The sequence below is a fragment of the Quercus suber genome, unplaced genomic scaffold (genome assembly GCF_002906115.3).
Source record: "Quercus suber isolate HL8 unplaced genomic scaffold, Cork oak 2.0 scaffold_195, whole genome shotgun sequence".
Lineage (NCBI taxonomy): Eukaryota > Viridiplantae > Streptophyta > Magnoliopsida > Fagales > Fagaceae > Quercus > Quercus suber.
In genome coordinates this window covers 800,124-872,212 of record NW_027069653.1, presented here as the reverse complement: position 1 = coordinate 872,212, position 72,089 = coordinate 800,124, and the positions used below count along the sequence as shown (strand labels likewise).

The following is a 72,089-nucleotide window of genomic DNA, read 5'->3' as shown; positions in this document are numbered from 1 at the left end:
AAGCCCCTGTTTGCCCGTAAATAAAACAACACTGATCTCTGCACCAGCAGCAGGGGAAAGAGAGGAGGATTTTACTCTATTACACAAGCAGTTTCGGGACTAAAACTTGATTGTTGTACATGTAAGAGCTTCAGTTTTAATGTGTGTGTCTGAGAGAGAGAGAGAGAGAGAGAGACCCTATTTCTTCAGTCCTGGCCAAACTAAATCCAAACTAGAACGGGGTACATTAAAAATGAATTCCAACATGTTTAATGGATCAAGAGTCATTCAATTTTGAACCCTATTTCTAGTTGAACCCTTCAAAATACACTATCCATGCAAAATTGATTTACTTGAAGTGAAACTGTAAAGGGTATTCTTGTTATTTTGGGAAGCCAAGCATGGGAAATTACAAAGGAACAATTGTATAGACCTCGCCTGCTCCATGTATTTGAATGAAAAGGGAAAATAAATAAAAAAAATTATAATAAAGGAAACTTTTCACTCTTCCCCATCAGAGCTTGAACCAGTGTGTTCTCCATGGACACTGACATTGCCCCCGACCCCATTTGTATTTGTGCTCTTATCATCCTCATCATCTTCACTGTACTCACTCTCATAATCATCAAAGCCTTCTTCTTCTTCATCCTCTTCGTCCTCAATCTTATCCTCCACTGTTAGACCCTCTCCTGCCAAGTCACCTGCCCTTGTACCTGCTCGGCTCTGTTTCAAAACTTTCACCTTCAAGGTTGTCTTCTTGTCACAACCAATCCACGAGTCACACAAGCAGTAAGAAGTTAGGTTATAATTTCCCTCAGCTGGGGCCTGAAACTTACCCATTACTAACCTTGATCCATTCCTCACTTTCTCCACAGCTTCTTTAACAGCTGCACTTATCTCCTTCAAGCTAGACCCTAAGCCCTCTTTTGACACTTGAATTGCTTTTGTTGCAGCTGTTATCGCAGCACCCTCATCCATGAAGCTTACCCTCTGGGACAGCCAAACATCATTGGAGACAGAATCTGCAAGCAGCAACCAGAAATTCTCTTCCTTGTGGAAGGGGAAGTAAGGAGCATGTGGAAGGGCACCGACCAGGCCATTCCCCCGCCTCAGTGTGATCCAAGCATGCATCGTGACTATGTCACCCTCCTGTATTCCCTCTTCACCCTCTGTCTCACATTTGATATCAATCGTTATTGAAGGCATCATTTCAAGAACCATCTCCACATCTTGAGAATCAGCAGCAGAAAATCCAGCAACCTGAGTCAGCAGCTCAGCACGCTCCTGTAGGGTCAAGTCTTGAAACTCTTGAAAAGAACGCACTTTCTGCAATTATATGAAGTTTTTGAGACACTAACAGAACCCACCTCCACTCTTTCTCTTTTTCAACCCTTCTCTTTGCAGGTTGGAAAAAAAGGGGAGGAGAAAAGGATACAGAAATAAATTTTAAATTTAAATGGAAAGCCTGAGCCCCAATATACTGCAGTTTGTACAGCCCACCAATAATTGTAGTAAGGGTAACATACAACAATAGTTAGAATATGGATAGTCAAATCAGGCTCTATATCAAATGAGAAAGTATAGGGGCACAAGTTTTTTGCCACAACACTGACATGATAGATTGTGAGTGGTAGAGAAAAAATAGTGAGTCGTAAAAGAACTCATATCAAATTTGTTGGAATTGATGATCATCTTTTTCCAAGAAAAACTGAATACTGTCTGTTATCCAATATCTTACCACCATAAGCATATCATAGGTCTGAATGGATAAAGTGATAACTACAAGTGCAGTGTGTCAATTTATCACAGAAGATCAAGCTTAAACTGTTGCTTTAGCGCGGGTACTAAACCAGAATATTATTGGAGATACATGAATTTCCCAAAGAGAGGGCAAAAAACTGAAGATGAAGAAATTTCCTTACCTTACGTGTGATCTTTTTGACAATGGCCTCAGTAAAGTGTGGCAGCTGCAGAAAGGGTGCAATTCCTTCACTAAATCCTCCAGCTGTTTTCCTTGCACTGAGTGGAACTGCCTGCGTCATTGTTTTGCAAAGAGAATGCACTCCTAGTAAGACTACCGATGAAAAGAATAGTACTAAATTTAATAAGAGTTAGAAAACTAAAAGTTGAACATTTGGATTCCCAATTCATGAATGCCAAATGATACGTAATAGGGATTAAGTCCTAAGATTCTCAGCAAAATCAGATGCACAAAACATTCTCCTAAATTCCAGGCCAAAATTAATATAAGCAAACCAAAAATAATTTTCAGGAGGTGTCATGCGAGCATTTAAATACCAGGTTAGCAATTCCCAGGTTGCAGTTGGTTACCATTGGCCAGAAAACAAGTAGCACAAGGAACAAAAGGGTATTAGAATCACATGAAAATCCATGTCAACTTCTATGGCATTACAGAAAAATCTGACCATGAAACGTAGATTGTCTCCAAAGTGAATTATTCTAGAAAGGGGAAACAATGAGCTCATATCAAAAACAAATTGAATGATGGAGTGTTGGTAGCAATATGCAAGCTCAGGGGATAAAAGGGTGTTGTGTGGTTGTCGTAGGTCTTATGTTCAAATCTGTGGTATCAAAGAAGGCATAAAACAGTCATATGATCTCCAATATGTCAAGCTAAGAGAAGAAAGAAAAAGTGGGAGGGGGGGCTGAACTCTGGCAGGAAAAATAACCTGGGTGAAATTTTGAGAAAGCTCAACCACTCCAATCGCAGGCCTCAACCATCCATACCCTTGAGAAGTGCGGGGTAGAATTGCCATCTGTATCCATAAAGCACATATCAATTACCATAACTTCTGGAAGAATTAAAACTGAAATGCATCTAAGATGCATGTGTAAGCACATAATTGTTTCCTTTAAGAGGAGAAGTTAAAAATCAAGATAACTGTCAAGATGCAACCAACTGATACACACCCAACACTATTTCCTAGTGTTTTGGATGAGCTTATTTTGTTTAAAAAATAAAGCTTTGTAATAGTACAACTGTACCTAGAAATAGTGAGGCCTTAAAGTACAAAAGCTGGCAGTGAACCCAAGCTAACATTTTCAATTACAAACTCCCCCCACCAAAACCCCCCCACAAATATATATATATATATATATATATTTGCCTTTGTCATCCACAAAATTCTGGAATAGGCCTAGATAAACAGGGATTTCCATTACCTACAGGATCATAAATTTTTTTAGAGCAGGAAAGAGGATTTAACAATATGTTTTCTCCTTTGTATTAAGAAAGATAGATAGATAGGTAAAAAAGATAATGAATAGAGCACTACCAGGTTTTCCATCAACCATGACAGCACTGCAGTTAACTTTCTTCAAAATCCTCAAATAAAGTCCTTTCATAAATAGAATTTTTACAAGGGTATGGGTCAGGAAACATAAATATACCTTCATTAATTCTTCAAGAAGACGAGGTGAACATTCAAGCACACGCCTGAAATCACCCAGCAATGCTGGAGATAGAGCAGCAGACTCTCGATTCAATTGGGCTTGGACCAACAATACTGTCTGAATAGTAATAAGTTAAGTGTGTGAACCCAAGTGAAACAGTGCCAGTCTGCCAGATAGAGCCATAAAATGGCAAGCAAATCACCTTTACAAGAGCCGGATGCTGCTTCCAAAACTTAGCTTGTTCTTGACGAATGTTCTTATGGTCCAGGTTTAACTCACTCCTCACTAACAAGAATAGTCTCTGAAGGGGTTCATCATCGCTCCTACGAACTGGAATGTCCATATATTCAGCAGCCGTTGTGAAGACCTCCATGACCTTGCTGTAAAAGTGAAGTAATATAAAAGAAAACCAAAAAGAAAAAATCAGGCACACACAACTCAGTAGTGGAATAAACTCTATAGCAACCATGAGAATATTTGGCAGCAATGTAAAACCAGATAAAATCTTATGTTTATATTGTCTGTTTAAGAGTGGAAAACAAGTTGGAAGCAAGAGATTACTTGCCCTCTCCAAAAACAAAAACTTACCCCAATGTTTATTTGGTGGTTAAAAACATTTTATGAAAAGCTTTTGGCCTGACACCAACCCCTATTGATGCCAAACTTCTGAAAGGCCATTTAGTGGAAGGAGATGGGCCTGCCAACAGCATCAAGAAAGAGAAGTTTGGAGGAAGGTTTAAAAGTGTACCCTATTGATTACATCCACATTTTTTTTCATCAATGCAAGAAATCCAAAGCAATAGTGACTATTTAGCGGGAGTTGAAGACTGACAAATAAGTGCACCAAAATATCAGCCTGGAGAAATTCAATACCTTGGGGCTAAAGAAGGCTTCATGAAGTAGTAGTATGCAGACATAGTTTGATGCCTGACATAGTTTCCAGTATATTTGGATGACCTTGATAGATATATGACAGCCATCACCAAGGGCAAAAGGATACAGACTCCAACAATCCCGAGTAAAAGTATTCCACCCGATGCCCCATCAATATTTAACAGAAACAGAGGAAGAGCTACACTCATTTCAATCCCCTGACTCAAACAAAATATAACATTAATTCAGTGGTACATGTTCAAGTAAATCAACTTCCCCACTTCAACACATAAAAAACATAGCAAAAGGGTTTCTTCATGTGTTATTGAAGGGAAAAATAAAATAAAAATACTACCTTCCTGCCATCTGGATGTCCATATTTTTCAAAATTCTCACGAGATACTGGATCTGTCAGAGCCTGGTAAGCTTTTGATATGTATTCCACAAAATAATTGTGAGCCTCTGAAACAAAAGAGGGAGAAAATTTTCATAAGCTCAGGTCCTTAACAAGACATTCTAGCCACCCAGAGGTGAAAACAAAAAATAAGATGAAGATATGGAAAACTTGAACCTGGATCTGGATTTTTATCGGGATGGTATTGAATAGAAAGTCTCCTATACGCCTTCTTTATATCTGAATCCGAAGCTCTAGGTTCCAATCCAAGAATGCTGAATGGCTCAAACACTTGTATCTGAATAAGGAAAAGGTGAAAAACAAAGGAATATGTTCCATTATGAGTACCAGCCTGACTTTGTAAATGATAATTAGCCATCCACTATCAAAGGAAAGAATATGGAGCATCATAAAATGAAGTACCAAATACCTCATGGTTTATATGCTTAATGTAGTATACCAAGACCATCATGACAATCCAAAGAAGCACAAGGGTCAGGTTACTACCTGTTGAAAAGTTTGAGATCTGTAAGGTAAACCAAAACAATTAATATGCAGCCAAGCCATCAGAGAAATCCTCCAATACAAACATTAAGAAAATAAGATATAGTTGGAAGATAGACTTACCCTTTTAAATATGGATTGGCGGTACTTTCCAGAACTTAAGCATACAGAGCACTGGCAGTGAATGTTCTTTTTCTCTTTAGAGAATGCATGAAATAACTTGAATACTGTGTAGGGCACCAAAGGTAGAGCCATTACAGTCAAGACGAAGATCGGGAATAGCGCACTATTCTCTTCTGATGCAACCATCTTGACCTTCTAACAACAGCAATTTTTAAAACCAGATAGAATTACACCTGCGAAGTTTATCCTAGTTAGAATTGAAATCAATGTTCCAAAACAAATACACCAGATGCATCCATATGTGAAACCATAGAGGCATAAAACACAGCTGAAAGCCTAAAACCACCTATGTGGACCTGCATAACCACCATCCAGTTCACATTTGTACAGACTATAAACAACACCTTCATTCACAGAAGCAAGTAATAGTTGCAAAGAGTCAAGAGCCTTGAAGCTCAAATGGCACTTCCTGGTATTTCCAACAAAGACATTTAGGGGTTCAAATGCCCCCTCCCCCAACTATCAAATTATCAGGAAAAAAAGAGAGCAGCAAAGCTGCATCAAAACATGAAATTTTACAGAGGAACTACTTTTGTTTCTGTACTTATAAAAACGTTACTAAACGTGTATTTAGATTAGCTCCTTACGTTTTTCTCTTATTTGCTTATTTGTTGAAAGTGGGCAAGAGCAAACTCATATCTAGAAAAAAAGTGAGGCTTAAAAAGCTATGCATAAGAAAACAAACTGCATAAGCACCTAAAAATAGCTAAACCAAATGCACTATAAATGGCTTCTAGATATCTCTTTTTGTCAAAAATATGCTTGAGGTACAAACAATGAGTTTTGCACCATATACACTTCTAACCTCAAATCCTAAGATCACATACATATCCAATATGGGCTGGAGAACATGACATAATGCAAGAATCAACCAAACACTAATTGCTTGAACCAAGTCCATGGGGGGTGCAAACATATCAAATTCCTGTTGTGACAGTAACTCAAACTTTGCATATCCAAAATACACTTGCACAAAGGATATGTATACCGAAACAATCCACATTAGAGAAGTTACTAGGAGCCGAAGTCCATTCATAAAAAGTCTTCAGCAATAAGAAGTTCAACTTAACCAATTCTTATTCTTATCCTTCAAAGTAAGGGCGCATTTCTCTCCCTCCAATGACACCACATTATGAGTGAGGGAATTGTTTTGCAAATTCTCCCATTAATGCATTTGCCAAAAGGGCCCATCCAACAAGCCAAAAGCTCCATAACAAAATAAGCAATAACCCAAATAATACCAAAACATGCAAAAGATCAGGACCACAATTTGTGAGCCACCACACAATAGAGAAGCATATGAGGCACAATCCAGCCATGTCTAATGCACATAAAACACCAGTCCATAACGATTATACACATTTTCCTAAAATTTTCTACAGTCAAGGTCTTTCCTAACACCAAGAGCCTTGTAGCTCAACTGACACTTTCTAATGTTTCCGTTGGAGACGTCCAAGATTCAAATCCTCCTCCAGCCTAACGATACACACTACGATGCACAAACACGGACATGAACACAAATACAGATACGGGTACGATATGGTGACATAAGCAATTTTTGAAAAATTATAACTTGATATGGCAAATATGACACCGTTACAACACGGGTACGGCACCCCAAATGAAATGTCTGTGTATCTTAGGCCACACACCACAAGAAGAAAGACACCCACTAAAGCTTTGTATTAGCTTTTCATTTGGAATCCTTAACTATTAGAAGGAAACCCAATTATCCAAATCACTTTATCTACCTCCCCCCGTGTCAAATCTTTAAGCACATAACTTGTTTAGAAGCTGTGTCACAGATTCTTTTTTTTTTTGAAATCAGTGTCACAGATTGTAGTTACCAATAAACAATCACCAAAGCTTTACTATAAAAGTTGACATAACACTGATACAATCACACAAAGACAAAAAAAAAAAACCTATATCATGCAAAATTCAGCTGTCTTATAATTTGCTAAACCTCAATACTAAATTTTTTTTTTTTCTACTCAAACATGGTGAAATCAAAATTCATAAGGGCACACTAGGATGCACAGACATAGACATAGACACGGGTACATATATGGGTATGATATGATGACATGAGCAATTTTTGAAAAATTATAACATAATACTGTTACATCACGAGTACAGCACCCCAAATGAAGTGTCTGTGCATCCTAGGCCACACACCACGAGAAGAAAGACACCCACTAAAGCTTTTTATTAGCTTTTCATATGGAATCCTTAACTATCAGAAGGAAACCCAATTATTCAAATCACTTTATCTACCTCCCCCCCTTGTCAAATCTTTGAGCACATAACTCGTTTAGAAGCTGTGTTACAGATTCTAGTTCCCAATAAACAATCACCAAAGCTTTACAATAAAGTTGTCACAAAACTGATACAATCACACAAAGACAACAACAACAACAACAACCTATATCATGCAAAATTTCAGCTGTCTTATAATTTGCTAAACCTCAATACTACAATTCTTTCTACTCAGACATGTAAAGGCACCAATGTTAATTTAGAAATGGTTTTGTAAGCTTACGTTGGATGTAACGGTTAGTGAATTTATATAAGTCAGTGGAGAATTGCAAATAAGTATTTAACGTAAGGATTACCGAAATCTTACAGAGAAGCGTGAAAGTTCAATTTGAGAACAGAGCGAATTACAAAACGAAGCAAAGAAAAATAAATTAATTTAATTAAACGAAAGAAAAATCTTACAATTTGACAAAATCTTCTTCTTCGTCTCGTCGCCTCTCGTTCGTGCGTTCGTTCGTTCTCGTTGAAGGACAGAATTTTGAAAAGTTCCTCGGCAAGCCGGCATTAATAAAAAGTCACGTGATCCATTTGATTTGTTTAAGTCATTCTAATTCCCATTAAAAACAAAAAAATATATATCAAAAAAAAAGAAAAAAAAAAAGTCATTTTAATGATTCATATAACGTTTATGGTTTTATCGTAATTAGAGTAAAAAAAAAAAAAAATAGCCAAACAAAAGGAGATATTGTTTTCTAAAAAATGAATAATTTTTCAAAATTTATTTTTTTTATAAATTTATCTCATTTTTCTATATTTGGTAACAACCTTAAATGAGTTTTTTAAAAAAATCTCCTAATTTCCTTGAGTAAATTTGCTATGAGATAAAGTTGTTTTTCAAAAAAAAATTTAGTGAAAAACAATCTCTAAAATTAAGCCATACTTTTTTTGAGACCAAAGATATTTTTTTAACTCGTTTTTTCCTAATACTACCAAATACTAAAAAACACAGAAAATTATCTTTACGTAAGGTTTCCATCAAAACAAATGAAGCGGTTACGATTTGTATTCAAAAAATTAGTATTGTTACATATTTTAAAAATCTAATCGTTTGAATTGCATGTTTTTTATGTTCTTAATACACATGTCAAATTTTAAACAAATTGAATGTTATTTATCATTCAATCTATAAAACTTATTTTTTTATGCATAATTTTAAACAATAAAAATTTGAAATTTAATCATTTGATTGATGATATCGTTATTCATCTTTTGATGGTGAATTATAACAAGTCATATTTGTCCATATAGGTCGTCCAAAGCCCAACAACGTCCAAGACTATCTTCAGAAGGGAGATAATAAAAAGATGCACTACAAACATGAAAAGAGGTTGTCCAAGGAGGTTCTGGTCATCCAAAGAGATATTAATTGTTCACACCACAAGAAGGTGTAGATGACTAACTAACACTTAGTGAATTTTAGAGTATTTTCTATGGACACAAAACAATCGGACCACGATCCACTATTCTGAGATGTGGGGTGAATTCTCTGAAATTTGCTCCACTTTCCCTACTAAGTCCATACATCTCCCATGATGTTAGTAGAGTCTAACAAGTAGACTCACTCCAAAACTCTCTATAAAATGGTCAAGCCTCATCCAGCCAAGGTACACTTTTACTATTCATCTACTCACTATACTTAAGTCCTATAGAGAAATCTTGACTTAATCATCAAAAGGTCCTTGGTCGTTTCACCTCGGTCACCTTTGACAATCTCTTTCTTCTTTTTAGGTTATCCAACCACTGTTGAAGCTCAAAGCATTCAACCTACTAATTTCACACATCATCATCTTTGATTTTCTATAAAATTTATAAGTATGAAGAATATAAAAAGAAAATGCAATTTAATGGTCGATTTGTCAAAATTCACATCTAATAAAAATATATTAGGTGAAGTTGTAGTCTTAAGGCTAAAACCAAGTTTGTTACCAAACATTATCCTTATAATAATTGAAATTCATTTTTGTAGTGTTCAATTGTACTTCCGATTCCATTAATAATAATATTTATCATATCTAGTCAAATTGTGAAATCTAGTTTCTAGTAAGCGTTTGAACTAGTGAAATATGATTAACAATAATACAGAACAACATTTTTTTTTACAAATTTTTCATAGCCATTAATATGATGTAATTAGAGCATAACAAAAATGGTGTAAATGATGAATTTATGTGCATGTGATATTGCGTAAATCACAATATATCATGATCATGTCAACAATTACGAAAAATGATATGTCTTCTACGTTACTCACTGATGTTATCAATTTTGTATAGGATAACCTTAGCATGACATTTTATCTATTGGAAAGGGAATGGAGGTATAAGATTGTTCCAATAAACCATTCAGGAAAATTTTGTAATATTACTATGTTTTTAAGGTATGACCATTATAGGTAACTACTACGATAATATTCACAAGTTTTAAAATATTTTAATGTTTATCATTTCTTCATGAGTATAAATAACATGATAAGATTAAAACGATTGAAATAACAATTCTCATCATAGTGGATATCATATCGTAGATATACTAGTGTAGAATTTGATTCACTTTACTAGATCTCTGGGAGAGAATATTCTAAAAAGAAAAAAAAGATAAGAAAAGAAAAAACTTTGTGAAAGGAAAATCTTTCCTTCAATGATAAATGGGAAAAAAAACTAAGGGCACTTCTAGTCTTAGTTTGGTTGTAAATTAATTTTTACCTATGAAAACTTTGAAAAAGATGAGTAAAATGGAAGTTTTCAAAAAAAAAAATTTTTGAAGTATATAAATTTAAACGGAGTTACATCTATTAAAAAATAACTATTATAAATTTACAACCATTTTACATAGGAATATCTATTTTTTTTCCAAGTCATTTATATCATTGACCATATATACAGGTTATCTCTATGGTTTTAAAATAGATCAGATCGCCCGGTTCAACTAGGAACAGGACTCTAATCCAATCTGTTAAAAACCTCCAAAATCGAGGAAAAACCTGCCAAAAACTGAGAACCAGACCTATTTATAGCTCTTTAATCATTATGATTTTTAAAACCATGGTTATCTCTCACAAATCTTTGCAGTCTTTGACCATGTGTCCATGCAAAGTGCAATCCTTGAATGGTATGAAATTTTAATCTGTTTGTGAAGCGCTCGTTGCTAGGCCTAATGGGTTTGTACTTTGTAGTGCTTCTTTCATTGATCCAAGTATGTCTTCTTCTTCTTTTCACTAGTTATGACTTATGTAGCTCACAAATAAACAATTGTGCATTTCCTGTGTTTAAAAAATGAATGACAATGTTTACCAAGGTGTAGCATATAGATGTGACACAACCAAATGGGAATAACGTGAAATAAACTTAAATTCTATATGTAATACATCGATGATAGCGAGTAGAAAATAGGGGCTTGCCAATCTAAGCAGGCTACCTTCTTAGTCAATAATTTGATTAGATTGACAGTTTTAAGAAGGTGGAAAAACTTTCAAGTACATCAAAAGGCAAAAGTGCAACAGTCTTATGGTAAAAACTTTCAAGATTTTTTATTTTTTATTTTTACAAGATAGAAATTCTACTCTAAAATAATCTAAGTATATATGTGTGAGAAGTTTCCTCCCGGAGACTTGAACCTCATCTCTTGTCCCCTCCCCTCACACCCCACAAACAAACAATTGTGCATTTCCTGTGTTTAAAAAATGAATGACAATGTTTATCAAGGTGTAGCATATAGATGTGACACAACCAAATGGGAATAACGTGAGATAAACTTAAATTTTATATGTAATACATCGATGATAGCGAGGACAAAATAAGGGCTTGCCAATCTAAGCAGGCTACCTTCTCAGTCAATAATTTGATTAGATTGACAGTTTCAAGAAGGTGGAAAAACTTTCAAGTACATCAAAAGGCAAAAGCACAAGAGTCTTATGGTAAAAACTATTGTGATTTTTTTTTTTTTTTTTTTACAAGATAGAAATTTTACTCTAAAATAATCTAAGTATATATGTGTAAAATAATCTATGGGAAAACTTTCATAATTAAAGAGTTACTTTGTATTTAAATTGTTTTAAATTGTTTTTTTTTTTTTAATAAGTAAAAGAGTTCTACACTGTTACTATTACAGAATATCTAGGAAATTTATGTCCGTAGCACCTATTTTCTTTTTAACTCAATTGAGATAATATATATATATATATATATATATATCATAGAAACAAAAGGCAGAGGAAAAAGATGCTTTTTTAAGTGGGATTATTGAAATATTAGTAAGGTCTCACTCTCACCAATGCTTCCACACAAGCATTACATTGGACAATGAGGAGAATGAATCATAATTTACTTACACTGCATAATAAAAGCAGCACATGACTAAGGCTATTTGGTACTACTTATTATTCAATATCCAATTATGGCAAATCCTTGACCATCACGGCATGTCTAACAATCGAGCAATATATAGTCATTCATAACACTATTTTGGTGAAAATAATTAGAAGATTTTCTAACCATCGTGACATGTTTTTAGCTTTGGAGGTCAATATCCTTAAATTAATTACTCCTATAAATACTAAACTTAGTTCCAATCAACCACCATTAAGGTTAAAACCCTTTAAAGAAGCCTTGACGTACATATATTCTTTTGAAATTTAAAATTCTTAAGACCATGTTTTTTTTTTTTTGGGGGGGGGGGGGGGGGGGGGGAAGCTTAATTCTGGCAAATAATAAAAGAAGATGTAATCTTACTATACGCGTGGAATGAAACATACATGTTTTATTAACTATGTTTTTCCCAAATCATTTATATTATTGACCATACATACTGGTTATCTCCATGGTTTTTTAAAATGGACCTGACCGTCCGATTCAACTGAAACTGGACCCTAATTTGGTCTAATAAAACCTCCAAAACCGAAATTGGATCTATATGCGGCTTTTTGACTGTTACAGTTTTTAAAACCATGGTATTCTCCCGTAGATCTTTGGTCTCTTTGACCGTGTATTCATGCAAAGTGCAGACCCCAAACCCGTTGGGCCTATGGGTTTGTAGTGTTTCTTTCATTGATCCCAGTATGTCTTCTTCTCTTCTTTTTTTCACTAATTATGACTTACGAGGCCACGAAACAGTTTTAGTTTTCTTGTCCGGATCAAGTATTATAAAATTAATTAATAAAAGACACTTGTGCATTTCCTGTGTTTAATTATAATCAGATCATACTTAAATCATATATAAGTCAAATATTAATCAAACTTATGGCCAGTGGGTAGACTGTAGAGGGAGTTCATAAGAATCTAGGAAGAATAATGATATTATTCACCTAACACCCACAAACCAAATAAGGAAATAAAGACAAAACAAAACATGGATTGCTTTAATTATTAAACGGCGAATCTATTATTTAAGATGCGTCTTTGATTTTGACATAAGTAGTATATTCCTTCGTGATATGCTGCTTAAGAAGAAGAGAACCGTTGCTTTCACTTCCCCCCCTTGCTTTTGTCTTATAACTCATATCATAAAATATATAAGACAATGCAAGCTTTGATTTGGTAATGACTTTGGTCTCCTTTTGTCCCCCAATTAGTCATGGTTGTTCACGACCGTTCATGTGTGTGCGCTGGTTTGAGCAATTGGATGCTGGTAATGAGTCAATCTCACTGGGATATACATGTATATATTATATATGCAGATATTTTCTCTTGCCAGCTCGATCAGGATATGGAGGAATGGAATTGAACAAAATAAGGGGGTGTCTGAAGGAAAAGCCTACGTCTAAAAATTGGATTCCAAGTGACTAATGAAAGGATGGGCCCATCCTAGCAACACAACTTAGGATCTTCTCTTTATGCGTGGAACTTAATGCAGAGCTTATTGTCTTATTGCTTACCAATAATTTTATAAATAATCTTATGAGGAGCTTTCGTTCAATGACTGCTGGATCCTAGTGAAGAAATTCCGTGTATCAACAATCCAATACATCTTCATAGAAGCAAATTAGTGTGCTGATGCACTGGCTAAGTATGGAGCCACCCAATCTTTTGACTATTTTAATTTTGATAGCCAATTGTCTGTGGTGGAGAATCTACTGACTTTTGACAAAGTCTTGCAATATTATAATAGACTTATTTGTTGAGATATATTTTCAGCATTGTTTTACCAAAAAAAAAAAAAAAATTGTACCTTTTTCTTCATTTACATATTAATCAATATATATATATATAATCGAAACTTCTGAAACTCTCAAATTTTTTACGTTAGTAAATATTTAAATAAAATTATTTTTTTTAGTCCAAACTTATAAAATCGAAGTCTCTAAAGCTCTCACAAATTTCCACGTCGGCACAATATTTAAATAAAATTATCATTTTAGTAATTATATTTTTAGTACAAACTTAACAAGATGTGAAACTCTCTCTCTAACAAGTCCAATTTAAAATCAAACTCTTCATTATCATATATATATATAACCGAAGTCTTTAACTTTTTATTGACATTTTCAGAACTTGTCACATCATTATCATGTTTTTAAAACAAATTTTTTAACAATAAGTGAAATTTCATTACGTACTAAAATCCTTTTGAAACAAAGTTATAAGAAATCCTTACAAATACTTTTGCCGACTCTTTTTTTTTTTTTTTTTTTTTTTGAGAAGATACTTTTGCCAACTTAAGCAATCCAAGTCCTACTTGGATGCTTATCAAAAGAGCCCTACTTGGATTCCGTAATTATTCTCCACGGCACAAACTAGCCTTTGCTATATATATATATATATATACACATGTTTTGTGCCTCAACATTGGTTTTGTAATAGAGTTCAAGCTGAGGCAATTTACTTCAGGAAAATTAAGGGTTTTCCTTGTGGTGAGAGAGCTCTTTTGGGTGTGTATTTGGAGTTTGGGTTTCGTGAGAATATTTTGATACTTCATTTGTAATCCACATCTTTTTCCTGAATTATACAAATTTGTATCTTTGTTTACTCACAAATACATAAGAAAGAGAGTCAAACTTAAACTCAAACTCAAATGTTGATAATTTATCTCCAAATTTGTGAGGTTAATAATGAACACTATAAAAGTAGTGCAAACCCCAATAATTTTTATTTTTTTTAAGCCGAGTAGAGGTATTAGCTCTTCTTCTGTTATTTTCTTCTCCTCTACTTTGTTAAAAAAAAAAATTATTTTATAGTCTTTCATATATTTTTTAAAAAGTTATTTTAGTACATGAACCACCAAACCCTACCCCTGTCACTATATATAAATTTTTTTTTCATCATTAAAGTTTAGACTCATTAAAATTTAAAAATTATTGTTTTATGGGTTTGTGCACTTTTTTCTTTTTCTAATATTTCTCTTTTGAATATTCATATATTTTTTGAATTGTTTCAATAACTTATTCTTTAATTATATATCTTTTTTGGCATTTTGGAAGTTTTTAACATCTAAATTTGTGTTAGTTTTTGCAATATTTGAACATGTTTAGTAGATTTCAATAACTATACCATGTATTATTCTTTTGAAGGTAATTAATTTTTCTTTTATATTTCTCTATTGTGTAACCATATACATTTTTTTTTTACAAAAATTTATAGGAAGTAAATCTTATTATTCTTTAATATTTTTTTGGTGTTTCAAAAGTTTTAACATCTAAATAAGGTAGCTTGATGTATAGTCCCACAAAAGGTCTTTTCTTTTGTTGATGGAAAAGTTAGAAATTTCATTAAAGGGAGAAGGAATTTGTAAAGTTGTGATTTACAACTATTTTGTATTGCTTTAATTCTGTGCCAAATTTCATTGTAATTTTTTCATTCATTTTTCCTTGTATGTAGTTTTTCGGTTTCCTCTTCGATAATACGTCTTGATGTTATCTTGTGTTTGCATCTCTCTTCCCTACTCTTAAACTTTCCTTTTATTGTTGATAATGGATGAATATGGATTAGGGTAGTGATAATGGTTGTTTGCGCTTCTTTACTCTTGTTCCGCACTTAGTATAAGTTAGAATAAAAGCTATTTAGCCATAATTTTTAATTTGGGGGTCTAAATAAGCTCTTGTGTATTTACACAAATACGAGCTTTCAGAATTACATCATTGGTAATAATACATGGTCACCATCAATCAAAATAGAAGAAAACTGTAATGGTAAATCCTCTAACCCCACAGTAAACTTGGAAAAAATCTTAGCAGAAGTCAACTTCTGGGTAACCCCTATTACCAAAACTAGCAACTAAACTAAATTAGGGAGCTTCCAAAGAATGCAATAAGCTTTGAAGTTCCTCAACCAGGTGAGCATAAGGAGCAAATGAGTTGCAATCAAAAGGTGTTGGACTACGAGATGTGTGGATCACAAAACATATCACAAAACTTCTCTTTCTGTAATAGAATTGCTATGTTCACAATATTTTCACAATACTTTTACAACAAATTCTAAGTAATAAGTTGTTATAAGCTATTATCGATGAGCAAAAAATTAATTTCAGTGGTGAGTTCAAATTAGAACCAATAATAGCGCACCACCTAGAGTTTGTTATGCAAGTGTTGTGAAAATATTAATTTCAGTGGTAAGTTCAAATTAGAACTAATAACAGCGTACCATCTAGAGTTTGTTATGAAAGTGTTGTGAAAATATTGTGAGTGTAACACTTCTTATTTGCATAATTAATTGGTTTCCAATACAAATAGTGCATCTCAACATGTCAATCCCTAGTCAATAGGTTCCTGCAATCATATATACGGGTAGAAATTCAAAGGGAAAGGGTCTTTAGTACGCAAATATAAAACTACAAGCTAGAAATCCACGTCAAGAATAATTTGATGAAAACTTCTATCTCATACTCGCCCTAATCCTTCCCTCACAGTTCAATTACAAAACCCTTTTTTTTTTTAGAGAAAAAAGATAACACAATCAATTTGCCAAGCTAATAGTAAAATTTCCTAACCATGACAGTATTGAGTCAAGGTCTCAAGGGTTCGCTTTCACCTTTGGTGTCCTCTTAAAGCCATACTAAAAAACAGTCAAAGGTAGAGATTGTATAAGCCATATTAGTTACATGTTTTATTGATAAATATGACGGTAAAGAAAAATTTGAATCATAAATATCTTAATTAAAAACATTAAAAAGTACCTATTGAATTATAAACTCTTTGACCATATTACTTACATTTAATTGAGTATATACAATAAGCATGTAAAAGACAAATAATACTATAATAGAATCAAGTGGGGTTTACATACTTTTTAGAAAGAAAGGAAGAAAATCACATGAGTTTTGTGTATTTTTTTCCCCTAAAAGAAAGAAAGGTAAATCTAACTTGCACTAATGCTGAAAAGGTTTTTCACTAGTAACTCCAGGTTGGTTAAATTCACTAGTGAAAAGGTTTTTCAAGCAGAACGCTAGTACTACCATATTTTTTGCAACTTTTGTAATAACTTTTCACGTGACGAACAGTAAGTAATGGAAATGTGAATTCATATTATGCTAGTATCACAATATTTTTGGCATATTGCGAGCTATGACAAAAATTATTTAAAATATTGTGGCACTATTGATTAACCCTTGATAAGATTCCGAAAGCTTTTCCAAAAGCTTTTCTTTTCATCCCAATACGGCATCTACGGGCAAAAGTACCTTTTTAATTGAACTGTCACCTGATATAAAAAGAGTAGACAAGGAAAAGCAATAGGAAAAAGGGTCAAAGGGTCAAGGGAGTTTATAACTTTATATGAGTTTAGTTATAACTTTTTCTTTTGTTATGAGTGAGTTTTAGTTATAATTGGCAAAACTTTTTTTTTTTGAAAAATATAATTGGCAAAACTTAGAAGCTGTTTGGTACATAATTTTAAATATATGTTTTAATTTTTAAACAATATTATACATATTTTTACACACCTTTTTACTTAAACATATTTAAAAAAAAATTAATTTAAACAAACGGGCTCTTAGTTTTTAGGGTAGTAAAAAAAAATCTGACGGCACGTTCACAGCCTTTTGTTTCTGATCTTCAACGACGTTACTGCCCACGTGGCACTCCACGATGACGTCCCTCACCACAAACCCAAACAAATGGACGGTGGAGAATTCACAAAATTCCTTCCTTAGGTTGGTCCCACTCACACCTTTCCCCCCATGCATGTCACCACACTGTACACGTAGCACTCGCTTCTATTTGGCCTCATGTGCCCACTCACACTCACTCTCTCCCTTTCTGATATTTTGCTCTTCGGTGTTCACGCTTCTCTCGGCGCCTTAAACTCAAAAGCTCACTCTCACTCACTCTGTCTCTCTCTCTCTCGGCTGAGTCTAGATCTATATCTCTCGGTTTCCAAAGCAGAAAACCCTAGAGAAATGGTCTACACCATCTCAGGGATACGATTCCCTGCAGTTTCACCGCTCTGCAACCGCTCGCGATCGAGCTTCACAGGCAATCGCAGCTCAAAAATCTCTCTCCTGCCTACCAAGGATTCGTTTTCTCGTAAATTTTTCTCACTCTCTCTATCCTTCAATCTTTCTTTGTTTTCATCACTGGCATTGATTGTGTTCCTCTGTTTTTTTTGGCTATCTCTAAGAAATGTTTTGTACAGTTTTAATTAGAAATGGCGATCATTATTTTGTTTACTAGTTTGAAATTTGACTTACTGTTATATATAGTAATAACTAATTTAAAATTTGATTTGATAAATATATATATATATATATATAGTAATATCTAAATTTGACTTACTATTATATCTATATATGTATCGGATTTTGTGATACAAGTTTGATAAAATTGTTCAGTGTAGATTGAGGATTTTATGGTCTATGAGGGCTATGTTTGGCTTTTAGGCTCGCAATTGCTATAATCAGTGAGTGTGTGGTTTTAATTTCCCGTGCGGAGTTGGATTCTTAAAAGAGAGAGATAGAGAATTTCTGAATGGTCTAAAACAGAGATGAATATACAGGAATATTGGGGTAAAATTATTCGGCACAACGGGTCGCATTCCCATTTGGTCTAAAATTTGGCTGGATATGATTATAATTGAGCTTCTTCTTCGTGGGAAGTTTCCATTTGTATTTCCTTTTTGACTGACTAGTGACTAAAAATAGGTTTTGATAAATTTAAATTCTGAATGCACATATAGAATTAGAATGGCTCCTTTTGTTTTTAACAGTAGTTTATATTTGTGTTCAGTTGATGACTGTCCATTTGTGTTCATTTCCTTTATCATATATGTAAAGCGCTAATTTGATGACTGTTTATAGGGAAGATCTTTGCCAGAAAGTCTTCTCCCGATTCTGACTCCCCGTCTTTAACGGTTGCTGCATCTAATAAAATCCTTGTTCCTGGAAGTCAGGGAGATGGCTCTTTATCCTTGACAGATCAGCTGGACAACCCTGAAACAGTTTTGGAAGATCCCCAGGTATGAGTGTGTGCTGCCAGACGGTACATGTAAATGTGTAAATTTACTTTCGTTTACCTCTATTTTAGCAGACTTCTCAGTTTCATGTGCTTGTGGTTGTAATGTCTAATGCATACAATAGAAATAAGCGACTAACTAGCTTCCGATGCTTTGTTGAAAAGTAATCAATGCTATGTTGGGTTTCAATACAAATAAATCCAGAACTATTAGATGATTATAACAGAGAAGGACATTGCAGAAATGGCACTTATCTTATGATAAACAGCTCGTTTTGTCATGACCTTCTCTAGTTTAAATTCCAACAATTGAGTGATTGGTTTGTGCTATTTAGAAATTTAGGTCTTTATTGGATAATGGGCAGTTTTGGATTTCGGGATTTGCATTTCTTTCTTTGTTTCAGAATATGGGTAACCACCACGGTAATTGATCAATTATGATAAATTGGATCGGATTTTGCAATTTTTTCTTCTCAAGTACTTTAACGTGATATAACATCTCTTATCTCAGTGACACCAAAGGGATATAAAACATTTGGTGTCAAGTGGAAGTGCAGTGAATCAAATGATGTATGCAGCTGAGATATCCTAAAAGACTGGTAGACTTTCCTTATCTCATTGAATGAGATTTCTCAAGGATCCCATGCATTAAAGCATGCTGCCAGCATTCATCCTTAGCCAAGATCAAACTCTCCATCACAAGAATCAACAGGATCAAACTCTTGAGATGGGGACAGATTCTATAACCAGGGGTCTGATAACAGTTTTGAGATGAAAAATATAGAAAACCCTTGAGCAAGGGTTTTGGCCCAGTTAGATGAACAATAACATCTTTGGAAATTTTCTTCCTGAACAGCCATCCTTCTTGGAAACGAGTCATCTTTTTTTCAATTTGAAAATGATTGCTACATCGGTAGTGAATGAAAGGAATAAGGCAGTTAGGACAAGGGATATGGTAATGATCTGTTATGCTTGTGCAGGAAAATACAATGAAGTATAGTTTTGCAGAAAATTGGTCCATGCATATAACATTTCCTGCCTCCCTCCCCCTCCAAAAAAACAGAGGAAGAATTAATTACAGAAAAGAGGAAAATAATTTCAATCCCAATATTTTGCACATAACAATGATGTCCCAATGTTAATATTTCTGTTGAAGCAGTTATCTTTAAGCTGGTTGGAGAAAGAATGCCCTCATTGAAAACCATAGCCAACTGAGTATCAGAGGAAAAGAAAAGTGAAACCCATCTAGCATTGGATGTAATAAGATTCTTACTTACTTGGGATACTTATGATCATTAAAAAGTTTTTTTACTTATCAAAAAAAGAAAAGAAAAGATTCTTACTTATAAGAAAGAAGTAAACAGAAAGAGATGCTAGGTTCAAGGCTCTGTACATTAGCCTCTTGGAAGTAATTCGATGCTAAGCACCTTGAATTGTATGAAGGATAGAGAGCCCCTTTATTCTACCCTTGTTGGAGTTGTGAAACTAATGCACTCTATCAAACAGAATGCATCATGGTTGAGTCAGCACAAATGACGTTATTAGAGTGAGAAAGATAACTAAGATAAGGTTGGGATTTTAAGTTAAGGGAATAACAACTTAGCTTATTCTAAAATGTAATTTTCAACTCTATGGTAGCCTTGATTTATGTTCCCAGCTTTTATTTACTATTGCAAAGTTGTGGATATTAGAGAGATATTGGGGTCTAGTAATCCTATTTTAATTTGGACTGTGTGATTGGTACATATGTTTTCGGGGATTCAGTCTTGGTGTAATTACATTGGTATATGTTTTCTATGTGCACATATTTACAATATATTAACAGTGACCCAGATTAATTCAATTTATTCCAGCTCTGTATTAATTAAAATTTTACCTTTTAGTGTGATACCATATATCATCATTATCTTCCTAAATGCCTACTACACTTTCAATGCTCATAATGAAGTCAATTTGTTTGTTGACGTCTCAACCTACTTGAGTTACTTGTCTTCTTGTGTCCTGATGATTGTTTTTAGGGATTGCATGATGTGGATAATCAGACCATGGAAAATGACAAGAAGCTCAAGGATGAAGAAAACTTTGTGGAATCAATCAGGGGTTACAATGAGGTTCAGCATGAGCAAGAGTCTGCCGCTTCATCACTTGTAGGTGATGATAGTAGAGCTCAGGGAAAAAAGGCATCTGTTCCAACTGCCAAGACAATAACCATTGAAAAGGATGAAATTAGACCAAGGACCATTCCCCCACCTGGCCCTGGCTATGGAATATATGAAATAGATCCACTTCTGAATAATCATCGTGAACATCTTGACTACCGGTGAGACTCATTTTTATCTTTTCCTTTTTTTTTTTTTTGACTCAACATTTTTATCTTTTCCTAATACAACGGAATATATGAACTACTAAGTGGCCAAGGACTTAAAAAAATTTGAGGGAGCACAATTAGTTGCTTCAGGTTGTGCATGTTGGGGCTGCAATGATCATATTTGTTGATGCTTATGTGTGTTTTTTCCTGTAATATTTCAGTGGGCCTTCTTGCTGTTGTGTTGAGTGTCCGTTTGGTCAACTTATTTTTAACCTTTTTGTAAATGAGTCTGTTTGAAAAAGCTGTACCTAGAAATAAGTGAAGTTGACAAATAATATGTACTTTAAAAAAGTGCTATTTGGGAACGTGTTACCAAATGGGCGCTCAATGTGTTATCTAAATGGTGTTATTCTTCTCATGGAGTTACCAGTGTGTCTCATTCTCATTGAGTAGTAACTAATTCTGACACAGACCTGATTTAAGTTACAAAACCAAATAGGAATATATATAGTACTTGTATTATAAAGTAGTCCTCTAAGTTTATGTGCAGTCTTTATATTTCTGGTTTCATTTACAATTAACCATGGAAACTGTGATACTGTAAAGCAATACCCAGAGAAATTATTCTTAACTAGATAATCTGATTTTATTTAGGTTTTCTTTGAGAATTATCTTGACTTTGTGCTTTTATCAATGAAATCACTTGTTGAGAATGTAGGTTATGTGGTGTTGGTGTTTCTTTTGTACTAACTTAAAACAGTTCAATTGGTAAGGTGGGTTAAACAATATTAGGAGAATTTTTGAAGGACCAAATATAGATTTGTAACCAATGACCATCTGAATTGCAGCTGGAAGCTTAAGAAAAAGCGTTGTTATATTTACTAAGCACTGTCCTTGAGAAATGACCAAAGCTGTGAATGATAATTATGTTTTTATTTTTTTTTTGATGAGTAAAATTTTTTTATTAATATAAAAAATAGTCACCCAAGTATACATAGAGTATATGACTGGGGCCATACAATCAATCACACAAGTTACATAAGTCTATCAAATCAATAATTGAAAATAGAGATTGATTACGTAAAAAAGACATCCAATCCAACAAAGTTCTAAAGAAAAATAGTTTTAGCTCAGACATGGTCCTCTCCGTATCTTCAAAGCACCTGTTATTCCTCTTCCTCAAAAGACACCACATCAAGCAATGGGGGGTAGCCATCCATATAGACCCATTCTTATGATGCTCAAAACGACCTTGCCAACCAGCTAGTAACTCAACCACAAACTTCAAACAATTCTAATACCATATACCATAACTCCGAAGCAATAGGGAAATGAAGTAATAAATGATCTACGGATTCCCCGTTACATTTGCACATATGATACCAATCCATAGTCCACACATGTCTTCTTAAATTGTTGCTAGTCAAGATTTTTCCTAGGGCTGCAGTCCAAACAATGAAAGCAACTCTAGAAGGGATCTCTGGTTGACATATGCTTTTCCAAGGAAACGTCTAGACACTAGTATGAAGCAGGACCTGATAAAAACCACTAACCTAAAAACCTTCTCTTATCTGGTTCCCAATGCATCTTATTGTCCCCACTCCCCCTCACTGAGGCAACATAAATGGTATCCATGAAGTTTGACAAAGGCTCCAATTCCCAATCTTGCATAGCCCTTATAAAATTGACATCCAAGAGGAGAACTCCATCGGTAAACTTTAAAAAATCAGCTACACTCAGCCTCCTTCTCACAGCTGATCATAAACAATTCAGGAAAACATATTGCAAGAGAATTCTCCCCACACCTATGATCATGCCAAAACTTCACCTTAAATCAATCCCCGACCTAAAAGTGTGATTGATAGGTTTTGGGTTTATTCATGTCAATACAAGAGGGTTATTGTTACCAATTGCTTTTTATTGTTTTTAGTTGACTTATAGTTGTTTGATTATGACCCAGTTTGGATAGCGCGTTTCCTCGCGGTGCGTTTCCAGTTTTGCGTTTTTTCTTTTTTTTTTTTGGCCGCACTTACTGACTTTGGGGAAAAAAATTACTGTGCATGCACTGTTCATGCACTGTTCACGCAATATTTTATATTAAAAGTGGGTCCCACAATACTATTCACACATTTAAAAATTATTTTGCTACAGTATTTTCAGCAACAATCAGTTTTTATCAACTTTCAGCAACAATAAGTGCTATCCAAACGGACCCTATATTTCTTTTGTTTTCCCTTAAATTCTTGACATTATTGATTATGTCCAAATTAGTAGGTGTAAAATCCTAAAACTTTAACCTATGTATATTGTAAATTACAGTTATGGACAGTACAAAAGATTGCGTGAGGCAATTGACAAGAATGAAGGTGGTTTGGAGGTGTTTTCTCGTGGTTACGAAAAATTTGGTTTCATCCGCAGGTATTACTAGATATCCCATTTTGAAAGGTTGATTGTTTCTATGTTCTTTGTGTCTGAAAATGTTAGTTTCTCCACTGTGCACATTATTATTTGAATGCACATGTTATTAATTATCTTATAGCTTTTAGCTATGTGGGGGAAAATAAAAGAAGAAGGTATTAACTTATCAAAAAAGAAGAAGGTATTACTCTTGATCCAAATCTACAATTAATTAGAAGACGAAGCAACTATATTAATGGGGTAGAGAAACCTATCAAAAAAAAAATATTAATGGGGTAGAGAAGAACAAACAAAAATCACTTGATTTGGCTTAGTATATGTATTACAAATCTCTTTAAGGAATTAGATTTCTTTCGTTGATTATGAATACTAATTTCATTGGGAATTCGGAGTCATTTAAGCATGATTTTTTTTTTTTTGGGTTCCAATGGAGGCTCAATGGTTACACAACAGGGGGTATCCCTATCCTTCCCCTTAAACCTCTCTCACCCTTTAGCATAGGTGGAATTCGATCCCAAGTCCCTTATTCGATGACAAGAAATTCTACCAAATGAACTAATTGATGCCCATGCATGATTAGTTATTTAAATGCATCTTCCTTTTCCTTGCCACTCCCTTGGGTTTAGATAGATTAGAGTTCATCTTCTATGTTCAAGAAGATATTGTTTGAGTTAATGATTTCTTCTGCACAAAAGTGGGCCTTTGTCAAAAATATACCCATCCACTGATACCTTCTTTTCCTCTTAATTGTGTAGCATTTTTTTTTTTTGGAAAGGATTTGTGTAGCATGTTAATTTAGAGATTAGTATGCATAATCAGTTCCAGTTTAGATAGATTAGCATTCATCTTCTACCTTCAAGAAAATATTGTTAAGTTAATGATTTATTCTGCACGCAAGTGGGCCTTTGCCAGAGAATATACCCATTTATTCAATTCTGGTGTAGTATGTTGATATATAGTTTATATGCTCCTAAGTACTTCAATTCCATACATCTTCATTCTGGATAAATTATTTGTTGTGTGCTTCTTGTCAGAACCTGCTACGGTTTCTCTTAGAATCAAGTTTATTTAAGTTGCTGATTATCATCTTGATTGGTTTTACAGTGACACAGGTATAACTTACCGAGAATGGGCACCTGGAGCTAAGGTTTGTCTTACCTCATTTCTGTTTTGTCGAAAATCCACTTTACTATTACTATTACTATTACTAATACAATTATTAGTACTATCATTTTATTTATTTTTAGTTAGTAGTATTCATTTTGGGGGTTGAAGTTGAAGGGGGATTTTGATACACAGTCCTTTTATGGTGCTTTGAGGGGATCTAGCTCTAATACTTTTCTATGGAAAAGTATTTGGGGTGTGAAGGACCCACATCGAATGTCTTTCTTCTTTGGACAGCTGCATGGGGAAAGATTCTAACAGGTGATAGGTGCTGTCTTTGCCGATGTAGTGGGGAGAGTGTTGATCGCCTATTGTTGCACTGTGAGGAAGTTTCTTTGTTATGGAGTTTTGCTCCTTTGGTGTTGCCTGGGTTTTACCCAAGAAGGTTATTGATTTGTTGGCAGGATGGAGAAATTGGTTGGGAAAATACTCTTCGAATATTTGGAATTTGGTACCACATTGTGTGATGTGGGTTATTTGGAGGGAGCAGAATAGTCATATTTTTGAAGATATGGAGCTTACTGGGGGATCAACTCTTAGCTTTATTTGTAGGACCTTGTTTGATTGGTGTCATGCATGGGGTTTTACTTCTAGGGAATCCATTCCGCTGTTTTTAGATTTCCTTTCTTCCTATACATACTTTTTTTTTTTTTTGGTTTCTTTTCTGTTGTTTGTACATTTTTTTTTTGGCTACATTTTTCTAATGAAGTAGTCTTCTCTTAATTCAATTTTTCTTACCTATCAAAAAAAAGTTAGTAGTATTAGTTCTGGCTTAAGTTGGAATCGTATTTTGCTTGGTCTAAGAACTCATACAACTAAAAGGATTGGTGTAGGCAGTCCTGCATGGACACACAATCTAGTAAAACATCCTGATTCAAACTCGTTAGTGATATAAGAGATTGTTATTCAAGGTAGCAATTTAGTCACTAGGGTTGTAGGGTTTCAATGCTCGTGACTGAAATTGAAAATATAAATTAACTAATAGCTAATGTTATGAATATTGCTATAAAAGCACGCAAAAAATTTAAATTAAAAAAAAAAGAAAAAAAAAAAAAGAGGGAAAGGCAGACAACCCAAGATACAATATTTAACTTGGTTCGGCAAATTCTATGTCTACATCTGCAGGCAATGCCAACAAAAGAATCCACTATCAACAATAAGGATTACAACTACTCCTCAAACTTTCACAAACCTATTCCAAATTTTTCACACCCTCAAAGCTGCTCTCACACTAACACACAACTGACACATGATAAAGTCTTGTCTACTAACTTTAACACACACCCATTACAAACCAGCTATGCCATCACTCTATTTATAGGGGTTATCACACCTACTTACTCTTTTTCTTGTCAATGTGAGATCCCTACTCTTCATAAGAATTATTGGCTTTGGAGATTACTACTCTCCAAAACCAATAGGGAAACCTGTAAATTTATGCATTCATGGATTGGAGTTAACAAATATAATTCTGAGCAGTGTGTCCATCCTTTTATTAGAAAAATAAAAAGAAAACTATAGTATTGAGCTCATTATTTGCATATATATATATATATATATATTATTGAGCTCATTGAATGAACTTATAAAATATCCATGGATGCAAAATTTGTGATTTAGCTTGGTGTAGGCTAAAGGTTTAATTATTATAGCAAGAAGTATTATGCTCATTTGATGCACAAATTAATAAAAAAATTATTAATAAATTAAAGAAAATATTTCAATTATATCGTTGAAATTGAACAAAATAACTTAAACTTAGTGCCAAAGCACATAATGTAAGACTGAGCTTTTATCAAAATCAAATTTTTTTTGATAATTAAAATAATTTAAAAATAAATACCGAAAATCCTTCTAAATTTTTTGAAACTTTTGGTAATTAAATTTTAATTATAATGGTATTTTAAATTTCTTAAAAAAAAAAATACTATGTTAACAATTTTTATGCAAAATACTATGCAAAATTTTGTACTTATAGTGTATTACATGATGATGTGTAATATTTACATTAAACAACATAGTACAAGCACAATGTGTAAGATCCAATTTAATTATTAAAATATAATATTATGGTAGATTATTGATACAATATAAATTGTATATTGAACTTTCTTTTATATTTCTAAGAAATTTTGAAAATAGAGTTTTAGTTGGAGAAAACTGTGTTAATAATTTTAGTGTCTTATAATGCACCATGTGGCATAAAGAAAGAAAGGGGAGAAAGTGTCCATTTAGTGGAACCGAAGCAGCAAAGCTTGTAAGACCCAACTTTTATAACATAGATTTTTTTTTTTAAATAAGTAATCAGATTTGTTATTGAAAAAGGTCACAAGCTCATGATGTTGAGGACTCTGTAACCTAAATGAATTACAAAACTTATGAAGAAAAACAAAATGAGTCCATGAAGTCTATGAATGTTACTATTTGTTACAAACGAGGTACAAATTAGCAAAGCCTCTAGCTGATTTTTGGATCTTTCCCTAGCCTCAAAAGTTCAATTATTTCTCTCCCTCCACAACAGACACGTCACCCATATAATGAAGCAAAATTCCAAATTTCTGAAGAGTGCTTCCCAAACCAATTCCACCTTCCTGATAAAAGGTCAACCAGCCTCCTTGGTAGCACCCAATAGATTCTAATCATTCTAATCACAAAGCTCCATAAATCATAAGCAACATCTCAATGGATCAACAAATGGTCTACCGTCTCCCCTCTACGTTGACACATACAACACCACCCAACTAGGGTAAATCTGTGCTTGATAAGATTATCACAAGCTAAGATCCTCTGACAGCAGTCCAGTCAAAGAAGGAAACCCTCTTAGGTGCCTTAGTACACCAAATACTCCTCCAAGGGAAAGAGTTTGGTGATGCACCTTGGATAGCTTCATAATAAGAGTCAACAGTAAAGACACCGCCACCTTTCAATTTCCATAACATCCTTTCACCCCCTGCCCTTCTAGGTATGTTGGAATATATAAGCTCCAAGAACATGTATGATTTATTTTAAACACTTAAACTAACATTTATCTAATTTTAATAACTAAAAAAGCTTATTGAAGGGCACAACCCTCGTGTGTAGGGATTACAGAAAAGGGCACCCGAGAAGGAAAAAAATTGAAATTATGTCGTAAAATTAAAAGCATTGAGAAGTCTAAGGGGGAACCTAAAGAGGCAAATGAAAGATGAATGGAAACCGAATGCAATAGGCCTTGGGGAATGGGAATACACTTTGATCTCTCCCATTTTGAGCATTTATTCTAGTGATTGGGATGAGGACCTTAAAAGTAGTCAATAAGGTTATGGGTTGTCAACACCGTTAACACAATTATCTGGTGAGGCTTGTGTAGGGTTTTATGAGTTGAGATTATCATAAATAATTTGGATAATCTTGATATGTTCTGTTTTCCCTAATTGGTTGGAAGCTCTGATCTGATTCAATGAGAGTCACTTATTTCTGATAATAATGACAATCAGCTTGAAGCACAAATTGTTTCAACTTTAAGTTGTGGTCCTTGACCATTATATTTGAAGTATTTGCTTATTGTTTTTCCCTCTTACTTACAAAGCATGACCATTAAATGCATTTTGCAGTCAGCAGCCTTGATTGGGGATTTTAACAACTGGAATCCTAGCGCTGATGTTATGACCCGGGTATGTTGCCTTTGTTTGTTTGTTTGATTTTTTTTTTTTTTTTCCCCAAGGATGAAATCTTAGCAAATTTGAAATTTTGAATAGTTGTGGAAAACAAATTAAAGATCTATAGCTCTCATCTCCCCCCCTCCTCCCCCTTCAATGCATACACAACTTTTTTGTTTCTAAATTTACTCTAGTCTTATAATAAAATTACAGATAAATTTGTTAAGAATACACAAGCAAGTACACACATCATTTGCATACTTATTCAGTATCATGTTTGTAAATTAGGGTAATGTGGAAAAAAAAAGATAAGAAAAGAGATTAATTAATATATTAACATAAACAGCTGACTCCCAATTACTTATTGAAAAAAATAAAATAAAATAAAGAAGTCACTTTCTATTATTTATATTGTATATGCTGTATTACCAAAAGAGAAAACCACGCCTTCATTTTGACTGTATACATGTCTAGCAGATTGGATCCCCTATTAGCTTATCATGCAAGCTCTAGAATAGAAGAAAAGGCCAGTAACCATGTTTAAAATCAATTTGACTGTAATGTTTACTGGGTATGACTGGCTGTCTACTTATCCTACACTTTTGTAGTATATAGATTTCTGTTCCTGTTTGTTGTCAGAAAAATTCATTAATTGTATGCAAACAGAATGACTTTGGTGTCTGGGAGATCTTTTTGCCAAACAATGCAGACGGTTCTCCGCCAATCCCACATGGTTCTCGAGTGAAGGTAACATTCTCCCCTAATGAGTCTTCTCTGAAGGATTTTGGTGATTTGATTTTAGTTTCTGTACTTATTGCTTCGTGAACTCTTTCCCAATTGAATAAAAAAGTTGCAGTTTTCTGAAAGTGAGAATAAACATTCACCAAAACTGGTTATGAACCATGTATAAGGATAGTTTCTTAGCATACAAGTAGGTTTCCAAGGTTCTACTAACTTGTTTGTTATGTAAAATCTTACTGGATGAGACAAGGCTACTGTCTGTTAAAGGTACTCTTCATTACAATGGCCTGTGAACTTGCCATATTATCACCTATTAAAAAAACATATTTTGCAAATGTTGCCTTTTTATTATATGGCATTAATTATGATGAAAATAGAATCTAAAATTTCTACAAAAACATATGTAGAGCACTGGCATGCTTATTTTTCTTTTATAGTAAATAGTTTATAAATCGTGATATGCATGATGATAAGCTCCAAATCGTATGGAAATAATTTGAAGTTTCAGAACCAGGGAAGAAGAAATAGCTTGATTCTTTACTGAGAGCCTCCCTTAATACGTCTTCATTACTTTTTAACTCCTAAGATAAATGACTATTGGGCATCCCATTTTACTGGTCCACCACCTTTAAGATAGCCTTGCCATTCTTTTCACTACAACTCCAAAATGGCATAAGCATTTCTTTTGGCAGCGTCCAACTTTTCACAAAACCTAGCTGGAAAATACTAATCACCTTAGTAACTCAATACCATATTGGAGATGCCTAAGAAGGTGAAGGCAAAATAGGAGATACATAGTTGGGTTGTTAGGGATTGGCTGAATAATTTTCTTTTTATATGTGACTGCTGTCAAATAACTCTCTCAATCATGAACTGTAGATCCGAATGGATACTCCATCTGGCATTAAGGACTCCATTCCTGCTTGGATCAAATTCTCTGTACAGGCTCCAGCTGAAATTCCTTATAATGGCATATACTATGATCCGCCCGAAGAGGTATGGTTCTGCAGTGTTTTTGTCCTTCTTTGGCTTGAGTAATAATGAAAATTCAATATTTCTAATTACAAAGTGCTCATCATATTTTCAGCCTCTTGATTGAATAAAACATTTTACCTTTGAAACAAAAATGACAATATCAAGGAATCCAAGGTAGAACAAAGAGTCAAAGACAGTAGTAACATCTGAATTTGAAATGGTCTGCAATAATTTAGGAATTATTGAATAAGATTCCAGAATGTTGAAACAAAATAGGTCCTATCAGAAAATTGAAATCCAATATGATTTTCAGTACTTGCCTAATTCAAAACTCATCAATTTACTTGACTAATTTATTGATTGGTAAGTTACACATGCACCTAATGGGTCTTGAACCTATGTTCTCAGCCTCCACCTAGAACTTTATAAGGGGAGGAGGTGCTAGTTGATCTAGAGTTCATTGACATCAACTTGCTTGCCTCTTACGCTGTGCTATAATTGTTCATGGATGAATGGTTGTATTAATATCACCAAAATTTATATATGGTATACTTAGTTGATTTGCTTTCCGGACTTGATCATGTTTCTATAACTATGACATTTTTTGTTTTAATGATGCTCTTTGTTCACTTGTTACAGGAAAAGTATGTATTTAAACATCCTCAGCCGAAAAGACCTAAATCACTTAGGATATATGAAGCGCACGTCGGAATGAGTAGTACGGTGTGCATCTCCCCCTTCTCTCTTGAATGCAATAACTTGTTATTAACAGTTCAATCTGCCAACTTTTTTTATGATGCTCTTGCATTTAAAACTTTATATATTCCAAAGTATTTTGGAAAAATCTAAAGAAACTAATAGAAGCTAATAACATAGTATCTGAGAGCTATCTATTTCTCTTATGTCCAAAGCTCATATGCAGCTGACCTGAATTACATGATTGACCATTTTGATAACTAATAATGAATCTTCCCTATCCTCTGGAGGAAAATTTGTTTACTGTTAATTATTAATTTTGATCATTGAAGGAAGTTCTTAGTCCAATGTACAGAGCGAACGAATTAGGACCTATGATCAAAGCTATAAATGCTGCTCCATGGCACTTTTGCTACATAAAAAATTATCATCCATGTTTCTGGGTATTATGCATCTTGAAATTTTAGAGCTTTATTTCCACAAATACTCTTATTACTTCATGTTAAACAGGTCTCCAAGCAATTGTGTGATACTTTTTTTTTTCTCTTCTCATTCGAGACATTATGTGCCAATATATTAGCATTAGGCACCATTCCTAAAGTGGAAACACTAATTGTTATGTGCACTGATAGGCTAACATCAATGCACCAACCTTTTCAGTTTTCCTTCATATGAGCAAAATTATTAGAAGAAAAATTCAAATATTCTCTGGTAAGTCTTCCATTGGAATATAACCAATATATGAGATCTTTAATGATGTTAACCGTGTTTAGCATTGTTTTTGTTAAGCAGTCATATTTATTGTAAATAGTAACGTTCAAGGAACCACTTTAAGGAAAATTGTGACATGACCCCTCTCACACTTCTTCCTCTTTCTGCCATTTAGTTCAAAGGTTTTTTTTACTATTTATAAAAATTATTTTTACTGAACCTCAAAATGTTATTAACTGTGAAATGTAGGAGCCAAAAATCAACACATATGCCAACTTCAGAGACGATGTGCTGCCGCGCATTAAAAAACTTGGTTATAATGCGGTTCAGATCATGGCTATTCAAGAGCATTCATATTATGCTAGCTTCGGGTAATACTTTTGAAGTGTCACATGTACTCGGTTTGTTGTTTGTTTGTTGTACGGCTTATACTTTCAATAAAATACTTCAGATGGGTAGACAAGGCAGTATTCATCTAGAATGTGATGTTTTTAGTGAATTGATTGCTCTTTATTAGTTATTACTGGAAAAACTTTTGATAGATATACTTGAATTTTCTTTCATGTGCTGCAGGTACCACGTCACAAATTTTTTTGCACCTAGCAGCCGTTGTGGAACTCCAGACGATCTTAAGTCTCTGATAGATAAAGCCCATGAGCTAGGTCTGCTTGTTCTCATGGATATTGTTCATAGGTAATGTTGGATTAATGGGATATAGTTTTTTCAGGAACCTTGTTATGGTATTGTGTTTTGATGAGTTATGTGTTTTTATGGTGGATGAAAAATCATATTGCTACATGTAGACCAATTTGAAAAAGAATGTGTACATATGCGCTTTTCCAAATATATTAATGTCTTTCTGTATGTGTAATAGTCTCAAATTATTATCTAAAAAGCTTGAATCTTCTAGATGCTAATCAATACCAATTATAATTTTGCAGTTCTCTCAGAATACTATCAAGTTGCAACCATCTAGACAATGAAATTCCTTTTGTTTTTGTTTTTGCTTTTTCTTTTTGGGGGATAAACTAGTCACTAAAGTCTTTTAACGGAGGATATTCTCTTAGATAGAGCCAAATGGTGAATAATTTTGACCACCATAAGTTGGGATTGGAGGACTTGTTTCGCTGAACCCTGGTAGTTTGGATTGAAGATCTTATTGAGTTGGGTTGTCAATTCAGTTCTTTGAGTGAACTTGAAACTGTCAAGAATGATTTGAGGGTGAAACCACACACCGCTTAGGTGCTACTGTGTCATTTATGCATTTGTTATTGTTATTGTTTTAATAATTCCAATCATCTTAAATTGTTTTAGCCATTTTTAATAAGAGTATTTTTATTGTTGATCACTGAGAGTATGCAGATGTCAAGTTTCCCTATTTTGTACATATTCAATTCCTGACAGACATCGATGCTGAATGCATCAAAACCAGGCAATTTAATATAATTTGTCCTCTCGGGTGCTTTTCATTCTGGGTTGGACTTTATTTCTTTTCCTTCTAAGTTGTTAAAAGATGCTTAGTTCTTGATGGCATGCAGTGTTAACAATGTTCTCTTCAGTTTCCTTTTGTCTAAGCGCTCATCATTATAAACATCTATAAGGGGGAAGAGAAAAGTGTAGGAAAGGGTAGTATGGGAAAGTTAGATAACAAATGCTCCTCCTTCCTAAAAAAAAAAAAAAAAGAAGAAGATTATGGATATATATAATTAGACAAGAAAAAAGGGAATCAAGAAATTCATTACCGACAGAGAAAGTAACTTTTAGTGATCTATACCAAATGATTTGTGAAAGGAAGCCAAGTTTCCAGTGGTTGAGCTAGTCTTGGTCATATGTGAGTTCATCTAATTCATACTCAGAATGTCTTCCATAATAGGTCATATACAGGTGTGTAGTCTTATAGATACTCACAAATGTTTTCTTGCTCTCCCTCCCCACCTTCTCCCTCTTGATGCAAGCAATGGGAATTAGCAAACATTAATTCCTGTTGCACACAGTGTACGTACACACTGCGAGCAACAATCACTACTCTTTAGTGAAAATAGCTTTCAAGTACACAGTTTAGTTTTTTTCATTTGGAGTAGTTGGTAAGTTTGATGTGCAACCATACTCTGATACTGTAGGTTTCGCATTGTTCTGTGCTATTAATGACAGTCGACATTATGTTTGCCACTTGTAATAAATTTGTGCATTTGATTATACTTGTCTTCTTATGTCTGACTCTGCATATTTAACAAATCCAGCCATGCATCAAATAATGTGTTAGATGGACTGAACTTGTTCGATGGAACTGATAGTCATTATTTCCACTCTGGGTCACGTGGATATCATTGGATGTGGGATTCTCGCCTCTTCAATTATGGAAGCTGGGAAGTATGTGCTATTTTTTTTAACTCAGAAAAAAAGTGTGTGCATATATATGGTGATGAATTTTGTCTTTATATTTTTTTCTTTAACCAATAGTTAACAGGAATTAATTCTTATTTTTTTATATTAGGTACTAAGGTTTCTTCTCTCAAACGCGAGATGGTGGCTTGAAGAATACAAATTTGATGGGTTCAGATTTGATGGTGTGACATCAATGATGTACACTCACCATGGACTGCAGGTATTTTATCATTTGTAATTGGGAACATAACTTTGTGTTTCTCAATGTGGTATGATGAGTTGGTTACATGCTTTAAGGATAATTATCAGGTTTGGGAAATCGTGGCTTACTAGAAGGGCAATAGGCTACATATGGGATTAAAAATAATTTGTAATGGTAGCTATTTGTATATTTTAAAATGTGAAACGACCTACTTACAGGCACTCCTAAAATTTGGGTATATTTTCAGATGTTGATAGATTCTATAATACTAGTTGTGAGGCAGAACGGAAAACAAAGTAGGCTAGATATCAGGATACTAAGAAGCTCCGATGCTAATTGATGCAGAACGGAAATGCAATAAGGGTTAGATCTTGTTCTAGCTTAACGAAACCCTTAAATCCATAAGGGGGCTCATTGAATCCACGAGGAAGAACACTGGAGTCCACCAGAAATAATAAAAACCTCAATTTATTGAATGTAAATGGTTAATTTCGTTTTACATCTTGTAAGCCTTTTTAAAGTCTCCATAAGACATATTTTGCTAGTCAAAATATTCCTAAATTGATCCTAATTGATTCCCAGCCATAATAGGACTCTAATTTGACTAGGAAAGCCTTAAAAACACAAGGAAATAATAACCCTATAACTAAAATAACAAAAATTTCATAGAAATTCGAAAAAAAAAAAAAAACAGACAATAAAAATAATCTCCCATATTCTGTCCTACATCATGTTGCATGGTCTGCTATCATATAATATAGATTCTAAAATTTGTTTACATTTTGTCTCTACTTCACTTGATGTTCTACTATTGTATTGGCTGTGACAATACCTTTTGTTCCTGTTCTTTATGTAGGTAGCATTTACTGGAAATTATTCTGAGTACTTTGGATTGGCAACTGATGTAGATGCTGTGGTTTACCTGATGCTGGTCAATGATGTCATTCATGGACTTTTCCCTGAGGCTGTTAGTATTGGTGAAGATGTATGTCATCATGCTAAGCACCCTCTATATCTTCCAAGTCATTTTCTCTTCATGCAGAATGTTTAAAGCAAATCTAGTAGTTTATATCTGACTAAAACCGTCTCCTACAGGGTTAAGTTACTGCGAGCTATCTTTCACTTCTTTAGCCTTCATTTTGATTTAGCTGAAAGTTCTTTACAACAGTTAACTGTGAATACTCATCTTGTCATCTTAGTGTTGACCTTGGAATGCTTATTTTTTTCTCTCTTTTCTAGATATAAGTGATTGCTTTGAATTTTAATTTCACCATTATTTGGATTGTGTGACCCTCTGACATTTTATTGCTTGCAATAGGAGCCCAAAGGGTAGAAGTTCAGGGTGCCCTCAGGGGCACTCATATTAGAAACCGAGGAGAACTCACCCTTACTTATGTAAAAAGGGCCCCATCATTTCAACTCTTGCAAAAATGGGAACAGGAGTACATTTTATATCAGTGATTGATGACCAATTGCACCTTAGCCCAAATATTAAGGGTGGACGGAAAATTGGCATTCAAATAAAGCCATTTCTCTTTCTTATTTTAATTAAATTAGAATTCGTTCCCCTTTAAGAAGGAAATCTCGCCAAATTAATATTATTGTAACAAATGTGGGATATCAATTAAGTTCCCTTAGCGGCACACACTATAGTATGAATTGTGAATGCTACAATACTTGGGTGATTGTAGAGATCTTTTAGGACGACTTTAATAGACTATACTATTTGAATTGTGATGATGATTAAACAAACTGAATACTGCAAGGGGGGGGGGGGGGGGTGAGATCTGAAAACAAAGGAAGGACATAAATGGGGGGGGGGGGGGGGGGGGGTGTGAGATCTGAAAACAAAGGAAGGACATAAAGAGAATCTATAACCCTGAAGTCTCTTGATAATCATCTTGTTCTGCATGCACTGAAAAATTTTGTTCATTACAGGTCAGTGGAATGCCAGCATTCTGCATTCCTGTTCAAGATGGTGGTGTTGGCTTTGATTACCGCCTTCACATGGCTATTGCTGATAAATGGATAGAGCTTCTCAAGTACGTGTCCATAATAACTCCTAAAACACATGTTATCTTCCTATGAAATTCTTTTAACAAATTAAAAAACCCATTCTTCATATTCAAGCTAAGATGATACCATTTGACTACCACACAAGAATTCTTTTGCAAATGAATTTTTGAAGATTGCAATTGGCATGGAAGTAATTATTTATATGTAGATCACAAATCATGCCAAAAGAAATTGAAAAGAAAAGGTAAGAAATAGAGGCACATGGAAAATACACACCATTGTTTATTTATACATAAGACACCTAATATAGTGTCAGCCAAAGGTGAAAATTATCAGAAGAAAAAGTTTCTTAGTGTTGGAGATTTGAAGAATTCAGTAGCTTATAATGTTATCAAGTGAGATGCACTTACCAAATCTCATCACAATATTCATGGTTTGAAAAACTCACTTCTATGTGATTGTGACTTTAGATTTAATCGCACACCTCTTGACAAACACATCAGCATAGGAGTGAGTGTAATTTATTAATGGAAGCTTGTAGAAGCAATATGAATGCGAATTGGGTTTTATGAGTGTGGATGGATGGGTGAGTGTTCTTCATAAATAGAAATGAGCATAAGAGCGTCCCTGCTACATTCTAAAGAATGCTATACTTAGATGGTAAAAGGAAAGAAAGCTAAGTGACTGTAAAATCTATGATAGTACATTAAAATAAGGGTCAAGTTAGCTTGTAACCTAATCAATTTTGTGTTCACGATCATGTAATTCTGCTGTAGGTTTTCCTTATCCATGTTGCTAGTTCCTTTTGATAAATAATTAGCCTTATTACCAATTTTTTGGAGTCAAGGTTGGCTATATGTATTCTTTTCCGCCATTCTATTCTATCCAAGTCATACTCTTACTACTTCCTTAATTAATATGTTCTTTTTTACTATCTCTACAAATGTTATTTTTGGTTTTCCTCTACCTTTTTTGTTCCCTCAACTTGAAGCAACTCACTCTCTCACGTGTGCATTAATCACTCTTATTCGAACGAGACCAAATCATCTCAAGTGACTCCGTCTTCTTTTCTTCAATAGTGATCACCCCTATGACTTTAAATGAATTTCCTCATTTTGAAATGCCATCTTTTTGTGTATTTCCGCTTATCCATCTTAACATTCTCATTTTAGCTACACTCAATTTATGAAGCTTCTTAACAAACCAACATTCACTACAATAAAGTATAGCTAGTCTTATAGCAGTCTTTTATAATTTCCCTTTAACTTGATTGGTATTCTATAGTCACAAAAAAAAATCTTGACGCATTTCTCTACTTCATCCATCATGCTCTTATCTTATGATTCACATCCTCTTTAATCTCTCCATCTTTATGAATTATTGATCCAAGATTTCAAAAGCTCTCTCTCTTTGCTATCTCTTGGCCATTGAGTCTTACCACCCCGTCACCCTTATTTCTACTTTTAATAAACTTACATTTTAGGTCTTTTGTTTTAGTCCTACTTAATTGAAAAGCCTTTAGTTCGCCAAATTTCAAACTTGACATTAACTTCACCTCTAGTTTTATCCACTAAAAATTATATCATCTTCAAAAAGCATATGCTAAGGAACTTTTTCTTGAACCGATTTAGTTGGCTCATCCATCTCTAGTGCAAAGAAATATGAACTTAATGTTGATCCTTGATACAAATCTATAGTAATAGAAAACTCAGTTGTGATACTTACACTTGTTCTCACACTAATTATAGCTCTATCATTCATTTCCTTAATCAATTATTAAGTTATTGTTACTCTCAAAAATTGGTTGTCAGGTTTATTAACAATTATCTCAGGCCTTATGGAAGTAGGAGCCTTGTGCACTACGACGGCCTTTTTATAACAATAATTGCTCAACTCCAAGAGTAGCGTGCAATGCAATCCCTAGAGATACCCAAGCCTACCCGTCTTTTACCACCCAAGGAAAGGCCTAAGGCCATTGTGTAACTGTTACATATCTAACTTAAAATACTTTTTCCCCCATTCTTGGTAATTTTGTAGGAAGAAGGATGAGGATTGGAAAATGAGTGATATTATTCACACTCTCACCAACAGAAGGTGGTTAGAGAAGTGCATTTCTTATGCTGAAAGTCATGACCAAGCTCTTGTTGGTGACAAGACAATTGCATTCTGGTTGATGGACAAGGTTAGTTATTACTTATACTGTAAATAAATCTAAAAATGTACTGGTGATTTTGGTGCAATAATTTAAAAGAAAAATATTTTTTATGCTTTCGGCATGTTTGGACAGTATCTTGTTGCTAAATGAGAGCATGACCTGGTACCACTTATGTAATCCAAGAATATTATGACTTTTCTAAGATACAATTTCATGATTTTTTATTATTCATTAAAAAAACTGCACTATTGTGGGCATGGATGCTACCACAAATTATGTAAGTACTTAAAAAAATGATGTTAAAAGTAAGAACAGGATGGGATAGGAGGAATAAGTTTTGATGAGGATTCGTGGTCAAAGATTCTGTCATGGTACGTTTTAATTTTAGTAACATTTTGAGATCTGGATCGTTACAAATCTAATCACAAACTAGGAGAAGAGAAAATTGGAAAAAGGAAGGGAGAGGTTAGAAACTTAATAGAACATCTGTAGTGGAACCTACTATGTACGCAAATGTTAATGATTTGTGATCTCATGACCCAAACTTATGTTGTAATAGCGGAAGCTCTATTATCAAATTGTTGTAGGAAAATGCCTTCAGATAGCACTCCCACACAAGATTGATTGTGAAAATATTATGAGCTTTAGAAAGATCTCAAAAAATAATAATAGGAACAAAGATAAAATGGAAAGAAAATACACACACACACACACGAGAGAACATCAAAATTTTAAGTGGTTCGGCTTCTAGTGTGCGTCCATGGGCAGGAACTAAGAGAAATTTTACTAACAAATGTGGAGAATACAAATGGTGTAATGGAACTTTCACTACACCCAGACCCCAATACACCCAATGCTACTCTCTCTCAGAAATACAAAATTAACTAAGAGAAGTTTTTTTCTTCCTCTGCAATTGCCACACCACCACTCTCTCTTGCTCACTTCTCTGAATAACAAGCTCCATATTTATTTTTTCTAATAAGTAATGAAGCAATTTTATTAGACAAAAAGTACATGATAATGAACACAGGACATAAGATGCAAAGAAATCATACAGAGTCTAAGAGGAGCTAGGAAAACAAAAAGGGATGAACAATCGGTGGAACCCAGCTCCTGGATCAATCAAAGAGTTCCATATATAGAATGCAATTCTGTTTTACAGCATTTTTGAAGAAATTTGTGTCACAAACACAAGCTTATGAGATTAGACTCGTGAGATCTGTATTGTTAGAGTTTTTCATCTTATATTCTAATCCCTCTTTCAGGATATGTATGACTTCATGGCTTTAGACAGACCATCAACTCCCCTTGTTGATCGTGGAATAGCATTACACAAAATGATCAGGCTAATTACTATGGGATTGGGTGGAGAGGGTTATTTGAATTTCATGGGAAATGAATTTGGACATCCTGGTGAGTATAGGGCAATTTGTTTGTATTTTCCTCAGTTTATGATTTTAATTGAGATTGTTTGATTTCATGGTTCTCAAAACATGTAGATCTGATGTTTTTTTTTTGTTTTTTTTGTTGGTGACAGAGTGGATTGATTTTCCAAGGGGTGATCAACATCTTCCTGATGGCAGAATAATTCCTGGGAACAATAACAGTTACGATAAATGCAGGCGTAGATTTGATCTTGTAAGTTTCTTTCTAAAGTGTGATTATCACTGGTTTCCGTTATCCGCTAAGCACCAATTTTTAGGTTAATTGCAATGTATCCAGGTCACACTAACATTCCACTGCAAACTAATTGCACGTATTCATTACAAAAAATGTACATCCTTTTTTAAATTTCTGAGATTATTTGTTCTATGGACATTTTATAATCTGAAATCTATTATGTCTGCACTCATTTAAATACACCCAGGGAGATGCAGAATATCTAAGATATCATGGAATGCAAGAATTTGACCGGGCAATGCAGCATATAGAAGAAACTTATGGTGTAAGTTTTTTCTTTGCTGAAATATAAAGATCTGTTTCATTTCAGTTGCCAAGGCCCTGATTGTCTGTTTGAGTCTAGGTATTTTGCCTGTGTTGATTTCTACATTAGGTATGCTTGTGTAACACTACAAATGTTTTGTGAGAAATTCAAAGCCCAAGATGATGTCTCATACAGATCTCTATGGGGGGTTGTTACTAATTTTTGTACTTGCTCTTTTATTTTCCAAATATTTCTTCGACTAAGAGAAGAAAAGACAGGGCTTACAGGAAAAGGAGGAGGATAAGAAGACGAAAAGAACAGTATACAATCAAATAATAAAAGTGTTCTAATCCCATTTGGAAGGATATCACTTGGAATCGAAATAGTTCTTTCATTCTTATTCTAGTAATTTTGGATTCAATTAAATCTAATCAGGTTCCAAAAAAACAAAAAACCTTTTTTATTGATTGTTACAACCAAAAGAGGGGGAAGGGAGGGCAGAGAGAGAATAGAAATTTCTTTTTTATTGAATTATTTCATACTTTACAATTCCTCTATATTCTGTTTTAAATCTTGGTTTGAAAAAAAAAAAAAAAAGTCTCAAAACTCTAACAAATACCAAAACAAAGGCCAATGGAGCTTTACTCATCCCTGCAAGAACAGGATCGAAGGTAAGGCCATGGATTCAATATCCAAACTAAAAAGGCTATGGTCTTTGTTGATTCTCTGTTCGGATGGGCTTTAAGATTTCGCATGGTCCACTGAATGATGAAAACAGAGAGGACAGGACCAGAGGAGAGAAAGAGGGTGTATAGATCCTCTTGGTTCCTGAAATTTGTGATGCAGTAAATAGTTTAGGGCTTTTAGTATTAATTCCATTCCCTCTTAAATCTTCATCAAGGTGATTTATTCATAAATCTATATTTTTGCTTTGCCCTCTGCAAATCACATTTTACATATCTAAAGGAGTCTTTCACCCAAATCTGGTGATTAAAGACTTCTACTGGGGCAAAAGTTCTTCCTAGGAGATATTAGTAATAGCTTCATTTTGTCATTCTTGATACATAGATCTTGATGACTGTTGATTTTGCTAAGTAATTGGCTATTTGTGGATTCTGGGTTTTGAATTAAATTTCATCATTATTTGAAATTGATGTAACTGCAGACTTATTCTACTTTTAGAATGGAAAATGATTCGGTGGTTTTAAATGTTAAATGTTGACGCAGTTCATGACTTCTGAGCACCAATATGTATCTCGCAAGGACGAAGGAGACAAGGTTATTGTCTTTGAAAGGGGGAACCTTGTCTTTGTCTTTAATTTTCATTGGACCAACAGCTACTCAGACTACAAAGTGGGCTGCTTCAAGCCAGGAAAATATAAGGTACAGAGACTTTTTTTGCAAGTGAAGAGACTTCCTCTTTTTTGGTTGGTAACATAGCAGACTGGGTCGCTAAATATACTTGGTCATTCTGCCTTTTCATATGTACTTTTCTAGGATTGACTTTTTAATTATTATCTATATTGCATTTTGTTACTGGTAATTCTTTCTCAGGCACAAAATTTGATTTAAAAAGTAATATCAAAACGTTTGAGTGAGATTGATTGCCCTATAACCTAATAGTATAAAAGCAAGAAGGGTATCAAGCTGTGATCTGTTCAAGATTTTCATCAATTGTATACCCTGTCCAGTGGTCACTGACTATTTTTGAGCTGCATCTGGAGTTTTAAATTTTGTCAATTCTGTGTCCAAACTTTTGGCTTCCATATGAAGGGTAATTTTAGGTAATATCTGCCAGATTAAGGGAACCAGATACCTTTCCTGTGGTCACCAGCTTTGAATTTTTTTTTGGAAGCTGCATTTTTCAGCACCAAAGATCTTGGTTACGTTCTAAATTATGAAATACTGTGCAAATACTTCAAGAAAAGGATCATGCGCATTAAAGTGCAATGCATGGCTTTTGATCATATTAGATGCTGTTGCTAACTAATGCTTTCACCTGGCTTTACATAAATTTAAGAGATGAATCAGTTTGTTCAATTTCGCTAGAGTTTTGCTAATCTAAAGGATGTATAGCCTTTTGATGTGCTGGTTTGTGCATGATTGGAAATATTGTGAGCCATTTTTGGTGGACAATTTAACTTTGTAAAATCACACGCATGTAGAAACAGATCTCATTTTTGTCCAATACCTGTGTTGATCCTGGCTTATTTGATTTTTTTGTAGACCAATTCAAGTTTGCTGTTTCCTTTTCAAGTTATGTATGATTACTTTTGTTCACCAAAAAAAAAAACATTGTCCCTTCTCGCAGATTGTTTTGGATTCAGACGATGCGATATTTGGAGGCTTCAATAGGATTGATCACCGTGCTGAGTACTTCAGCTTTGTAAGAACTTTCTCAAGATAACTTTAGTTTTTGGCCGTTTTCCTCTTTTATTTCTTCCTCTCATTTTTCCCCCCTGCATTGAACGAAGGTTTAATCTTTTATAGTCTCGTGAGCAGGATGGATGGTATGATAAGCGGCCTCGTTCTTTCTTAGTATATGCACCTTGTAGAACAGCAGTGGTCTATGCTTTAGTGGAGGATGAACTGGAACCTGTTAAACACTGATCCAATTCTTACAACGGTTCTCCTAATGTGACCATGATTTAGTCTTGCTGCCCTCATGGAGGAAATATTTAATGGTCACTATATGCAGTTCCATCCTTGTAAATTTTACATTGCCAACAACCCCAAGATGGGATGATCGAGGAGAAAAGTACATACGTAAAGGCACAACATATGCACAAAATTACATTTCCATGCGGCGCACGGGACCAGTCCTTTGTGAGCAGATCTGTGGCATTCTGTATATGTTTCAGTTGTAACTTGCAAGCTAAATTATGTTCAGCGCTGTGGATTTCAGCTAAGACATTTTAGATGTATAGCACGCAATGCGTTGTAATGCTCTAATGCATCCATCTAATAAAAATCAAGATATGGGGCTATACAGGTGTGCTTGCATGCTTAATGTCCTAGTCTGTGAGGGTATTTATTGCCTGCCAGTTACTATAATCTTAGAAGTGCGCACCAAAGTATGAATTGGATGCTCATGATCCAACTCATTCAATTTCTTAAAATTCAGCGTTGATGGTAGAGATGATACGCCATTCAGCGTTTTTGTTCTGGTTTAAACATTCAAACAAGAAAGTCCATGCAATTTATACTAGAGTTGATTATGATAAGGATGTTGAGCTGTCCAGAAACAACCACTAGAAAGGAAATAAAATTGCGGAAACAGAACCACATTATTTAATTTTTCAAAATCCCAGCAAAATTCAAGTGCTGACAAAGCTAGTCTCAGAGGCAGAACCACGGGGCAACTGATGAAGAACGCTCGTTGGTGATGAATTTGAGGTTGAAGATCTCAATGCCTCCGCTAGCGGGCCCCCCATTGAAGAAACATGATTGGTTGCCCACCCAGAAGCCCAATTCAATTGTGGTTGCTCCGACTCTGCATTGCTATCCCTGGAGCCAGGCTCTTCTCCGACGCCCGTGGACAATTTTAACGACACATCCGACGATGAATTTCCAGGCATTGAAATTGAGAGGCAAGTGGCAGAATTCATGGGGCTAGAATTGCTTCCGGCATTATCAGATTCTTGAAATGATCGCGGCCAGTCATCGAAAAAATGACGCAGAACATGGCCATCAGATTTACCATCTGCGGATACCTCATGTTGGGATTCGAAGAGACCACTCTTGTTCGCAGTTTTGGACCCTATGGCACTACAAGGGACAAAAGAACATGATACAACAACAAAAATCAAGCAAAGAACAACATAAAGAAAAAGCTTTGAAGAGCGTAAACAGAAACACCACGTATTTGGGTTCAAAAGCAAAGGTTGGGGTTGGTTTGCACGGAATCTAGTCCTTTCCCACACCTGAAACGTATCAGCCAGGCATTCATTGGGGGAGTCCCTCCCGAGGAGGTGTCACATGCCTACACATATTCCATTTAGATCCGACCAAATCCAAGGTCGCATTTCTTTCAATAACATCAAAAGAAAATCTTAAAAAGAAAAAAGTCCCAACACAATCGAACTATTTTGATTTGATGCTGTTAGTTTCTTTTTTCACTTCTTTTTTGGGGGGCAAGCATATCATATGTACTTAAAATTGTAGTAGTCAATAATTATATGGCACATGCTTAAAACCAATTTCATTTCTCCGTTTAACAATAATGATCCAATCTATAAACTAAGTGGAAACACAAAAGATTTGATGATGGATTACCTTTGATTAAGGTGAAGGAGATCAATGGAAGGAGATGGGCCTGAAAGAGCAAAAGGAGTCCCACTAGCCACTGCTGTGGTGGCTTTGAAAGTCCCACCACAACCAGCAATAGTAGTAGTAGTAGTAGAAGTAACAGAGGTCATGGGTGTGGGGATTTCCACAGGCTTTCTTGAACGGTTTCGTCCACGGTGTACATGGCGCTCACAGTACTTCTGGCCGGCCACCACGTCCCTCGAGCACCTCCATTTCTTACCGTCTGTCCTCCGGCAACGCCCTGGCTCTGGATCCATGGCACCTCTTCCCCAGTACCCAGATTGAAACACTGACACAACAACATGTTCATTAATTAGTTCAAGCTCAGGCTCAGCTCACAGCTCAGTTCAAGTATTTTAATGCAATAGCAAAAAACAATAGCCTTTGAACACTAACCAAGTCAAACAAATTATGTAGAATCTTAGGCATGTGTACAGTTCATTAATAAATCAGGCATATGTAAGTCATCATAGAATAGAATGATTTAACAAAATCAGAAAGTACTTGAGTTTTAAAAAGTACTTTGTGTCACATTAAAAGTTTGAAACATGTAATGAATGAAATGAGCAAGATCTAGTACTCAAGAAAAAGATTAAGTTTAAATGCACTCAAGTGGGATCAAATTTATTTACACAAAAAAAAAAAGTTACAAATAATTAAAAGGTAAATCTTTTTTTATGAGGAATGAGAACTTACAAGCAGGCTGAAAATGTGGATAATGTTGAAGAGGGTGATGGAGGAAGTAAGGTGAGATATGAAGACTTTTCTTGATGGGCTGAAGAAGCTCAGGAGGAACAGCAGTACCTGCCAACATGTACCTATATATCAAAGCCTGTAGTTCAAGCTCCTGCCACTGGGCCAAACTGAAATAGCTACTCATTCCTAGCAGACACAAAAAATAAAAAAGACAGAAAAGATAAGGATCAAAGCTCATCAAAACTAAAAGAGGAAAGGTTGTTAAAAACTTTCACTTCCAACAACTTAAGCTTACTGAGTTTGTTTCTGTCACACAATAAAGAGGAAAAGAGAACTAACTTACTGGGAAATCTGGTAGTAGCTAATGTTGAATCAGGATAAGCTGACAAAGAGCTGATTTTGCTGTTGGGTTCAGGTACAAACAAAGGGAGAGCAGAGGCAGATGCTTGTATTTGTGGCTGCTGTTGTTGTTGTTGATGGGGCTCAAGGAGAAGTTTTGGTATCTTTACGGAATGTTGTTGTTGTTGTTGTTCTGACTCATGCTGGTGGTTTCTCCATTGCTTCAGATTGAAGTCCATGAGAGAGAGAGAGAGAGTAGGGTTTTGAGTTTGGGTTTGCTTTTGGGATGGTTTGTTGGGTTTAATAGCTTTGTTTGGTGTGTTGGGTATGTTAATACTTAGGAGAGAAAGTTTGTGAAAGCTTTTGCAGTGACTTCTGTGGGTTCTTTTATATCTTTGGCAGATACCTCAGAGAGAGGGAGAGAGAGAGTGTGTGTGTAGTGTGTGGTGAGGCTTGTAAAGCCTGCAAAGTTTGTTTAAGACCAGTGGAGAAGCCTAGGGCACTTGAGAAAAAGACAGTCAGACAAGACAGTTGAGAGAAAAAAGAGAGCTACAAAAAATAATTAAAAAAAACTGGGAACAAGTAGTAGATAGCCTAGAGAGAGAGTGCAAAGAAAGAAGCTGCAGTCTTTATGTCCCTGTGCTTTGCTTTGGAAATAGGACTAGACCAGAGAGAAAAGAAAAGCAGCAGCTTGGGTTTATGAGAGGAAAAGAGCCTAAATACTATTTTTATTTGTCTTATACTTTTCTGTTTATACAGGTAATGTGGATGTTAACCATACCAGGGGCAGAGACATGGAACAGTTTTGAGAATGATACACATATAGAGATGGACAGAGAGAAAGAGAAACTGAGCCGAAAATGCAGTTCCATACTGCAGCCGAGCCCAGGCTTTATTATTGTCTTTTCAGTTTCTAGGGAAACTAAAATTATGGCTCTCTTATCGAGATGTGTCTGTATTCTACGTGTGTATGAATTTTTTTTTTTTTTGAGGATGACGTGTGTATGAATATTGGAATAGCATCTTTGCATTTATATACGGTTTTTTTTTTTACTTTTCCTAAACAAAACGTACGAAGATATAAAAGGAAATTTGTGTTATCATTGTTGCCAGAGAAAAAAATAATAGTTATATATATGAAAGTGAGAGGTAACTGGTCATAATTTAACACCTAAGATACTTATGTAAAAATTGTGATATTTTATGTAGTATTAGAATTATTCTTTGTTAAATGATCATTTTCATAACTATACTACAAAAAAAAAAATGCTTCTTTGTAAAGGATTTAAAGCTCAATTGATTCGAATGATTTTGGGTCTTAAATATATATATTTAATGTTTTTTTATTCGTTGTTAAACTCCGGTCCTTACTCTTCATACATTTTTTATTATACACATAATGATGCAAATGCTATTTTTTTTATATACAAAATAAAAATTTTATTATAACATAATCTGAATGTATATGTGTACATGAAGCTCTCTGTTAGAAACTTGAACTCCGACCCTTACTCTCCACACCATATAAACACTTATACTTTTAAAGCATACTTGTGTATGCTCTTAACAAACGCATTCCATTAAATTTATGAGTTTTTTTTATAAGAATAAATTTGTAAGTTAATAATTCATAATTGAAATAGAACACTCCTTAACAAGATTCATCAAACAAAAAAAATTGTGAGTTTTAATTAGTTCAATTGGTAAAGTCTCTAATAATTGAATAAGATATTTAAAGTTCAATCCCTGCCTACACTAAAAACTAATTGGTGTCTTAGTCTGATTATAAAGAGTTTTTATTAAGAGTAGACATCATAGGTTGAAACTATCTTAATAAATATAAATAAATAAATAAAAAGCAAAAACAAAAAATTTTGACTTGCTTTTAGTATGTACTCCTATATTAGAGATGATAATAAGGACATGATAGGTGTCTGATAATAGCTTAAAAGCACAATATTGTCTTAGTTTTGTTAGGCATTATCACATTTATTTTATGTTTATTCTTAAACTTACATGTAAATATAAGAGTTTGCAAGTTTTCTCTCAAATATACTCATTATATATCTTTTTCTCTTGTAGGAGATTTAAACTGATGAGCTAAGCATGCAGATATGAAGCCAAGAGATCCAATGATGAAAATCAATTGAGAAGTGGCTTTTGAAGAATTTAGTGAGTCAAAGATGTGTGGAAACATAAAAGGAGAGAGAGAAATTCATTTGAGCCAAAGAAGGAAAAATTTTGGCATGGAAATATTCTGACCAGTTTTGGTATTTGGCCATATCTTTTTACTCCGATATCGGATTAACTTGATTCTTGCGGCCACAAAAAGAGAACTTAAAAATTTAAAACTTTTTTTTTTTTTTTATACAAGATAGAATTTCTACTCTAGTTTAATTTAAATGTATATGTGTATGAAGCTCCCTCTTGGAGACTTGAATCCCGGTCTTTACCCTCTACACCACACAAGCACTTATACTTGTAGAGTGACCATCGCACCAAGGGTATGCGGTGGTAGATCTAAAACTTTGTAGTTTACCAAAACTTTATAATCTGCTGTATTAAAGGCTAAAACCGACTTGGAAGTTGACCCACTATTGAAAAACGGGAATGACATTTATATTTTCCTTTTTTGGGAAGCATGTGCTTTAGGATTTTGAATGTTATAAATATTAAAGTGATACAAGAGTAGCCACGTTTTTTGGCTGCTAGGAAACCTTATGTTTCATTAATTTTGAGAGTTTTTTTATTTTCTATGGAAGCTTAAAAACCTAAGCTATGGTTAGGGGTGAATCTCCAATGTTGTAAGTTGTTCACTATTCAATCCAAGCATGTTTTTCACGTTTTGATTATTGAAATCAATTGTTCTCTTTTTATAATTGTTTTATTATATTGATATTTGATTTCTATTTCTTTCGTAAGTCTATTCTTGAATCTTCTTATTGTTAGAATAGGGTTTTATAATTTCTCTAGTAAAATGTGGTAATCTTGTTAGATATTATTTTTGCCATAGTATTGCCTCTAAGGTATGCAATGTTCTTGAGTTTTTCCAGCAAAGTTATTATTTTCTAGACTAAATTGTTAGAACAATGGATAAATATAAGCAACCAAAGAGAATTTTATTAATAAAAGCTTATTTCTAAATCTTCCAAATGAATAGTTTGTGTGTTTACTTACCTGATTATGTACTAAATTGGATTGGTAGTGGATACTCAACAATATTAGTAGACAAACCCTAATACCCTAATGATTTTAATTATTGAATTTACCAAACTTTATTTTTCCTAATTTTTAATCATATTTTTCTATATATTATTGGTGCTTTTGACGTGTTATTGTTTTCCTTTTCTCAGTAGAACAATAACCTTAATTACACTACAATTTCCGTTACAAAATTGAACGACATTAGTGTTTCTTACCCTAAACAAAACAATTGCAAAAGATTATATATATATACCTGAAATGTACGAATGTTGTAAATTTTTTCCTACATACAATTAGAGGACCCACTGGTGTTCTTCATTCTTCTATCAGTACTCTACAAAGGTGATTCTCAGGCCAAAAAAAAAAAATCTCTACAACGGTGGTAAATGAGAGTAAATATATTATTGACACCCCTATTTATTGGGTAACTTTGTGGTGTCCCCAAATTAAGTACACAGCGTGGCAACTGGCAGACATGAGAACCACGCTTTGGAGCATCGTACAAACTAATAAATAAATAAATAAATAATTATGTCAGAATAGTAATGTCAATTTTTCCAAAACGGTTGCGTTTAATGATTGAACAAAATATATTTTGAAACCACAATAATTTGGCTTATTATCTAGGTTTGTCCAGGACCACCAATATTACTGAAATCCTAGTAAAACCATGCTCTCTATGACTGAGCTTTGTTAATTAGCAGTATCTGCAAAATCCTTTTTTGGTGGGTTCCTTACTTTGTTTATTTATTGACACTCTCTGTCTCTCTCTCTCAGTAGCAGAATATGCTACAGTACTAGTTGCTTCAATTTTTCTATTGGATTTCTATTTTTTTCCTTTTTCATTTACAATTTATGATGTTTAAAGTTTGAACCACCTAATAAACACTTCGGGTTTATATATATATATATAAAGTAAATGAAAATAGTCAAAATACCTGTCATGACCAGAACCTATCCCCACTTGTTTAAGTTTTTTTTTTTTTTTTTTTTTTTTTTTTTTTTTTTTTTTTTTTATACTGCCACTTATGCATTATTCACTAAATGAAAGGAAAAACCAAAAAGGAAAATCAACTCAATGTATCTCAAAAAAAAAAAATCACTAGTTCAAATCAAAACAAACATTGTGCCTGTTTCTTTATAATTGTATTGATTACTTTTAAGTTTTTATGGTAAAACTCATTAAAAATGAAAATCTAGTCAAAGTTATGACATTTAATTTTTTTTCCCTTAAACTTATCTTAAAATAGTTATGTTAGCGATACTACAAATTTTACAAGTTAATATATTGATAATCAAAAAAATTGAAACATTTTATTTTTATTTTCTTTTGAATCAAACATTAATTTATTATGTTGTTAAAATGACATCAATCACTTTCATATAACTTCATTTTTCATAAACAAAACGAGTTTGGATTTTCTTTCTCTTTTTCTTTCATTCCAATACATAATTTATATCCATGTACTTCAAATTCGCCTAGAGTTCGTTCTAAAGATACAGTCGTCCCTCCCCCTTGAGCTAAAGAACAACCTAGAAGGAGACCCTTTGAGAAGTTTATTCTAAGTTTCTAACTATTGATCCAAACACTTCATATGTGAAGTCTTATCTTGTGACAATCCTTTCTTACTCATCAAGGAAAATAACCCAAGAACCTGAAGTGCTAGGTAGACCGGGAGGAACAAGGAATACTTAGCCTATTAACAAGGGTCCTAGAGACTCATCAAAGTAACGACCAGATCGATTGGCAAGCTCCTATGAGACGTATAGTTACAAGTGCAATTTGTACAGCAATACAACCTACCTGCTCATCATCACATTTATTAATTACCTCCTCACAAAAAGTTTCATTGAACACTACTTGAAAGTTGATTAGGCATAAAAGATAAAACCCGGTTAGTTAGAGAGATTGGATTGTCCTTTATTCGCTCACCTTGTAGATCCCTTAATTAAGGGGATGGGCATTTTCCATATTGGGTAGGGAAAACTATTCCTAAAATTAGGGAGAATGTAAAAAAATCATAAAATACTCTCAAAAGAACTACTATAAGTATTTAAGGGACTCCATTATGGTTACGTTAAGGTGAAAAATGTCAACTCAAATCGCCTCTTTACCCATTTTTTGTTCATAAATAAAAAATAAAAATTAGTCAAAGACTCCTGAAAGAAGGAATGAGACATTGCACCATCTACTCTTGTTTTGTTCAATTTCCTAAAAACAAGTATTCTGACTTTGCGATCAGGCTACCTATGGTCAACCATAAGGGTATAGTGAATAGGCATGTTTCCATTGTTGTAGTTTGTGCATCAATGCTCATTGCTCGATAAACCCACCACTCACAAACAACTAATTCATCAAGTTTGTGAAATTGGGTGTAAAAATAAGTTTATATGTAGTATTGTTGCTTTAATTTTTTTAGTTGATTTTGAGAACTGTGGCTCCAGCCACCAAGTTGACCTTTCATTAATTTCATGGCAAACAAATATTTTTAGCTACAACATGCATTATTTGTTATGGCTCACGTCTATGGAAAACATAGTACACTACCAACAAAAATCACCATAAAAGGAAATTATACAAGACATAACTAGAGAGTGATAAGTGATGTTTTAATTCATGTCTTGAATAGCTATGCAATAACTCCAATCGATAGATCTGCATTCTCTGTCACGCGGGTTCATGATATTTTATTTTTTTTAAAAAATACAAAGAATATATATATATATATATATCAAAACTTAAATACAATACCTTAGATACTATTATTTAGGTTCTCCTCTTAAGAGTTGCCACATAGATATTTATCCAAAAAATACACTTTTATCCGATAAGAAAAAGTTCATATGGCAAAATTTTAAAAGAGGAATTTAAGGAACAGTACTTAAGTGCTGTACTTAAGTTTTGCCTATATATATATATGTACATATATATACACACACAAATTTCTATATGATTTTCTTGTAAATTTTGAAATTACTTATAACATTTAGCCCTTATATGATATTTTAGTATATATTATGTGAGACATATTATCTTATGAGTAAATTATTTTTATTTTCACGAAGGTTTAATGATTTATATATCAAGTTGATGACTTGACGAATTACCATCAACTTGTCTAAAGCTCATAGGATAGTTGTGACATTATATTTTTAGGGAGTAATTCTAAAACTCCAACATATATCACAATTGCTTTTTACACGAACTCACCACATTTTCTTTTCTTTTTTTTTTTATTTCTTTTTTGGTCAACAAGAAAATAATTATATTAGCTAGCTACAAAAAGTGAAGTATTGGCTATCAGCCTTAAGGAGTATAGACCATTTTCATCAGAATTTACAATTACATTTAGATCAAGGGTGGGGGGAACATCAAGTTCTTTTTTCTTCTTTTTTTTTAAGAAACACCACATTTTCTTAACCATTATATAAGTCACATGAAGTTGCAAGTGCCAAAAGTTGTGATACTTCTTCAAATTTTAGTTTTGAAAAAGAAAAAAAAAAAAAAAAAAAAAAGGTTTTTCTAAAAGTTGAGAACTTGAGGTGAGGAGTGTGGCTTATGCAGAAGCCAGTTAAGGCGAAGTCAAGCCAAGCCGCAGTTTGCACTATAGTCTGGTAAAACTACTGGGCACAAGAAAGTGGGGCCCACGTATTGTCAATCCAATTATGAGGAACTCAGTTTTACGCAGATACCCTCCTTTTCTTTCTCTATTTACTCAAGGTGTGTATTGTACTTTATCATGTCTGTCTCTTCAACTTAAAATCTAGTTTATATTTACCGAGATATTCTCTACTTAATTATAATTTGTAAACTTACTTTTTTATGTTCTTTTTTGTTTTCTTCGTCTTATAGAAATTCAATCTTTACGATTCATGAGAGGTGTTGAGTGTTGACTGTAAACACCGACATCACATGCCTAGGCCTAGGCCCAGGCCCTATACATGCACCCTCATTGTCATAACCGTGCGGTATCTCTCTCTCTCTCTCTCTCTCTCTCTCTCAACAAAAAAAAAAAAAAAAAAAAAAAATCTCTCTCTCTCTCTCTCTCTCTCTCTCTCAAGATAAAGAAAAATTTAAAATTAATTCTTAGAATCTAATATTTTTATTATTTCAAAGAAAAATGTTAATGAATCTCAATGTATTTGTTAATGAATTATTTTTTTAAAAAAATTATGAGAAAATAAAAAAGTGATTAATATTTTAATAATTTTTTTTATTTTTTTTATAAAAATTATGTTAAAACTTTCATAAAATAAAATAGTTTATTAACGATTACTTTAAAAGTATCAGTTAACATAACTCTTATTTTAAATATGATATATTTTTTTCTATTTTCAAGTATTAAGTTATTATCATAATAAAAATAGTATTAATAATAAATTCATGTAATAATGGTGTTGATCAAATGATGAAATTTTTTGTCTAACATTACTCTACTTTAAAAGCCTATGTGAGCGCTTCTCCAAAAAAAAAAAAAAAAGCTTATGTGAGAAACTGTTTATCATATATTTCAATATAAAGTAGTAGAAATGAAGATGTGTGAACATGTTAGGGTAGAATGAAAAAACCTATATATATATATATATACACCCTTGCAACTCAATGAAGAGATGTATGTATGTTCATCACAAGAATTCTTCTTACAATTTTACTTAAAGCGTAGAAACTCTTCGAAATAACTTAGTCTTCACAGTGCCTCCAATCAGTTCTCTATATCAGAAGCATTAAGAAGTAAGGTGCTTTAATCTTGCAAGTTAAAGTCCAAATAGCTAGAATTTAGCTAATAGTTCTACTCAATTGGAGTCCTTGATATGCTTCCTTGTTCTGAAACTTTTACTCACTACATCTTTAATAGTTTGCAAACAAATATTGTATTGGTTTGTTTGGATATAGTTATGAATTAGTTTGATGTAGTGGTAGCAATTTTCATTTCACCTTCAGTTCACAAAATAGTAATAAATATATACTTTATTTGCTTTTGAAAGTTGGATCAAGTTTTAAAGAACCATTACATGCTCATGAATTGATACTATTAGAAGAGATTAAAGCCGGCAGGGGGAGATAGAGCAACAAATGAAATATTTAATACAAGAGGGGTCAAGGTTGTCTCAACTTTAGAGGGCATCCTAAGAAGTCGGGGGTATCCATTACACAAAAAGATTACAAAGCATTTGAATATATTTCAAACCTTATCTTATCAACAAATTCACTTTCACAATTGATAAGATAATTTGTAAAAAAGCTTTTGTTAACAAATGTACGAATACACTTAGAAGAATCTAACGAGTCCCGATGCATTGAGAAGTAATAAAAACAAATAAACAAATATAAACGTTTGCTTCTTCTTATTTTTTCCCCTCTAAAATGGTTTTTCTTTTATAGATTCTAAACCATAATAAACATTAATAACATATTTTATTTTAATGAAATTTGAGAAGTGCTCATAGATTATTAACTATATCAACAAGAAAATTTCACCTAAAAAAACAAAAGTCTAATCATATTTTAAGTTTTTTTTAGATAGAGTTATATTAAAAATTAAATAGGAAAAACTTTTTTTTTTCAAGAAACTTTAAATTTTATCATGAAAAATATTGGTAAAATCAACCTAATACACGTTTTCAACATTTGGCTGTACTTATTCCATCAAGACTAAAAAACCAGAAAATAAAATTACACGTCTAACAAGTGTACAAGCAACAAAGTTTCCTTCGAAGATAGTTGTAAACATATAATAAATAATTAATGAGTTTTACTATATGTTTGTAAACAATTTTATAAAAAAATTTATGAAAAAATAATTAATTATTTTAACAATTTTTTCAATTCTCAAAAAAAAACTGATAATTAATTCATACTTTAAAAGCATATATTAACTGAATAATTAATGAAATATGTGTTTTGAAAGAAAAAAAAGATTTATATTTAAGCAAAAAAACAATTGAAAGAATGAATGATAAGAAGTAGAGAGAGAAGGATAAGGAGGTAAAAGAGAGGGGGGCAACGAAAGAAGATGTGGATAAATAAGAGGCAACTGAGAGAGTGTCAGAAGACTCAGAACTGAGGATGTGAGTGAGGAACAGCTGGTGTTGGTGTTGGCATTGGTGAATATTTAGAAACAAACAGCTGGTGGGTAGGGGGCACCGCATTTCCATTCCTTTAATACTATCCTCCGTCCTCACTTCTCCTTTATTTTGTTTCTTTTATTAAATTGATGTGATCAACCCACCTTTTGTGAATTGACGTGACTACTCACTCGTACTACTCCTCTTTCTCTTCCAACCAAACTCTAATTCACCAAATTCTCCTACTTTTTAATTCTTACTCACTATTTTTTATATAAAAGATAATTCATAACTCAATTATTAAAATATCTAAGTTAAAAATACTAAGAATTACCAATCCATTGACAAAAGCATTTGAATTTTGAGTAATAGATCAAGATTTGAAATTTGCAAATGATAAGAACGATAAGAATTTTCTGAGATTTGTTTGCAAGAATAATCCATAGAGTATTTTAGTTTTTTTTTTTTTTTTCATGTTTAAAAATAAAAGAAAAACATGTACTAAGATTTGCTAAAGAATGGTATGAACAAAATATTGTAAATTGAACGTGCATATAAACTAATTTATTGCTTTTTTTTTTTTACTATTTACGAATCTTATGCAGATCACTTATTTATTTTATTTAGTTTTTGCTTTTTTTTTTCTTATTATTTTTGGATTTCACACGAGTCACCTTTTTAACTTTTACTTTTTATATGTAATACTTTCAGCAAAAAATTAAGTTATATGGGTTATTTTCAGACTGACAATAAATCATAACCAAGGCTTGACCATATTAAAACTTCTAGAGGCGAGGTATGCTTGTTGATCATTTGAACCTCAACGTGATCTTGATTCTCACACCAAAAAAAGAAAAAAAAAAAGAAAAGAAAGGGAACCTCAACTTGATCTCAAAGTAATAGAGCCCTAATGATGCATGGTACTAGGAGACAATAGTAGTCTAGTAGTCCTAGTTTATTTTCATTTTATCCCATTTAGGTATGATTAATGTATTCTCTTAGTGCATACATTAATGGTCTATTTTATAGATTTTTTTTAAAAAAAAAATTAAAAAAATTGTCAAAAAAGTTAGTCAATTTTTTATTTTTTCATAAAAAGTTTTTTATAATGGTTTTACTAATGTATAGCCATTAAAGCAACAAAAATTATAAGATTACATAAAATGCCATAACTTGTGTCACGACAGTTCATGTGGCAGACTATAAATGATAAAGAAAAAAATAGTCAATCTATATAAAAATAACAGTCAATCAATCAAAGTCCAAAACCCATATTATTGTAACTATCAATATCATCAAACAACATTACAAAAAATAAAAATAAAAAAGGCTAAATAATAGTATGAACTATGAAGTTTGTGAAGAGTACTCTTGTATCTCAACCATGATCCATCATTTCACATAAAACGTGCCAAATTTATCATGCCTTGCTCGTTTGTTAAATCTCTTACTCACAAGAAGAACTGACAAACATCCTACCAAGTACCAACTGTTAGGAAAACGTAATGAAACCCTAGCTAGATTTAAAGTACTGTACACATTAAAACAAAATTTACTACCACAATATAGTTGTCATTAATTAATCATGGGGAGGAATGGTTATACCACGCACAATTTAACCCATTTTGCTTGCTGCACCTAACCCCTTTTTATTACACGATCTTGTTTGTACCAGAAAGTTATATTGACTCTAGAGAGTCCAAAATCAATTTCAAGTACGTATTAGACAAGGACGGACCCAGACGGAGGCTCAAGGGAGCCCAGGCCCCCTTGGTCTAATTTTTTTTATTTTTTTATTAATATACATATATATATATATATATATAGTTATAACATATTTTATTTATGTAATTGGGCGCCTTTCCAAAACTCCTTAATAAGTCTAACTAGTCTTACTCAAATAGCAATTATTTAACTCAAAAACTTAACAAAAACAATAAAAATATTCACAATAGTGATTGTATTTTAGCAAAAAAAAAAAAAAACTATTTTACTACCAAAGAACTAAAAAATTATGTGTTATTGGAGAAGTTAAAGTTAAATTTTTTGCAACTAAAGTAAACTAATATAAATACTAGTTGACTGTAGCGAGTTAGAAATAAAATACAATATTTTATTAAGATTATATCTCTTTCTTTAATTAAAAAACTCAAATTTTCTTACTTCTTTTATTATTTTAATGAGTTGTTTATATTATTTTAAATGAAGTGGTAAAAAAAAAAATCGAACATTTAATATTGCGCGTATTGTAAAATGATGTAGTAAAAACTAAAATTTTTAGTATCACCACTGTGGATGCTTTAATTTTTTTTTTTTTTTGGTCTTTGTTGGTAAATGATTGCATCTTAATATATTTAGAAACAACGATTTTGAGTATTTATAATTTTTTAATACTATATGTATGCCTATTTGAAGTTTTTCTTCTTCTTTATACTCCGGCCCCCGCTAGCTAGACTAGTATTAATAAAAAACATTATTTTGTTTTTGTTTTTGTTTTTGTTTTTGTTTTTGTCTTTGTTGGTAAATGATTGCATCTTAATGTATTTAGAAACAATAATTTTGAGTATTTATAATTTTTTAATACTATATAGATGCCTATTTAGAGTTTTTTTTTTCTTTTTCTTTATATTCTGGCTCTCACTAGCTTAAAATCTTGGATCCGTCCCTGGTACTAGACTACCAATGATTAAGAGAAACTGAAACGAAAAATCAATGCTTGGGTGGACAAGTAAGTGAAATAGTTTCAACTTTAATTTCAATTGTTCAAATCCAATTGATATTATATAATTCACTCTTTTATTTTTCTATTTTTTTTAATGTTTTGCATAGACAAAAACAATATTGCTAAACTGTTGATAATCTCATGGGTACTACGTGAGCCTTTTCCTCACTAAAATGAACGTGTAAACCTTGAATGACACTATTTTTTATTATTATAAATAATAGAATGATCCATATAATGTCACGAATTCTAGTTCTGCCATAACTTCAATTAAAGAACCATATTCCATATTCCTAGTTCCTACGAGCAAAATAATAATAATAATAATAATAATAATAATAATAATTGTGAGGGGTAAAAGCCCAACCTTATGTATTGGGCTTAGGGCCCTACTTGAAGATTACTATGTGTCCGAAGAGAAGAAAGTGGTTGAGAAGAAGTCCGTGTGGAAGAGATATACCTGGAAATGAACGAGAAATTTAGTCCGAAGAGAACACCAGTGGTCCGAAGAGTTCATTCTCCTCGGATACAAAAAGTCTTAATCAAGTAAATATCTGGAAGGTTCGAATGATCTTCCTAAAGTCTTCAATGAGAAGGATGAGCTTTGAGTATGCCTGGAGATGATAAGAACGGAGAAATATCTATAAAAAAAAGCTGCTACCACCGTGTTTAATGCACTGCAACAATTTTCCTGGCCGCATTTATGTGGAAAAGATCACTGAACAGTGTAATCTCAGCTACCACCACTCACAGAGAGCTAAAGAAGATACTTGACATGATATATACTCAAGTGGATACATAGATGAAGAACAAGTGGACGATGGAGATGATGGGGAAGGATGCTATATAAAGGGAAGAGGCCTCTAATAAAAAAATGGGAAAAAAAAAAAAAAAAAAAAAAAAGAAGAAGAGAGGAAGAAAGATTTTACTATAGCACTAAGAACTGTATTCACTGTTCATAACATTCCTCTTCGGACATCATTTTGTTTAGCTTTTAAGTGTGTTTTTACATTGGATCATTCCCGAATACTATAGTTAACAGTTGCTAAATTCACAACTAACCCAACTCTTTCACCCACTCTCTACAAATTCATTATTTTGGGCTTAGGCTACAAATCTTGACCCTACAATTGGCGCCGTCTGTGAGAAGAGCTTGAGTGAAAGTGGAAGTAACAATTGATAATGGTTGAACCAGGGCAACAACCAGCAGAATCTAGGACATCCCAACACGTAGACCCTTTTCTCAATTTGAAGCAAAGACAAGATAGTGAAGGTAGTATGCATACTATGCATACTGATCGAAGCCAGCCACATGGTGGAAGTCGCCACATAATGGAAGTCACGTGTCTCATACAGAGAAGAACTAGAATATGCAACTAGAGATTGAAAGGCTAAAAAGGGAGTTACGCCACGCAAATAGGAAACGGATTTCTTCGCATTCTGATGAAGATTCTGGTGACGAACAGGACGTCACTTACAAGCAGAGATCTCGAACACCAGTCAGTGAATCCTTTTCCTATGAAGAAGAGCATCATCACAAGAGGCAACCTCGAAGCCTATCACGTGGAGGCGTAGGGAACGATGCTATGAGCAAGGCTCTGAATCAAATCTCTAGATCACCTTTTACACGCAGGATTGAAGAAGCGAGATTTCCTCGGTGTTTTAACCAGTTGACCTTCACCATCTATAATGGTAAAATGGACCTTGTGGAACATGTGAGTCACTTTAATCAAATGATGGCTGTCTACTCCAGAGATGAAGCTCTGATGTGCAAAGTTTTCCCCTCCAGTCTTGGACCGGTTGCAATGAGATGGTTTGACAGCCTAGAAGCAGACTCCATCGACTCCTTCAGAGAGCTCACTCAAGCATTTGGTTCCCATTTTGTCACATGCCGAATAGTGGCCAGGCCCTTGTCTTTATTGCTATCCTTGAGCATGCAAGAGGATGAGACCTTGAAAACATATTCAGATAGGTACTGAGAGATGCTTAATGATATGGAGGGCAATTTTGATGGAATGGCCCTTAGCACATTTAAGCTCGACCTCTCCACTGACCATGGTTTAAGGAAGTCTTTAACTAGTAAACTAGTTACTAACATGCGTCAGCTCATGGACCGTATCGAAAAATATAAAAGAGTTAAAGAATATCAACAGCAAGGGAAGGGAAATGATAAGGTTATCCCCCAGGAGATGAGGGATTTCAGGTAGGACCGTTACAATAACAACAAACCACGAAGAGATTTTGCTGGGCAATCAGGATCAACAAATGTTCAAGCAGTCAACACAGTATTCAAAGAGCCAGTACACCAAGTTTTGAAGAAGATTAAGAATCAACCATTCTTTAAGTGGCTGAATAAGATGGTGGGGAACCCTGAGAGACGTAATCATAATCTCTATTGCCAGTACCACTAAGATCATAGGCATACCACAGAGGATTGCAGGAGCCTGTGGGATCATTTGGACCAACTAGTCTGCGAAGGTAAATTGAGACACCTCTTGTACCACTCTAGTGGCTGAGGAAGTCAAATGAACTCAGAGCCCCAAAGAAATGACTCTTCAAAGCCTCCATTGGGAACTATCAATGTCATCTTCGCCGTACCAGGGAGAACAGGATCCTGGCCATCCAAGGTTACCCGCAGGAGACTTTGGCCAAGGTCCGAAGAGAGCTAGACCGGATACTCAACTGGTTTTAGGTTCTCGGACGAAGACAAGATTGGAACCATCCAACCCCAAGATGATGCTTTAGTAATCTCCCTTAGAATTGGAGGGTATGATGTGAAGAAGGTAATGGTGGACTAGGGTAGTGCGGTAGAGATAATGTACTATGATCTTAACAAGGGGCTGAACCTAAAACTTGATGACTTAACACCATACAATTCTCCCCTGTTAACTTTGAAAGAAGAATCGTCACCCCGAAGGGCCAAATACGATTACCCGTACAGACTGGCTCAGAGGTAGTGGAGGTGGATTTCATTATTGTAGATGTGTATTCCCCCTATACGGCAATTGTAGCTAGACCTTGACTTCAGACGCTAGGGGCTGTTTCCTCTACTTTGCATCAGAAAGTTAAATATCCATCCGAAGGGCAAGTTTGTGAAATCCGGGGAGATCAGTCCGCGGCTAGACAGTGCTTAGTAGCTGCCATTCAGCATAAGCTCGAAACTGAGTCCTCAGCCAAGGCCGAAAGGGGTTTATAGCAATTAAAAAATCGGGTACCGCCCGCCGAAGATCCAGACGAGGGCGTTAGATGTGAAGATTTAATAAACGTTGTTATTGGAGACAATCTCAAAAAGTTTTTTCAAGTCGGATCTCAGATGCCTTTGCAGAAGAAGGAGGAGCTAATAGAGTTCCTTAAAAGAAACCTTGATGTATTTTCCTGGAACGCTTATGAGGCCCCAGTGGTGGATCTAGAATTCATTTGTCATCATCTGAAAGTCAACCCATTGATTATACCTAAGAAGCAGCCTCCTCAGCGCCCATCTAAGGAGCACGCTGATGCAGTAAGAGAAGAAGTAACAAAGCTCAAACAAGCTGGAGCTATTAAAGATGTTTTTTATCTCGAGTGGCTAGCAAACACTGTGGTGGTGAAGAAGAAGAATGAGAAATGACGAGTATGTGTAGACTTCACTAACTTAAATAAGACTTGTCCTAAGAATCCAATCCCTATGCCAAAAATTGATCAGCTAGTAGATGCCACTGTCGGCCACCCTTGGATGAGTTTCCTGGATACTTTCCAAGGTTACCACTAAATATCGTTAGCCTTGGATGATCAAGAGAAGACTGCATTTGTCACCCCTATCGGTAACTACCATTATAAGGTGATGCCCTTTGGTTTGAAAAATACAGGATCCACTTACCAAAAAATGATGACGAGGATGTTTGAGCCACAATTGGGTAAGTATCGAAATTTATATAGATGACATGGTGGTGAAAAGCAAGATCGTTTCTGAACATATAAAGGACCTTGAAAACATTTTTGAAGTTCTAAGAAGGCACAAGCTACGTCTAAACTCCTCAAAATGCTCATTTGGTATGGGGTCAGGCAAGTTCTTGGGGTACATGGTGACTCATAGGGGAATTGAAGTTAACTCCGATAAGATAAAGGCCATCCACAATGTACAGGCTCCTCGGAATCCCAAAGAAGTTTAGAAATTGACAGGAATAACAGCCGCCTTGAATCGATTCATCTCTCGATCAGCAGATAGGTGTAAACCTTTCTTCTCATTGATCAACAAATGGAAAGAGTTTGAGTGGACTGAAGAATGTGCTTCGGCCTTCCAACAACTTAAAGACTATTTGGCTCGGCCACCAATTATGTCCAATCCTGAACCAGATGAGGTCTTGTTTGCCTACATTGCAGTAGCTCCGTGTGCTGTAAGTTTGGTAATGATTCGAGTGGATTAAGGTGTGCAAAGGCCAGTTTATTATGTGAGTAAGTCATTACATGAGGCCGAGATTGGGTACCTGCCACTGGAGAAAGCCATCTTGGCAGTAGTACTTGGTACACGGAAGTTGCCTCACTATTTCCAAACACATACAATCGTTGTGCTCACACAACTTCCGCTCAAAACCGTACATAGAAGTGCGGACTAGACGGGAAGAATAGCTAAATGGGGCACTATCCTTGGGGCTTTTGACATCAAATACATGCCCCGCACTTCGGTCAAAGGCCAGTTTCTCGCAAATCTGGTGGCCGAGTTCACAGAGCCTAGTTTAGAAGAGGTAACAGTGGAGAAGGACATGGATGAAAAATCGGTTGGCATGATTTCTCAACGAGGCCCATCACCCTGGGAAGTATATGTAAACGGTGCAGCGAATCAGAAGAGTTTTGATGTAGGGCTAGTGTTAATATCTCCAGAGAAGATTGTTATCAAAAAGTCAATAAGACTAAACTTCACGGCCACAAACAATGAGGCCGAGTACGAAGCTTTATTGATGGGAATGGCTATGATTCGAAGAATGGGAGGAAAGTTAGTGGAGGTGTTCTCGGACTCATGATTAGTCATTGGTCAAGTACATGGTGAGTTTGAAGCAAAGGATGAAAGAATGCAGGGATACCTGAGCTAAGTTAAGCGTCTGCACCTGCGCTGAGTTAAGTGTCTGCAGTCAAAGTTCGATTCTTCTAAATTGCTGCACATCCCTAGAAATGGTAATACACATGCTGATTTTTTAGCCACGCTTGCTACCTTTTCAGCGCAAGATTTTTCGAGAGTTATCCTAGTCGAGGACCTATATGGGCCTATAAAGGCAAGAAGAGAGGTAGTCCAAGTTCACCAAATCAAGGCCGAACTCAGCTGGATAGATCCTATAATTAAATTCTTGAAGGAGGATACTTTGCCCGAAGAAAGGGGTGAAGCTGACAAAGTACGGAGGAAGGCGACCAAGTTCTGGCTATCCGAGGACCATAAATTATATAAACGCTCCTATTCAGAACCGTACTTATTATGCATGCATCCTGAAGCGGCTGAGTTACTACTAGAAGAGCTACATGAAGGAATCTGTGGGAGCCACACTAGAGGTAGGTCCTTGGCTCACCGAGCCATTACCCAAGGTTATTGGTGGCCGAATATGCAAAAAGAATCCCATGAGTATGTTAAGAGGTGCGACCAATGTCAACGATTTGCCCCAAACATTCATCAGCCAGGGGGAATCCTTAATCCGCTATCCAGCCCATGGCTTTTCACTCAATGGGGCTTAAATATCGTGGGCCCATTCCCTAAAGTCACAGGAAACAGGAAATACCTTCTGGTTGGCACAGATTATTTCACCAAATGGGTCGAAACTGAACCTGTGGCCAACATCAGAGACGTAGATGTGCAGAAATTTGTGTGGAAGAATACTGTCACTCGGTTTGAGGTTCTTCATACTCTCATCTCGGACAATGGCCTACAGTTTGATAGTAAAGCATTTAGGAATTATTATAGTGAACTGGGAATCACAAACAGATACTCCACCCTTGCCTATCCCCAGGGGAATGGGCAAGCAGAAGCGGTTAACAAGGTCATAGTTAATGGATTAAAAAAGAGACTAGACAATGCAAAGGGCAAATGGGTGGAAGAACTGCCATATGTACTTTGGATATACAAAACTACACCTCATAGGTCTACTTGAGAGACCCCCTTTTCAATGACCTATAGAGCTGAAGCTGTCATACCTTTGGAGACTAGGTTCCCAACTATGAAAACTAGTTTGTTTAGTCCAACCCGCAACAATGAGCAGCTAGAAAAGAGTTTGGATTTGATTGAGGAAAGGAGAGAGAGAAAATGCAATGGTCCGATTAGCACATTATCAACAAAAGCTCAGGCAGGACTATGATGCCAACGTAAAGTTAAGACCTCTAGAGCCTGGTGATTTGGTACTCAGGAAAGTTGTGGGCACTGCAAAGAACCTAGCTTGGGGAAAGTTAGGACTTAATTGGGAAGGGCCATATTGTATTACTTCAGGGGCTAGCATTAGGGCATATTTCTTGGAAGATTTGGATAGTCATGTAATACCACGCCCCTGGAATGTAAACAACCTTAAAAAGTACTATTATTAATCAAATCTTTACTTTAATCAATATGCCAATTTATTATGTAAAGTTTTTGGACTTCTCCTAAGTATTTAAACTTAAATCCAATCATGCCTGAAATCCTCGGGTCAGATGATTTTAGTTAGTTAACACTCGTTTACAATTCTCCTAAGTGTTTAAACTTAAATCCAATCATGTCTGAAGTCCTCGAACTAGATGATTTGGGTTAGTTAACACTCGTTTACAATTCTCCTAAGTATTTAAACTTAAATCCAATCATACCTGAAGTCCTCGAACCAAATGATTTGAGTTAGTTAACACTCATTTATAATTCTCCTAAGTGTTTAAACTTAAATCCACTTACGCCCGAAGTCCTCGGACCAAATGATATGGGTTAGTTAACATTATCTTATAGTCATTATCAATGTTTAAATTTAACAAACCATGCCCAAATAACCTCATCTTATAGTCGTAAATATTTGAATAATCCGAAATCAGTGCTTAGCAATATTCCTTGTGGGTATTCAAGAAAACTTGTAATACTTTCAGATCATTCATTGCATTCAATATTTGTTAATAACTCTTGTATGACCTACTTCTTCCAGTATTTGAATAAGGTGTTTGCATCATTGGCACGATATAATTATTGGGTCTGCCTATATTACTGTAATTACAAGTTATAGTTATTTATAATAATAATAAGTCTCATAAGATGTGCAACGAAGACACTAAGAATGAAAGAGAAACGATTTCATTGATCAAAAGAAAATAGTTCACAATTCCTTACATAAAAGAAAAATTAATACAAATATGAAGTAAAAACTCCCAAACATCTAAGCCTTCATCTGAGGGGCCAAAGGGTCAGCAGCCTGACTGGACTGAGTAGAAGCAACTTCTGGGGCTTGTTCCTTAGACTCTAAAAGGGATTTCTTTTTCCTAAGTCTTTGCCCTTATCCTGGGTAGCCTTAGCTGGCTTGCTCTAATCACTAGGTTGACCAGACTCCTTGGGGGCCTCAGGGTTGATAGAAGGGACTTGGCCGATCAGGGATTGCTCCGAAGCCTCTTGGAGTTGTGCGGGGGGAGAGGAGTCAGACCCTAGGAGTTCACGAATATCAGGATCATTGTATATACTCCAAGGTTGCCTCAGATCAGATTCCGCAGAGACCCCAGTAGCATCCAGTGCTTTTCCCAAAGTTACATCGCAGTACTCTCGGCTGACCGCGGTAAACTGCTCAGTAAGGTTGGCTTGGGTCTCCTCCACCCCCAGCTTATACGCTGCCTGCCTTTTAGGCTCGACTGCCTCCTTGGCCAATTGAGCATTCTTCTCGGCCAATGTGGCAATCTCCTTGGCTTTCTGAAGCTCAATCCGCAAATCCTTTACCAGCGCACTCTCTGTTTCCAGATTGATCTCAATCAAATTTAACAGCTGGCATTGGTCTTCGGCTTGTTTCTCGGCATTTTGGAGACCAGCATCTAGACTATTCCTCTCTTTGGTCACCTCTATAAACNGAAAAAAAAAAAAAAAAAAAAAAAAAAAAAAAAAAAAAAAAAAAAAAAAAAAAAAAAAAAAAAAAAAAAGAGAGAAAAAGAGAGGAAGAAAGATTTTACTGTAGCACTAAGAACTATATTCACTGTTCAATCAATAACATTCCTCTTCGGACATCATTTTGTTTAGCTTTTAAGTGTGTTTTTAATTGGATCATTCCCGAATACTATAGTTAACAGTTGCTAAATTCACAACTAACCCAGCTCTTTCACACACTCTCTACAAATTCATTGTTTTGAGCTTGGGCTACAAATCCTGACCTTACAATAATAATAATAATAATAAAAAGGTGTGAATATATATAATTTTGGTTATGGTGCTTGCAAAATTCAACTTTTAATCATAACCGCTATTTTCTTTTTAGTTCCCAAAATCAACTCTCTTTTTTCCCTGAATAAATCATCTCAATAATCACGAGATACTTGAGCAAACCCCACATAAATACCTAATACCCTTGAAGGGCAGCAATGAGGTACAAATAGTCCTTAAAAACCTCCATCTAACCGCATATATCGTATGAAATAAAGGCTCCCCCTTGACCTACTTATTATCAGAGAAATGGCATGCATATTGGAGAAACTTCACTTAACTAAGAGCATTCTTATCAACCCTCTTAAATGCCATAAATCCTATTTTTTAGCAGCTGAACCCCAAAAAACACTCTCCATCAAAACTGGTAAAGGCTATAAAATTTATAATCCTGCTACAGTGCACTCTCATTTTTGAGAACGCACTGCAGCCGTATTGTAAAATAAAAAATAGTTTTTTATTCACAATGGCTCTTTCTTATTTCTCACTTTTTCCTCTCTCACTTTTTTCATCTGTGTTCTCTGCTCTCTCTTCTCTCTCCGTGGTTCATGGTCTGTTGTGCTCGTCGGCAATCTCTGCACGTCGCCAATCTCTCTACTCTCAGTCATTCGATCTCTCTACTTTCAGTCATTCGATCTCTCTACTCTTTGTCTGCAACGTCGCTAACACGTCGCCGATCTCTCTACTCTCAGTCACTCGATCTCTTTACTCTTTGGCCGCAACGTCTCCAGGTCGCCGCTACCTCTTATTCGCCCTCCCACTCGCCCTCACCAGTTTAGATCTATGATTTTCTCTCTCTCACACCTTGGGTTCTGATTTGCAGGTTGTGGGTTTGTACAGGGGTTCCGATTTTGGCATATTTTGCTGGGTTTGTGATTTTGTTTTGGTTGGTGGGTTTGTGATTTGGTTTTGGATGGGTATGCTGGTGGCGGCGATGGTGGAGGGTTTTTTTTTTTGCCTGCTGTGGTTGGTGGTGGTGAGTGGATGTGGTGGTTGTGGGTGGATGTGGATGTGGAGGTTTCTTTCTGTTGTGATTTTTTTTTTCTTTTTTTGTTAGTGGTGGTTGTGGACCTGTGGTATGGGTGATGGGTTTTCAGTGGGTGGTTGGTAGTGTGGTGTCGGCGATGCTGTGAGAAAGAGAGAGACAGAGGAGAGAGAGAGAGATAGAGTAGAGAGAAGAAAAAAAAATTATTGAAAAATAATAAAGAAACATTATTTAAATGAAATGGTAAAAAAAATAGAAGTTTTGATATTGGTTTTATTGAAAAGTGGTGCGTTATATGTTATAAAATTGGATTTTGAGATGCTAAATGTTATATTTTTTGACATGTTTGATAAGAATGCTCTAAGCATACAAGTTTAGAACCAACTATATTATATTAAGGATGATGCTAACAAGTGTTTTTAGGGTATTGATTAACAATCCAGTTAAAAAAAAAATTATGGAAAAAAAAATTAATGTTTTAAGTTTTTTGACAGTTTTTTTCTTTTCATTTCCTATAAAATTGATGTAAAAACTTTCTTAAAATAGATTGTTAATTAATGTTCTATGGACACTCATTAACATTTTCCTTATCATGATTATTCAAATGAGAGTACACTCATATGTATACCATACCTTAAACTTGTTGGACTAAAAATTCCAATCATTTTGAGTTTTTGACACAAAAAAAAAGGTGGTTGATTTTTCTCATTCTTCTTTTGTTTTGGTCGGGTTCAAACATCAAATTCCCATTAAAAAAGTCAACTTTTTTCGATTTTACAATAGGTTTGCTTTGGAGTAGTATTGGTTAATTCACTCTCGCTCTCTCTGTCTCTTTGAACATTTTGTAGTAACCAAGTACATTTCTCATAATTGATAATAATTCATTCCTCATCTGTAACTGTAATGTCTGACTTAGATTTCACGAAACGGGGTTAGAATTCCTGACCCCGAAACACAAAAAGGACATTGCCAATTTCTAGGGGCATATATGTCAACACAAACCAGTGACCCAAAAAAAAAATCTTGGTTCTTGGATCAACTGCTATTAGTACGGATCTAGATTGGGACCCACACAAGGATACCACATCATCTAACTTGTCCTTGTTCGTAACTAAAAAAAAATAATATTAAATAAATAAAAAGGTCAAAAAAAAATTAAAAATTAAAAAAAAAAAACAAGTAAATAGAAAAGTAGTTTGCTTCACATGTCTGAGAAGACTATAAAAAAAATTGAGTACTGACACAAATGTCAGTAAGTGGTCAGAAAGTGCAGTAGAATAAGGTCAGAAGAGACAGCTGCACACAAACTCACACGTGGGTCCCATTCCTTTTTTTTTTTTTTTTTTTTAACATTTTGTGTGTAAGATAAAGCTGGGCACGCCAGCACGCGCGCAAACTAGGCCTCACGTGCCTTCACGTGACTTTTATTTATTTTTTTCTTCTCGATCTTTACGTAAGTGTACGTTTACCTTATCATCATCCATTCTTTTCTTTTTTTTTTTTTAAATCACAAACAGATCCGTTCACACACTACTTTTCTACATGAATTAAACATTAAATTGATTCTTCTTGGCCCTCCCTACTTAAACACAAGAGTTCAAATTTTTTTTTTTCTCTCTCTCTTTGTATGGTGGTGGCTGATTTAAGATCAATTTTTCATTTTTCATTTTTATACGATAAATTTAGTTATGGGATGTCTCCATTGAATTCACCAAAAACATTAAAAAGTATTAATTGAACTGTAAAAGATTCTTGTAAGCAATTTTTAAGATATCTATGAAATTTTAAAAATTAAGTTAGTTGACCCCAAATGAAGAAATAAGTATGGGATAAAGGGGTTTATATATAGATAGATAGTTATTAGATGTCTCTGTTGAATCATCCAAAGACATTAGAAAGTATCAATTGAACTACAAAAGATTCTTGTAAGCAATTTTTGAAAAATCTATGATTTAATGTCAAATCTTTTAAAAATTAAGTTAGTTGACCCCACAGAGAGAAATAAGTATTGGATAAAAGGGTACATATCTTTTGAAATTGTGCTTCATATTTCTTTATAATAATTCTTAGACCACGCATTTTGTCATATCTGTATTACTTGGCATATTGTAACTAATTGTCAATCATTTTTAAATGGATTTATTTATTTTTTCTCTCACTCACAACCAATCACATAAAAAAAATTGTAACAAAGCGTGTGTGAAAGTATGCGATGTTATAATTATTCATTTCCTACATACTAGATGCATTTTACTGGGAGTGAGGGATTGGGGGAATCAATGCAAATTTCTTTTTGTATCAAATGACAATTGTTTAAGTGCAACTTTTTCACAGGAAACTTTAAGTTAATAAGTTTACCATAATTAAATAACTTAATGTGTTAATGCTGAGTAGAAGGCTCATCAAGGCATCAACATCTTGTTAAAATATAAAAACTACTAAAACTATATAAAATGAATACAGTAGAGAATTGAAATAAAGAATTTAGGAGAGCAACATGCATGGTTTAATTTTAGTGGGTTCTGTCTACGTTATAAACTCCTAAATAACTTTTTTTTTTTGTTCTAAAAAATAAAAGCTATACATGCGTACAATTTAATTATATATTTCAATAAAGGATATAACATAATATAATAAAACAAATATGATAACCCTTGTTCTGTTAGCCATTGCCATATGATAAAACTCTCCCAAACGTGACATAATAATGAAGTGTACCTGGCTGATTTAGCCAAAATCATTTAGTTAATCTAAAGTTCTGTTACTATAGTAACATCATTTTTGTTGGGCCCGGGGCTTGTATTTGAAAGCAAGGAAATCGGTGAGTCCTAGTTGTTATCTCAGCCCTATGAGAGCACTAGTAGACATTGAGCCGGTGGCGCGGCCATGTGAGAATTTTTTTAAACACTTTTCATTGCGAGATTCAAACTTGAGGTCTATATCTCAAATCGATTGGGAGTAAACCTAACAAGTACCACTAGACCATTACTATTGTTTATAGTAAAAGATTTTTCATATTTACGAGTGGTACAAAATGTTTGTAATCATGTCTTGCATGTGTAGATCGCGACAAGTTACTAATAAGTAATAACTACAGTTTTTATATGTGGTACACCCGTATTCATTTTATATGGAGTACCCTTTTTTTTTTGAGAAGCATACGGAATACCTAATAACACTAAATTCCCTAGGATAAATCCACCTAAAGTTCAGCAAAATGTAAAACATTGTCTTGTGAGTACATCACTGCATCATCTTGTACAATATTTGCAGAGTCTGAACTTTTATGTCAAAAGTTTTTTTGGTTAAAAAATCTTTTGACATAATGCAGGACAGACAAGGTGTCATCCTCTTTTATTCTTTACAAAGTAGTTTTTTTTTTTAGTGGATTATAACTACCATACATATTCTATTTATTTGGTTCACTTTGGCAAAAGAAAAATTAGATTAAAAGAGACCATTTGTTTTTGTATAATTAATTTAGGGCATATTATACAAGCAATTGGAACGACAAACTAGCATCGTATTTATCATGTTTTGTAGATCATTTTCAAACACAAATATGTAGAACATTTTTCTTTAAAAAAATGTAGAACATTGGTGACTTTTGCATGTCATAATTACGAAAAAAAATCATGTGGTTTACATATTGTTTATGAGTTGGCTCCATCATCAAAAACTTTTTTAATAGTCAAAATCAAGGGATTCAAACATTCAAAAAAGAATGAAGCCACTGAAAATAGAGTTTAGATGAATGGTCAATTAGTAATTTACAATTTTGGGATTGTTAGGATTTTGTTTATTTTAAACTCAAGAATTAGGTTCAAGACACACTTTTCAAACAATTATTTTTAATTAAAATTTTTTTTTTCCCACTTTGGATTTCAACTTCAGGATTTAGGGTTTGGGAATTGGAAGTCCTTCAAGATATGGTACCCAAGTCTTATCACCCTTAAGGCTCAACAGGCCCAAATGTGCTAAACACATTACATGATCTTTATAATTCATTTTTTGATTTGAACTTAAGTTTCTTTGTTGAAAACACCAGGAAGTGTTAGTTGAGCTACAAGATTATTGACAAATCTCCATGATTTCATTTTAGTTTTTTTTCTATACAAACATGTGCACTTCTCTCTCTCTCTCTCTCTCTCTCTCTCTCTCTCTCTCATGCACTGTAGGTGACTTCAATTTAGTATATGACCCCATTTCATTACTCATGTTCAACCTATCATAGCCTGTCTTCAGTTTGTTTGATTTTATCTTCTTACCTTCAGACTGTACAACCACAAAGGTTTAAAAGTGTCAGTGTCACGTTCTTGATTTTATTGGGCCGTGCATGGTACGAGGGGAAAAGCCAATATTGCCAAAATCAATTAATTGTTCAACCCAATGGGCTAATAACATAAACTCTTATGAACTTTGTAATAGTCCGATCTAGATGATTTTAATAAATCGGACCCACCACTAATAAAGCCCCTGACTGCCTTAAATTAAGATGTTGACCAAATTTGTTTTGGGACACGGGTTTTGGATCTTTATTGAGCTAGGCCCACCTAATTATTCAAAGTTTTATTGCTATTTTATTCATTAGAGTTTTAGGCTTCTTCTTTTTTCCTTTTGTAATTCCATGGTTATGGTTATTGCTTCTATGTCCCAAAATATTTATTTACCTATTCTGTTGTGGAGTTAGAACTGAGGGCACTGGAGTTCTCTCTTGATATCGGCATTAGTTCTTCTATTTTAGAAGGTGATTCAGAGATAGTGATTATAATGCTCTCCCTCAGTTGCTTCTTTTGGCTTTTTGATTTGGGATGTCAAAATCCCTACAAGTCTTTTCACAGTGTTAGTTTTTCTCATGTGTGTAGAGATGGAAACTCTATAGCTCACAACCTTGCTAGACATGCATGTCATATCACAGATTTTCTTGTGTGAATGGAAGATGTCCTACCACACATCTCAATTGTATTTCAAGCCAACTTGGCTTCTATTTCTTAATATTATTTACAATTTCATATGTGATTCTTACAAAAG

At 34.2% G+C, this 72,089-nt stretch overlaps 3 protein-coding genes across 6 annotated transcripts; 1 reads left to right on the top strand and 2 right to left on the bottom strand.

The window, feature by feature from the left end:
- Positions 1-201: 201 nt before the first annotated feature.
- LOC112009731 (dnaJ protein ERDJ2) lies at positions 202-8,198 on the bottom strand. Of its 2 annotated transcripts, none has more exons than XM_024042053.2 (11): positions 8,069-8,198; positions 5,288-5,520; positions 5,091-5,186; positions 4,838-4,958; positions 4,622-4,728; positions 4,267-4,484; positions 3,596-3,773; positions 3,391-3,510; positions 2,670-2,756; positions 1,902-2,012; positions 202-1,305 (listed from the first exon to the last, which is right to left on the bottom strand). In XM_024042053.2, exons 2-11 carry the CDS (start codon positions 5,471-5,473, stop codon positions 481-483), a joined length of 2,049 nt encoding a protein of 682 aa, XP_023897821.1. In that variant the 5' UTR covers positions 5,474-5,520; positions 8,069-8,198; the 3' UTR covers positions 202-480. The 2 variants fall into 2 exon arrangements, with proteins under 2 accessions (XP_023897821.1, XP_065635054.1); XM_065778982.1 differs by lacking the exon at positions 8,069-8,198 and adding an exon at positions 7,974-8,009.
- Positions 8,199-17,837: 9,639 nt separating this feature from the next.
- Positions 17,838-43,360, top strand: LOC112009742 (1,4-alpha-glucan-branching enzyme 1, chloroplastic/amyloplastic). Of its 3 annotated transcripts, none has more exons than XM_024042066.2 (22): positions 17,838-18,116; positions 18,887-19,044; positions 21,083-21,360; positions 23,668-23,766; positions 24,871-24,913; positions 28,524-28,583; positions 29,235-29,315; positions 30,189-30,305; positions 30,924-31,007; positions 31,941-32,062; positions 32,265-32,384; positions 33,932-34,061; positions 34,186-34,296; positions 35,135-35,263; positions 36,217-36,320; positions 38,332-38,476; positions 39,715-39,862; positions 39,987-40,087; positions 40,317-40,394; positions 41,601-41,756; positions 42,685-42,759; positions 42,864-43,360. In XM_024042066.2, exons 1-22 carry the CDS (start codon positions 17,990-17,992, stop codon positions 42,981-42,983), a joined length of 2,586 nt encoding a protein of 861 aa, XP_023897834.1. In that variant the 5' UTR covers positions 17,838-17,989; the 3' UTR covers positions 42,984-43,360. The 3 variants fall into 3 exon arrangements, with proteins under 3 accessions (XP_023897834.1, XP_023897832.1, XP_023897833.1); XM_024042064.2 differs by having other exon boundaries at positions 21,059-21,360; XM_024042065.2 differs by having other exon boundaries at positions 17,839-18,116; positions 21,059-21,360; positions 42,876-43,360.
- Positions 43,361-43,549: 189 nt separating this feature from the next.
- On the bottom strand, positions 43,550-46,461 carry LOC112009743 (growth-regulating factor 3). Its single transcript, XM_024042070.2, has 4 exons — positions 45,721-46,461; positions 45,378-45,563; positions 44,649-44,970; positions 43,550-44,141 (listed from the first exon to the last, which is right to left on the bottom strand). Exons 1-4 carry the CDS (start codon positions 45,953-45,955, stop codon positions 43,691-43,693), a joined length of 1,194 nt encoding a protein of 397 aa, XP_023897838.1. The 5' UTR covers positions 45,956-46,461; the 3' UTR covers positions 43,550-43,690.
- Positions 46,462-72,089: the final 25,628 nt, after the last annotated feature.

Coding starts and splice junctions, on each gene's coding strand:
- LOC112009731 (XM_024042053.2), bottom strand. CDS start 5,473: ATGGTTGCATCAGAAGAGAATAGTGCGCTATTCCCGATCTTCGTCTTG. Junction 3,774..4,266: donor AAGCCTTCTTTAGCCCCAAG/GTATTGAATTTC, acceptor TCACTTTTACAG/CAAGGTCATGGAGGTCTTCA. Junction 2,013..2,669: donor TTTCTCAAAATTTCACCCAG/GTTATTTTTCCT, acceptor ACAATGACGCAG/GCAGTTCCACTCAGTGCAAG.
- LOC112009742 (XM_024042064.2), top strand. CDS start 17,990: ATGGTCTACACCATCTCAGGGATACGATTCCCTGCAGTTTCACCGCTC. Junction 36,321..38,331: donor AAATGGATAGAGCTTCTCAA/GTACGTGTCCAT, acceptor GTAATTTTGTAG/GAAGAAGGATGAGGATTGGA. Junction 41,757..42,684: donor TCAAGCCAGGAAAATATAAG/GTACAGAGACTT, acceptor CCCTTCTCGCAG/ATTGTTTTGGATTCAGACGA.
- LOC112009743 (XM_024042070.2), bottom strand. CDS start 45,955: ATGGACTTCAATCTGAAGCAATGGAGAAACCACCAGCATGAGTCAGAA. Junction 45,564..45,720: donor AGCTACTACCAGATTTCCCA/GTAAGTTAGTTC, acceptor TGTGTCTGCTAG/GAATGAGTAGCTATTTCAGT. Junction 44,142..44,648: donor CTCCTTCACCTTAATCAAAG/GTAATCCATCAT, acceptor TGTCCCTTGTAG/TGCCATAGGGTCCAAAACTG.